At 39.6% G+C, this 60,948-nt stretch overlaps 1 protein-coding gene across 1 annotated transcript; it reads right to left on the bottom strand.

The window, feature by feature from the left end:
• Window positions 1-5,920: 5,920 nt before the first annotated feature.
• On the bottom strand, window positions 5,921-48,190 carry CDC40 (cell division cycle 40; the record flags this gene model as incomplete). The annotated part of the gene is made up of 15 exons (XM_081997187.1): window positions 5,921-6,098; window positions 7,019-7,163; window positions 9,295-9,371; window positions 14,561-14,694; window positions 14,781-14,896; window positions 16,192-16,293; window positions 17,708-17,753; window positions 18,487-18,561; window positions 20,151-20,290; window positions 21,971-22,067; window positions 22,694-22,833; window positions 24,830-24,913; window positions 35,947-36,076; window positions 37,638-37,724; window positions 47,999-48,190. 15 exons carry the CDS (start codon window positions 48,188-48,190, stop codon window positions 5,921-5,923), a joined length of 1,743 nt encoding a protein of 580 aa, XP_081853313.1.
• Between the last annotated feature and the right edge of the window lie 12,758 nt (window positions 48,191-60,948).

Here is a 60,948-nt window from a genome sequence, read left to right as displayed (position 1 = left end):
CCAAAAAGACATATCACCCGGTAGCACACCTGAAGAAATAGCATTCATTCTCTCTGGTGAATTATTCAACAGCTGAGACCATCTGGTTCATTCAAAAACTTTGATTTCATGAGCTTCATTAGCTGCTCCCTTGCCCTTGAAAGGACCCTCAGGGTTATTCAGTAGGAATCACTCTTGATTTCTTCCTGCTTGTTAACACAATACGACATTTAATTGCAGTCAGTAGAGACCTGGTTTAGTGCCGGTGGAAGTTCAGAGCTGACCTACATTCAGAGACATATTTACACTTGCCTCCCTCCGCTGGGTTTCGGGGCAGCATCTGCAGAGCAAGCCCAGCACTTGAAGGGAACCACCCATGATAATGAATGGATCTCTTCCCTTAAATAGAAGTCCCTATTCAGGGCATAGTTTGACCTGCCTGTTGTAAAGTGTTTCAGCTGGTTCAGAAAAACCTTTGCAGAGACAGCCCGTGCTACGTCCCTTATCCCGATGGGCACAAGGGGAAAACAGGAGCCTGCTTTGCGCTGCTTGGAAATGACCACTCAAACGTGAACACCAATGCAATGTCCCTGCTCTTTTTGGTGGATTACCACCATACATGCTTATCCTTCAGCTATTTCCCAAAAGAAAGTTCAGTGGCGTACACAGTACAAAACTTTGGGAAGTAATTAAAATGCTCCTGTGCCTCAGCTGGTATTTCCCCCCCTATATTTGAAATCCCATTTCTGAATCAAACCCAAAGAGTATGAATCCCACCCTTGCATCCACCTTCACGTATCTGAAGTAGAGCCATCATCCTGGGTGCCACCACCCATGCAGGGAGGTGGGGACGGCCGCCTGACCGGTGCCAGACCTCTACTGCAGCAGCAGCCGTGCCCTGGGAGTACCCGCGTCTCTTCAGCGACGCCAGCCAGGAGCAGCCATGACGCAAGGGCTGGGAATTCATCAAACCCCATGCTGACCTCCCAAACTGACTTGCCAGGCCCTGAAGCACCTTGTTACTTCTTCTTTGGGAAGGGAAAGAAAACTGCTCCAAGACACAGAAGAATTCAGCATCTGAAGAACTATTGTTCCATAATGTTATTCCACCTTTTTAATATTGGAAGGATTATAACATAAAGCAAACAAAACCAACTCATCCGCCCTGCCCCAAGGTACTCCCAAAGGGTTGGCACCAAGGGAAAGAGAGGAGTTTGCTGCAGAGCAGCTGTAATGACAAAACTCAACACAGTTTTGGAAACTCTGGGGAATGGAGCTTCCTTCTTTTTCCTGTAGATGTGTGGCCTGACAACTGAGTTCATTTAGAGTCCAGTTTCCCTCTTCATTTCCTGAGCAAGGAATATTGGAAGGGATTGCGTTTTACAGGGTATGTACAGAGGAGCTGAAGGATCAAGGTTGTACATGGTTGCGGGAGCAAAATGAAAACAATTAGCCAGGGAGAGCAAAGTCACAGCTGCCTGGGGAAACTAGCCTGGTGCAAGCTAAGGTATGAAGTTAGCATGTTGGAGCTCTTCTAGCACAGGACATTTCTGCATTTTTTTTTTTAGTGTTGCTTTGCAAGAATTTAAAGTCCACTGAAAAACCACTTATTCCACAATTGAGGTGTTTAGTTGGGGAGTTAGAGCAAGACACCGACTGCTGGTTAATTACTCTGGGAGAACCGGAAAGATTTGCAGCTCCCAGAGCCATGTCCGGGTTAACTGTCAGCGGTCTTGAAGCTCCATAAAGTTCCTATTACTGGAATGACTCCCTAGAGGATCTGTACTGTTGTCTTCCTTTCCAAATCAGAGGGGACGCAGGCTCAGTTAGTCCTGACATCTTTCAGACTAACCAAGAAAACCCAAGGCCTAATGAGAACCTCTTATTCTGAACGACAAACCCAACACACCTGCAATAACATTTCATTTTATCAGTCTCCCAGTGGCATGAAGCACAGCGGGTTAAAAGGAGACTCAGAAAGACTCAGTGCTTTAGCATTTAGAATATTTTAAATGTTCTATCATACAAGATAACAAACAGGTCTGAGGTCAAACCTCCAGTGTACCTGAAGGATTTAGAGGTCCATGCCCCATTGAAAGTCATTGCAACTTGTTTCTGAAAGCTTTAAACTCTGCACAGAGCTTCTGTAAACATAATCCTGCCACAAGCAGTTTTCTCCACACGCTGCAGGACAGCCATGCTGTATCTGGTCCTTTTTATCAGCAAGCCTTACAGAAAAGACATTTTACTGCAAGATATGAGACTTAAATTTTGAGCGTATGCTAGCGACATCAACCTACAGTAGCAAGTCTTTAAGTAGTCTCCAGAGGAACAACCTCCCTGGCAACTAGTTTTTCTGATGTATAGGCTCAACTGTTTTAAAGTCTTCCAGGCAAAACTCCCCTCCCTCCTCCGCTCCCTGCATGTTCCCCCTTGTGCAGGCTGCTTGTCAGATGGAGTCTTCCTAGCAAATGGGAGCAGGATTTTGTAATGACCAGCTGGTAGAAAGAAGGAAAGTACATTGTGTTACTGGGCTGTCAGATCTGCAAAGCTCACTTTAAATCAGCCTTTAAAGACGACAGTGTTAAAATGGTATATTGAACATCTGCCTGTTGCTAAAAATTGGCTTTTTACTAGACAATCTTGGACTTTTCTGGAGGTACAGTAATTTAGATATTTGTTCCTTGTGGTGAGGGCGAAGACTGAGCAGCCTCATCTTACTGGGGACAATTATAAACTCTATTCAAGACAGATGCCAAGGCCATCTGCTTCAAGACAGACAGCCTTCTTACCAGCAAGTTGCATGAGGATATGTGGGATATTTCCCTCTCTTGCCTATGAAAAATGTCCAAGAAAAAGATGGCATCAAGTTTCCCAGGCAGAACGCCAAGAACGATGGAGATAGATAGTTCACTTATCTGTAAAAACCCCACTGTAAAAGTAATGGGCATTAATAAAAGTGGCAACACATTGACACATCATTGCTGAAAGTTACAGATTCCTAATCAAGGGGAACAAAATTAAGATGCTGTGACAGCAGCCCTGCACTCCAGCTTGCACGTACTCCTTCCTGGCAAGGCAACACGCTTGCCTCCAGCCTTCGCAAGAATCTCCTTTCAGCTTGAATCACTTTGTTGCATTCTCTGCCTAATGTTAAAGGAGAATAAATTGGGGAAACTTGAAACACACTCTTCTCTCTTCTCTCAGCGCTGCCTTTACCCTGGCTCTGTCTGCTCACATGCCAAGTTCAGCCTAGAGGTCTCAGTCTAGACTTTTCTGACCAACATTTCTAACAGGCCAATTGCTGGCGAAACATGAAATTGGGAAGATAAGAGAAGGACATGATTCGAGTTATTTAGCCCAGCAAGAAATCTTTTCCCAAGTGGCTGACTGGAAAGACAAGTCTAGACTCACAGCACACAGGCACAGGCTGTCTATCCTCATGCACAGCAAACTAGCTGACAACGTGAGCTTTGGAGTTTGCAACTCTCAAGCCGACAAGAGGTAATTATCCTCATAAAAATTCCCCCTGCAGGCTCCCATGCAGATGTGAGAAATTCCACAAAAGATTAACAACGGTGACCAACAGCGAGGGACAAAGGATTTTTATCTGAAAGTTTCAAGGGGAATTTTGATTCTGGGCTTGTTGCAAACATTTAATCCCAATTCATCAACTCCAGCAGAATTGATTGAGTCAACACTTATTTTTTTCTCCAAAGACAACACCCTGTATATTACTACAAAAGTTTATACACTTATATATATAGTATATACAAAGTATAAAAATAAGTTCTGCCTGGTAGGTGACACATGGAAAAACACAGTACCAACTACAGAGCAAAGCATTTTGTGTATTATGATTCAGAGGCTTTTAAGCATTTGGGAAAGGTGTTTCTGATATGGAAGCTAATACATGCTCCTGTGAGATGTTTTTGTATCTATCTATCTGCTCTGTTCCTCCTCTCCTCCCCAATTCCCTGTACTTAGAAGCTGTTAATAGTCAGGGCACACTGCAACATACCCATTTAGGAAATGTATCTGAAGGAAAAAAAAATTCTAAATTATTTCAGCCCACTTTATCCTGAAGCAGCACCCACGGCACAGCGCACACAAGAGCTCAACTCCCAGTTCAGGAGTTGAGTCTTCCCTGTGACAAGAACCACGTTGGAAATTCAGCTCTGCAACATGGCAGCCATTCACTCCCACCTGCACCCTGAAGAGCTGAGGAACAGGAACAGCTTCTTCTCTCCTTGCACAGGGGACTGTCCTCAGGACACACTGGACTGGCTCTTTCCTCTCTCCAGACTCTACCATTTCTTATGTCAGTACCTGCATAGGTGCAAGGCTAGGCAATACCCAGTTACCCCCAGTACACTGCTTGTGAAAACAGGGTGTGGAGTGCTTCGGGTACACAAGGCTACCGAGACAGGAAAGTAAACAGAAACATGTAAACTTGGTGCAGTTACGTGACTACATGAACGGGCAGTGGAAAGACTCTCAAGCTCAGCTTTAGAGAGTTGGTCTGAAAATGGGTAACCTCCATCTTCACTCACAAGGGCCTAACTTTAGCGAGTACTCTGTGAAAGAACAGAATTGTCTTGTTAATCAATCAAAAAAACCCCAAACCATCAAAAACTCACAAAACAACCAACCCATTTCCTCCCATCTACACAATTACAGATTCTTTGCATCCCATCTACGGAAGTGCCTTATCTTCTATTCTGCTGTCAATTAAGGCAATTACTCCTTTGCTATTGTTCATAATTGATGAGCAGTGATTGGATTTATAGTAAACAATATAGTGTAATTCAAAACTGTAATTAAAGACTGTTCAATGGGATAAAAATGTGTAATGAATTTATTTCCATTAGGTTCTCAAAAAGAGAATAGATAGGGAGTCGAAAGGATTTTTTTCTCCTGCTTCCAACTTGCACTAGTTTTGTATGAACAGTGCAAGAGAGTAAGTTTATCTGAACTCTGGTACAACTGCAAATTAAAATACCAAATGGTAAGAAATATTTTATATGGACATTGCTAGGCAGAAGAATTGAATGAAGATAAACAGACTTTTTATAAAAAGATTTATTAAAAATAAGTTCTTTAAAGAGAAAAAGTGACATGTATATACATTAAATTGCCAAAACCTTTACGGGGCTTATAATACAATGTATTCCAAACTGAACAAGACGACATTCACTTTCTTTTTTTCATGTCATGCTTATTGTAAAGTAACAGCATATGGGAAGAGAAAAAAACACAACACACAACCATTACAAGCAAAATCTTGAAATTGAGGACTACTTGCAAAGATGAAACTTGGTGATCAGCATGATGCTATTGTTAAATAGAGACAGAAACCAAGAGTTTATGAATACAGTCTTCAGTTGATACAGTTTATCTGACAACTGTTAACTCCTGATTAGTTCTTAATTTCTACTGTGAATTAACAGATCTTAGCAAGTGGGTTTCTGTTCTATAAAGGTAAAAGTATTTTGAGGACAACAAACTACCACCCAAAACCAAGTAAACAAATGCAACTTTTCCAGCTCTATTGCGGTACATATCAAAAATTTCTTCTTAGGAAGAGAGTTACACAATTGCTGGTTTTCTCTTCTAACTCCCCACATCTCTGACAGCCAGAACCACAAAAATAGTTTTTCTTAAAATTTATTTTACAAGAGTGTTTTGCACACACAGTGACATGACAAACTAACACTTGATTCTGCATGCTTCAGGTGACCTCAGCTTCTTATATTTGGAGGTCATCTTTAGAACTATATCCTTTCAGTTGTATCTGTTGAAGACTTCCCATTTTTTAGTGCATAAATACAGCTAGCTGACAACTGCAGTATTACAAATGTCTACCCATCCTCACAGCAGAATTCACTCTAATCTCAGATGTATGCAGGAGTTACATCTTTAGATCCTCGTAGCATCCTCGTTAGTCCCATAGTTTAATAAGACCATCCCAGCCGCATGTAATGACTTTAGATGTTTCGTGTGGATGCCATATTGCACCGATACAGACTTTATCATGTGCTTTTAATCTGCTGTAGAGTTTTGTTGTCTTCCAGTCCCAGATGTTAAGTTTTCCATCTGCATCTCCAGATATCACATAGCTATATTAACAGGATTAAAAGAAAAGCTGTGTCATGTGTGAAGACTGCTTGTATTGTAATACTTTTACATTAAGCAATGGAAAAGAGCTTCACCCAGCAAGCTTTCTGTCTGACAGTCTGCAAATACACCTATCAAAGAATTAGCATTCATGCTGTGCTCTAAAGCACACAAGTCCTGCAGAAAGTAATTCATCAACTGCGAGGTGAATGTGCTTAGCAATACGATTATACCATACACTGTGTTACCGAAACTAAAGAGAATACATCAGTGAAAGAGAAAGTGCCAGAAGTTTCTCTAAAATTTATAGACACTTCCCTCCATTTTTTCCTCCAGTTTTGCTGAGGTTATTCTCCAGTTTTTATAGTAATAAATATCATATGTATGTACAGTGGTAAAAGTATGGGCATACTACTAAGTAAATAGGACGAAAAAGATGGTTCTCTGAACAATAAATGAGGATACCCACGCCAGACCTGCAAATTGGGAAAACTGGGCAAGTCCAAATCCCAGGTACTCTAAACAAGTGCATACTGCGGGAATAGACCCTGAGCTGCAGAGTGTGCACAAAAAGAGCCAGACGCAAGTCAGAAGTGGAAGCCTCCTGTGCTGCATCGGGGCTGGGCAAAACGTGGGGAGTGTCTGGATGGTTTAACAGCAGTATAAATCATCTTTGCAGAATGGGGAATCTGGACTACGTGGACTGTTTTCTAAATCTTGCTCAGAGCAACTGCCGAGTATAACTCAGTCCTGTCGAATGACAAAAGCAAACTTTCCATTCTGCTGCTTGGCTGGAGAACTCTCTCTGATGCCAAGTTAATAGGATTGCTGTGCATCAATAAATGTTGCAGAGGATTCAAAAATAAATTTAGCGTCTGTGCTGGCAAGTTTTAAGATGAAGCTCATTTCCACACAAACTTACCTCATGTCGGGTGAAAAATCCACTTGACAAGCATAGCCAGCTACCATGTGACCTTTGAAAATTTTCTTTTTGTTTAATCTGAATCTGTTCTGAGCTCCAAAAATCAGAATTTGATTATCCATTGACTGGCAAGCCAACCACTTCCCTATAAATGCAATAAACAAAGGTGGTATCAGTGACGCATGTGAAGAATCAGACTTAGCTGGAATGTTTTCAGAGATTTTTAAAACTTTTCTTAATCCAGATTTTCATTACATATCAGGGTTCTAGGTAGCAGCTGATACTGCTTCTGCCTGGTAAAACTGCCAAGAGGCAAAGCCTTATGTTTGACAGAATTTGGGATGCCTATTCCTACAAAATGCACTCAGGACTGTAGAAAAGCTCTAGCTTTTATAACAATGTGCTGCATCAACCCCACTGACTCACTGATAGTTTTAAAGCTACTGAGTAAGCTTGCTGGTGCACATAATCAACTAATCCAGATGAGGTAGGAAAAAAGCATCTAGCTGCCATATATTTGGTTACCTGTTTTGTGGGTACTCTACAATGGTCACCTTTTATTTTCTTTATGTGAAAAACAGGTCTAAGGTAAAAACAGGAGTTTGAAAATCTTTATGCATTTCTGCATATATTTAGTATTCTCTGCCCCAATGGAATACAATTTAATAAAGATATATTAGTGAAAGAAAAAAACCCTGGATTTTCTAATCTTAATGCTATCTCATGTTGAGTCTTGGCAGTGCATTAACTCCCGCCTGAGAATCCAGTGAAGATGATGAGCTACAGAACACCACAGAACAGAGACTTCTGTCCTGAAGTTTGCATACCATTACTGCCTTTACAGTGGTTTACGCAAACAGTGATAACATAAAATGTGCTGACTTGACTGTAAATCTGACCACACTTCCAGATAGTAGCTTGGAATTTGAGCATTTTCTTCAGCCTCCCAAAGAAACAAAATAAATGTGTACCCCAAGCATGTTATTCTTCTCTTCTACTTTTTAAAAGGTCTGTTTTCTTCATCGCTCAGGACAAAAATTTTAATTGATGAGATTTTCAATTTCCTTTTCTTTAAAGGACTCATTTAATGAGGCATGATGTATCCGGCACAATCTGTAGCATAACTATTCCGAAAGAACTTGTTTTGTGTGATATTGGACTACTGCAGGTCAAGATAGTGTTAGTTAATATGACAGATGATATCTTGAGCTGAAATGATGACTACCTCATCCCTAACATCATTTACTGTCTCATCTCAGAAATCAAATACTCAAATGCTGGCCAGACAGAACTGGAAAAAGAATGAGAAATCCAGTATTTCAATGTGGAAGAATGAGATGAACTGAACAACTGTATCAGAAGACAGCAAGTTGTACAATTTCAGAAACAAGGGTTGAAATAGGCCAGCTTGGGAAGCTAACATTTTTAGATGCAGCTATCTCTTTCTCCAGAATCTTCTTTTTTATTAGAAGGAAATCAACTCCTATTGTTAAGAATAAAATGTCTAGACTGCAAAACAAATACAATTTGATGCTGATAGCTGGCTGAAAACGTTAGCTGTGCAACAAGTTCATCAACCACTGCTTAGCATAGTGGGACTGTTAACTGTAAATCTGGCAATGCTCAATAATATTGACACTAAAGCTATTTAATTATGGCTGAAACAGTTAACACAGATTTTGTCCTGTTAGAAGGATTTTCACTGATTACTGGAGGCACTAAACCTTTATCCTCCTTCAGTTTGATTATAATTGAAGAACAGAAACACCAGTGAAACGTGAACATACAGAAACACAGAGATAATTTGGGGTTTCTCTTATGCAAGAGTTGTTTGGGCCATATTCAGAGTGGAAAGGAACAGTGTTAACAGGATCAAGTACAACATCAGTCTCTGCTTTAATGGTGGCACCACAAGGATTGCTGAACTTGCTTAGTAGTTTGCAGCTGTCATCAGTTCCCACCATTGTTTCTCTTAATGTTTCAAATACAGCAAAGAGCACATCGTAGCTCTGTGAAAAGAGAGAGTTCTTTTGCCCTGTTTGGATGAAGGTCTGAATTTAAATTGATAGTTATCCTGATATAACCCCTCATTTTGAGATATTTGTTTTTGAGACCTTTAAATCAAAACTAGTCCAATCTTGGGATAAATGCATGCACTGATTTGGGGGGTACTGTGGGGTGGCAGAGGGATGCAACACAGCAACATTGCAGAGATGCAAGCGGTAAGACATGCCTACATAAACTAGGCCTAAGAAGGCAGTAAAGTGTTAACCTACCATTTGGAGACAAAGTCACAGCTGGCATCGAATGCATACTTGGCTCAGCTATGTACTTGAAGTCTACTGGAATGTCCCTGCAAAAGGAAGAAGTATGTGTTTTATGAAGACATGGAGATGTTCCAAAGGGCTGCCTTCAGTCAGCTGATTTACTCAGCCACTGAACCATGGAGAGCCTATGGTGGTGTCCAAGGGAAGACTGTGCAAAAGATGGAAAATGTTATGAATGCCCACCTAGAAAGCACCAGCTGTGGAGCCATCTACAGGATAACCTCTGATAGAGTGAATTTATGCCAATCAAATGACCCAATGCTTAAAGCAGAATCATAATTCCAATTGTTAAGAGTAAAACTGTAATACAAAGATACTCTATTGGCTCTAGTTTAACAAAATTCTTACATAGGTAGCAAGTATAGACTGATATATGCATGTGTCTTATTGGAATGTCTTACTGACTTGAGTTTTAAGTAGAATATTTCGTCTTTTATTTTCCTTAAAAAAACCCCAAAACAACAAAAAACCCTCAAAACAAACCAGGAGTCTGTCTCTCTCATCTCTCTGACAATGTCCTCTTCCTCCTGCTCTCCCCAAATGGGATGCCAACCAATTCCAAATATGCACAGCTGAACTAAACTGTGAATTCCTTGGTCTCAATTCCATACAGGACTGTGTCGGTGTATGTTAAGAACTGTCTTGTACAAAGGCATGTGGACCTAGGGGAAAAACAAGTACAGTCTAATCCTTACTCTGCAGAATTGTCATTTGGTTTTGACTATATAAATTGAATTACTAATGGGCCGTGCATATTCACAGTATTCCTCACACTCTACACTAGAAGGCTGTCAAAAAGGGAAGGCATGCATGTGTCTTTCTCATTAAGCAAAAGAAATCTCAAGCAGAAAATAGAATTGATTAATGTATTCAGCACAAAACACACACAAAATGTTCTGCAGAAACATTAATTAATACAAAGGGGATGGTTATGACTTCATTGTCTAATTCACACAGTAGAAGGGCTGCTGCAACACTATCAGAGCAGAGAGCGTGGGTGGCTGCCTTGTACTCACTAACCGAGCCTTGCTGGGTGGCAATATGGTTGACATTAGCAAGGTAATTACAATTCTATTTTGTTGTGGAATGAGTTATTTCCCATCATCTTGTGTTAAGCAACGTGCACATGGGCAGTGGGGTGAGAAGCTGCTCTATTGTCAGGAAGCAACACAAATGCTCCTGTGAGTTTAATGTTAAATCATTTACGCCTCAGAATAAGAAGGACAACCCACTTAATACACTCTGTGGATAAGAACATGTGCAGGGATAACTGGCTTCCAAAGAGGCAGACCTAAGACTACTGTTGGACAGTAATTCTGCAAAGGATTAACAAAAAGTCCACATAATCTCCAAGGCTGACCAACATGACAGCACAGGAAGTGCAGCCCCTTGCGCCCCATTCTACCCTTTTGCATCAGTACCCAAAGAGCTTCAAACCCCACCCGCAAGAGGACACAAGGTCACCGCTGCAGTAAGGCCAGATCCCGATCAACTCCCAACATCGAACACTCCCTTCAGTCCACCAGTCATCTGGAGTCCTCAATGCCAGGGAAAAGCAATCCCATCGGAAGTCCCGTTAAAAATCGGTTACATCACAGAAGATGCATCTCCAACGCTGAATTGTACTGCATTGAGAAGTTCACATGCAGCACAGGTTGTCCTGCCTTCTCTCCCTTTACAAATGAAGGCAGGGTCACCTACTGGAATTTATTCAAGACAGCTCTGCTTTATGTTGAAAGCTACCAGACACACTTAGGACAGCTGCAGGATATGCTGCATTGAACTATTAGGCAGAATAAAGAGATACATTTATATTTCACATTTGCTTCCAGTCAAATTGCTAAATAAGTAATTATCAGCCTGCTCCCTTAAAAAAAAACCTTCAAAAAAAATTACCAGGAAGGATGCTGTCATGGTTGCCTGACCTTAAAACTCATGTGATATACTGTTTATTCAAATTTTTAAATTTAAAGATCTTCAAGTCCTTTCCCCACTTCGTAGCATTTCAAAGGCTGAAGTGTTTTGAATATCAAAAATAGTATCTGCTAGCCAAGATTGAGACATGATACTCTGGGGTGCTAATACAACTTCTTCCCCAAGCAGGAGAGAGAAAAATCCTTTTAAAGTAAGAAGAAGAAAACCAACAAGCCCCAAACCCAACCCAATCCAATTTTGGGTCTGCATATCATGAAGAGCTCTCTCAGGAGACTACAGTATCTTTACCAGGAATGATGGAGAGAAAAGGCCTGCTGAGGGTTATAGCTTTACAGAGATGACAAGTGTCCTAAACCTCTCAGAATAATAACTAAGCTACCACTGTACAGTTCTTGCTTTGCTAGCTGACTCAAGTCAGGTAAAAGAAATAAAAGCCTTCAAGGTCAATTGCCCAAATCATTTCACTGTTTATCCAAGTAGGATCAGATGCATATGAAGCAGACAAAGACAAAACAACATTTTGCATTTCTAGAAGAAAGAACACAGAATGTGATCTCCATGTCATCTTTAGTATCACTGTTGTAATGGTGCAATCACATGAAATGCAAAAGCAGACAAATTTTAAAGTACTACAGTTAAGACTCCTAAACAAACCATTTGATCTGTAAGAGTCTGTCCTATACTTGCAGTCTGAACTTTCAGCAACCAACCAACTGCAATTCAGTGCACAGCAGAGTGAAATCTATGCATAGGAGGAACTTCAGGGGAAAGGAGATCTAAATTCTCAGGGGAGAAGTTCCTCACTGTGATGAAATCTGACATATCATCCCATTACCAGCTCTAGCCAAGCCAAAGTGTTTACAAAACATACCACAAAATTCCTTTAGACAATTGAAACTAAGCAATTAGATCAGCTTTAATTACTAGCTTTTAAGGACATACTCCAGTCATAATTACTTTGCAGGTTGCTTTGTTTTTGTAGGATGGTGAAGAAATATTGTGCAGAAGAATATATAAAGAAACATGCCAAAAGGTGCAGTAACCAAATCACCTTAAGTTACAAAAAATTTTCCTCATGAACTTTGGGAAAAAAAAAAGGATTTGAGATGCAGCATGAAAATAATTTGACATCGAAGTTTTCAAGCTCCAAAAGGTTCTGTACTGAATACATTAACTTAGTTTTAATTCATCGGAAAAATCCCTATCTTGAAATTATAGAAATATGCCTACAGACCAAGTAGCATATATGGCAAGTTGTGGAGAAAGGTTTTCCAGTCATGCCTAGGAAGACAGCACTGTATTTGCTTTTTATAAGGCCAAAAATATCCCTGAAAATGGTATTACAGAATATTGCCAACAGCTGAGTTCCCTATTTGAATGAGGGAGCTCTTTCTTCAGCATACAGCAAGCTCGGTACCTATTTTTTTTCTTCAGAAAGAAAAAACTTCTGGAACTAACTTTAACTAACTAAAAAGCTACTGGAACAATCAGGTTGCGATGTTCCCATGCCAGAACCTTTTTGCCTTTCCTGCTATTCCCCACAGAGTGACTAAATCCACCCACTCCACTATTTATTTCAGCCATCAACACAAAGCTCACAAAACAAGGGCAATCCAATCTCAAGGAAGTAACAGATTTGTGCAAGTGAGATCCTCCTCCCACTCGCCAGAGAGGAGACATTCCTTAGCAAATATGAGACTGTAAAAGATTTTTCTTTAAGGAGCTCAGTAAATACATGGGTTTAATTATGAAGTACTGAACAGAGGCTCGCTTGGAGTGACATATGGTGACAGCATTACATGTCTAGCCTAAGCCTGGGTTCCCAGACTTTGGTCATTACCACTGCTGCTACTGGCAATGATAGCAGCTGATCACAGACATGCTGAGGGTTTTGCTGGATGCTTGGGTAACATTCAAATACCACAGATTGAAGTCTCTTGTCTAGGTTAAAAAAACAAAAAAAGCTAGGAAGGAACTGATTAGTCACAGAGCTGTTGAACTAGTGTCCATATTGTGCAATAGCTTTGCATGTGTGAACAGCAAAAGGAAATGCATACCTAAAGATACGGGAGTGATTTTTTTAAAAAAGAAATTTGAAATCCTACAGAAATCTTAAAATTCCTAAGCTGAAAAATGTTAGTACTAGCACCTTGTGTAAAACATGGAGAGAACATGGGAGAAACCAAATCTCTCCTCAGATATGTTAAAAATTTGAAGTAAATTAAAATGATAGTTTTATGAGTTTTTCTTGGATAGACTTTCACTTTTCTGTCATCTATTGTATTCATTCTTATTGCCAAAAAGCCCAGACTACCAGAAAACCAGAAATGAAACTACACTAAACTAGTTATTTCACAGATGGGTCAAATATTATATAATACTATGCACATCCCAGTTCAAAGCTTTCAAAACCCACATACCCTAATGTAACAGAGCAGACATTTCTTTAAAAGGTTAATTGAAGGGCTAATACACCCTTGGGAAAAGGGGAGAGAACAAAGAGCACTGATAAGAGTGCAGTGTGCTTCAGGCTGACAGGGCTGTCTTATGCTTTCTTGGGGGAGAAGGAAATCTGTGATGTGTCTTGAGCATTAAGCCAGGATGGCCTGGTTAGTATTCATCAACGTGACAGAAAGCAACTGTTTTTGAAGATTAAAATCTCTAGAGAAATGATTCTGAAAGATACAATATTATGATAAATTATTAATAATTAACGCTAAATACAACCCAATGCCCATATAAAATCTGTACCAATAAAACAGAGGCTATTTAAGACATTTTACTTTGTATACAGTGATTTAGGTTTTGTAGGCTTCAAAAACAGTTTTCAAATATTGCAGTAGAGCAGGGCAGTAAGCTAGGGACAGTAATGCGCTATTAGACATTAAGAATGATTTCAAAGACATTGAAAGTATTACACAAAGATTTTGGAAGGGATGTTTCCTTTCACTGGACAAAAATGCTTAAGAACTATGATCTATACTAGACTGAGTGGCAGTATGCAAGAGTTTGCAGAGTATATGCCCAACTTCAACAGTTACCAGAAATTAGCAACAACAATAGCTGAGATTGTTCTGGTTCTACTTTACTGTGAAACATTTTAGCTACTGCATATATAATTACATAAAAATTTGTAGAAATTTAAATTCAGCTTTTCCTCAGCTAGCTAGAACTCAGTACACTCCGGTGTCCCATGTGCTACATATATTTTTAAAAATAAATGCTCTTCTCAGTTTGTTCATAATATACTTCAAGTTAAAATTCAAATTTTTAAACTTACCATTCCCAGACTCTTAAACTCTTGTCGTCAGATGTACTCACAAACCTTCTATTTTCATCCACAAACACAATGGTGTTGACAGCTCCCAAATGCCTATCATATTCCTGCACAATCTCACCACTTCGAATATCCCACTACAAATAAAAATGTCAGAATATGACCTTGTGTTTTTTTACTAAATGTCATAATGTTTAGAGGAAGAGATATCAAGTAGACATACCTGCACAATTTTCTTATCTGACATTCCTGCAACAAAGAGATTTTGTTTATCTTCGTCAGGATTGAACTTGACACAATAAGGAACCTTCCTGTTTGTGAATCTTGAAATACACTGCCCTGCAACAGAAAGGCCGTTCACAGTGCGTCAGATTGGAAGTTCTATGGGCTGATTAGTTCTTTGCAGATATTGATAAATAACATTAATTTTACTTTTACTTTACTAACAGCAGGAAATACTTGTTTTGAAGTCCTTGAGAGGATTAGAGGGTAGAATTTACCCTGCTCTTTGATTAAACTTTCTTTTGCATGTTTGTATGCACACACCTGTATCAACACATACTAACTGTTCCGCACCTTTACTACAGCTTTCCAAACAATGTAACTGCTCAATACATTGTATGTCATCAGGACATATCAAGGACATCAGGATTGGCCAGGATATTACAAGCTGACCACTGTCTTTGCAAAGCATCACTTTTTTAGGGTCAGAGGTCGTTTTGACGAAAGATTTAAACTCAGGCAAGAATTCCTCAATCCTAAGCCTAGAAAGGGATAACAGTAATCCAACTGCAAAACAAACCACTGCCCTCTTCTCAAAGCCTCAGCCATAAATACCCTGATTACATGTTACTTGTAACTTACAGGAATCTGTTTTAATCTGAAAGCTCAATACATTTTTCAGGTGTCTAAAAACTGAGTTCAGACTCAAGACTCAAAAATTTGACTTATACCTTTCTGGCTGTCACCTGTATAAGACTAGTGGCACTGCTGCTAACCAAAAAACCTAATGTCTTTTTCAAAACATGGAAACTTCCTGTCTTAGGAGCAGACTTAAGTTTAAGAGAATATTGACAAAATCTATCCAGCATCTTTGTAGCTTAAGAAACTATTTGCAGCAGAATGTTACAGAGCATGTCCCAGGCAGTTCTGCGAGAGCATCAAACCAACTCCCTATACCAGCAGCTCAATTTTCACCACCTTTTCTTATTTGGAGTGGTTTTCAAGTGCAGGTTAACCAAAAGATCAAGTGAAATAATTCTTCTAAATTAAGCATGTTTAGGTCTAAAGTGTGATTTCATCACATAATTTTATGCCTGTAAATGTAAACATGCAATTAACAGATTTGGTAAAATTTTGCCTTTTTCTGAAAATTGTTCTAGCATTACAAATAACAGTCAAACTTCTCAAATAAAAAGGTATGTGAAATACAGGTATATAGGTAGTGTCAACTGCACCATTCCACATAACAAGAAAACATCTAGGGGGAAAAAAAAAAAGACTATTCATCCTGAACACTTAACTACAAGACAATATTAAGGATAATTGGAAACAACCTGACTGATAATATATCTTGATATTCACTATTAATTAAACATAGTGCCAAATAACAGCATCTACAAATACAAGTCTACCTGTTTCAGTGTCCCAGAGTTTAAGATAGCGGTCATATGCAGCACTAAGAAATCGTGTTCCAGCATTATTAAAACAGATGTCTCGAACAGCTTTACTATGTCCTACAAGATAGAAAAAAATGCTATGATAAACTTTCATCCGCTCATGCTTAGAACTTAAGCAACTTAGAACTAACTTCCATAAACTTGGAAAAGATTACTCAAATTAAATGCTCCAGTCTTTAACAATGCAAGGAGAACAAGGAAACTGCTTATTGAAGTTCTTCACAAGCACTAGCAAAGAATGATTCAAGTGAGAAAGAAAATGTAACTCCTAAAGAATGATGAGAATAAAAACTAAAAATCCCCACACCTCTAAAGCACTGAGAGAGAAACAATAGCATGGCACAGAAGCAACCACTGCGCATCATTCAACAATTGATATACAAGCAGAACTTTAAATATTGTTGGCTTCAAAGATTGTTCTGGTCACAGTTAAGAGCTGCAAAGGAAGTTTTAAACGCTGTAATAACTGTCAACATCTAATGAAAAAGAGGACAGACAAACGACACAGGAGATACATTTAAAGGAAAAACATTTAAAATTAGAAAACAGATACAAAATATGGGAAATATTAGATCAGAAAATTAAGAATGTTTTCATCTGCTGTTAACCTTGCTACCCTTCAACCCCACTACTTTAATCTGACCACTGCATCAGACTTATAGGAGACCTCTTCAGTTAAAATACTGGCACAGGAACTTAAACATAGCAAAACAGCAGATGAATCTGGTTGATAATAAGGACCTTTCAGAAACAGTCAAGCTGTTCAGAAAGACCAGTCTATTGAGAGAGAACCTTTCTTGAGCCCATCATCTTTGCCACACTGCTGTCATCAGAAATACTAGGTGAAAAAAAAAGACTCTTTGTTGTTACTCAACATATATTCACTCAGTGTTCTAGAAAAGTTCCCATTTCAAAAGGAGAATCAGCTGATTTTGTTCTGCATTCAAGGCTGCTAGGAAGTTTGTATTTCTCTCTCTCTCAGCTATCTGCTTTAAAAGCACCTGTTACATGAACAAAGATGGCACCTGAATCTAAAAAAAAAAAAAAAAAAAAAAAAAATCCCATGCTTTTGCACTAGAAACTCAGACTTGAAGAAACCACCTAGGTAAGGTGGAATCATCAGACCATGAGATGTCCTCACTGCATAAATACGGAGGGCTGCTGTTCTCAACACGAAGATAGGGCAATTTAATTTCACACTTCTGCCTTTGGAAAGGAGTCTTGCATAACACATTGATGACTGCAATATACTAATGTTTTGTTATACATCAACATTAAATTGCTTGGAATAATGACAAAGTTTCATTAAAATCTTGCACCTTTTTCAATTCTTATTGCCAGATCATACTGAATACCATTTGCATTGGATGCCTACAGGTCCTCTCTGCGATAAATTAATAAGCTAACCTAAATCATATCCTTCCATGAAGTTGTTTTAAATATACATCAGATTACAGAAAAAGACTATTACCAATAAATGTTCGTAGACATCTTCGATCACCATATACTTCCCATAGCTTTGGGAAAAAAAAAAAGGGATGGGGAGAAAAGATGTCAATTGTTAAACAATAATGATGCTGAAATTAAATGCAAACATATATGGCAACATCTTTCAAGAAATTAATTACAAACATGACATCTACTGATTAATCACAACTACCTACCCAGGAACTCGCAAGAATGCTTTGTCACCTTCTTGTTAGCAAAACTCCCTTAAAATAACTAAAACTCCTACCCGATGTTCCAACTTTAAAGCCCTAAGGTTTGGCTAGTAAAAAAAAAAAAAAGACAACAAAAACCATCAGCTTTCCAATATGATGCATAACAGACTAAATGTAGGTTAGCTGAAGACCACGAATGCCTCAGTAAAACACTTCAGCAGAAACCTATTGCCACCTGTAAAACTAGACTTCATAGAAAATGAATGATTATAATAACAAAGGCAATAACCTGAGGAACTTGTGACCTTCTAAATGCTATTACTAGATTAACACTGTTCTAACACCCACAGTCCTTCACATTATTTCTTTGTTCCAAATATTTTGTAATTTAAAAATTTAATGAGAAAAACAAAGTAACCCAGGCAAAAGGTATTTGGTAGAAGTACCAAATGTTTAAGTATTCTAAAATGCATTGTCTGTATTCAATGATGATATAAAATATATACATATATTTTATATAAAAATAAAACAAACAAACAACCCCCCCCAGCAACAACAACAAAAAAAACAAAACAGAAAAATAACTCACCTTAATTTTGCAATCCATAGAGCAAGACAACAGGATATGCCCAGAGAGAGGAAACAATCTAACTGCACTGACACCCTATAAATAAGGACATAATTAAAACGTAAGTGGAGCATCTAGGTATTTCCTCAGTTCACTTGTCCTCTTTTCTAAGCAAAAAGCAAAAGCTTATCTTCATAAAATATACAGATGCTGTATCTTGAAAAGAAATAACCTACCCACATTCTACTTTAGAAACAGTGATGTGTTTTGAACAACTGTTACTGGCAACAAATTGATTCACTTCACCAGCTGTACATACACCTTCCTTCAACACTCACACTATTACTGTGGTAAATGGGAAAAATACAAATTGTGGGTTTGGGACACTGTTTCTGTATAACAAGACTTTTCAGGTGGGGCAGGTGATGAATTTTTCCACAAAAAGAGTTTCTGTCCAGCTCCATTTCTTATATATACTACCAGTGGCTTCTACCCACTGAGCTCAGATTCCCCGGGCACACCACTTTCCCATCTATCTGTATTTCAGGTACTCCTTGCAGAGGAAGTCCAAAGAACCGCCAAGCACTCATGGTTTGATGTCCCTTCTTTGCATGTCATGTCAATTACTCCATTCATATTCCACCCAGCTCCTCCCACCCCTGGTTGGAGCTGGGTGCTTTATTCTCCCTATTATTGTCTATTATATCCCCCAGCTTTTCCAGATTTGTCAGCCCATCTTTCTTTTGCTTCTCTCATCAATATCGTTATTCATGTCTTGTTTGAAGGGAGAGGCTACTTTATGCATCAGTTCATTCTAATAGGATAATAGGCAGAGGAGTGACTAGAGCTTTGAGGAGGAGATGTTATTCTGGAAAGCACTGATAGTCGCAGCTACAAGCTCTTTGATGCAGCATTCATTAAAGAAGAGTTCAGAGCTGTGACTCAACTCAAAAAGTGTAAAAGCTAAAAGTGTTCCCTGTGTCCTCCTTTCTTCCATCTTTCAGATATTATTAAGATGCTGTCCATTGCAGCATAGCATATTCCCTCAAGCAATACTGAAAATTAGAGACAAAAGAAGCAGCAAACTGAGTATAGGCTTTACAAATCTGATCAGTGAAACACTTTTTTAATACCAAAATTATGTATATAGTTACAGGTTCTGGCACAAGAAGAAACTGTAAATGTTAAGTAGCATCATCAAAGAAAACTTTTAACAAGGCAGACCACTCAAACGTTAATAGCTGTATTTGTGAATCCTGTAATCCTGATGCATCATAATCACAAAACCTATGTAATTTATAAAAAGTTAGATATGAAATAGCCCTTAAGTACTTTTACTACAAAAAAAAAAAAAAGCATTTTCAGGGATCTCTAGAATTACCCTTACTCTTATTCATGTGGTAGTTTAGGAAATAACTTCAAATCCTACAGAAGTCACTGAATAATAGTCCCTTTAAAGGAGGTCAGGAAGTCACTATGTTCATGAAAAAGTATATGCAGGCATGCAACTGCACTTGAGCAGGCAAGCACCTTGTGTGAGCATGTAATGCAACCATTTACATGCATAATGTGGTAAAGATGAAAATACTCCTTCCTTCTACTGATACTTCAGTTTTATAGAAGTTACGAGCTTCAGACACAAAGTGAAGTTTTTATGATGCACACTCACAAACACGACTTCCTACCTTTGTATGTCCAGACCACACATGGATTTGTTTCTTTGGAAGATAGCACTTCTCAGGCGGCACTGTAGAACGGAGATTAACTCCAACATCTTGAGGGACATGAAGATAAGATCTCCCCTGATAGTCATACATTTCCTTAACTGAAAAGGTAAACACAGAATTCTGGGAATCCAAAAGCCTGTATTTTAAGAGGCTGTAATGTTCGAAAGGCTCAACAGCCACACACAATTAAGGTTTCTCTCAACACAGCTGCTCTGCTGTGAAGGGGGGAGAGAAAAATACACTTCATAGGGTACAGATGTGGAATCTTATTTGACATCAGTTAAGCTCAAATTAAATCATTTCAGCAAAGTCTGCTTGGAATCTGATAATCTGAACATTAAAACAATCTCCCCTCTACACATCTTACTCATCATCAAACAGCAAGAGAGCTCCTCTGGCCAACAAGGGTTTGTTTACACTAACTGTACACAGGTTATAATGTGCAACTCTAACCCTGGCGTTTGCTTGCAATTCACATTGCAGCCAACTCTGGGCTGTGTCAGTCACGTCAATAGAATTGCAAATCAGAGAAAAAAGATCCATTTGCCCAGTGTGAACCAATATTGGTCATCAGTAGCCAACAGCTGCTCTTTTAATGGGATTTAAGAAGTGACTGGACAGCCAGACATGCAGGGATGCACTGTGCATGGAAAGAGGTATTTCAGAGCAGACTTGTGTTGGATAGCCATGACATTAAGTTGTGCACTGATTAAATTAATTTCTGTTTCTTGGATATTGTTATGGCAGTTTTGGTTGTACAAGTGACCTCCTGCACAGTAGCAATGTTTATGCATGTCTACAAAATGGCATATTTCCGGAATGTTTGTGTTTGAGAAGATTAAAGTTTATCCTGTGAGGTCTCTCACTGTGAAACTTCAGGTAGAGACCATGAAAAGTTGGATAAAAAAATATTCTATAGGAGGCTCAATGGATAAAATTTCAGGTTTGTTATGCTTGTCACTATTCAATAAATATTGTCACGATCTACTACATATAAACAGAATGAAGTACTGATGTCAGCAACACATATCTCATAGTCACTTCTTCTTTAATTCATGTAAGAAAGGATGATCCAAGCTTCTGTGTGTGAGCCTGGCTGTAGAAAGTAGTAAACAAAGAGAGATTTGGTTTACCTAACTATCTCTGCCAAGCAATATAAGGCAGGACTGTTTTGCATGCAGAGAACTGAATTAATAATTTCCGAAAATCACTTAATTTTACTTACTTACCAAACCATTTTCTTTGAAGGTACGACATGCAATAGTCTTCCACAGGGTAATTATTTGATACACAATAATTCATAGTATGACAGCAGAACATTTACATTAAGAATTGAGGAAGTATAAAGTCCAAGTGATTTTCTAAATTGTATGTAAGCCATAACTCAAAGCACTCCTTGCTAATGAAAGTACTGACACATAAAACTGCAGTAATTCTGAAGCTGAAACTAAGCCAAACTCATAACTTTAAAATGTTTGCTCTGTAAAGTAGGAAAGGGGTATGTATGTCTAGTACCATTAAAAATAAATAAATAAAACCAGTACCCTGAAACATGTCATTTCCGTGCTGCTCTTCACAGTATGAAGTGGAATTAGTCCAAGTTTATCTCTTTCACTGTCCTTTATGCTTATGCCTGTGAGCGCTGTTATCTCCACTACAGAAACATCAAGGTGCCTCAGCAGTTTTGCTGAGGCTATCTGCCATCCTTACTAATTAACATAGCAAGCAAGAAAACACAGTGAGCAAGAAAATGAGAACAGGCAGGAAGATGCCATTACCATGTAATATAGTCTTCTCCTCTCCAGGTTTATCATCTTCTACTTTTCCTCTCTTCTGCCTCTTAGCTGTTATTTCATCCAACTCCTTCTGTTCTTCCTGGAAAAATAAAACATGATCTTGAGTTTTAAAAATTCAGTGTTCAGAATCACAAAAGAAAAATCCAGAACTGCACTACTGTTTACTTACTATTAAGAACACATTTATTTGCTAAATAAGGTTAGAAATACTCTAAGCATCAAGAAAAATAGGAACTTTATCAAAACCAGGATAACTTAAAAAGCTACGTACACTGAAGAGAATTAAATATTATCTTTCTATTCATGGACTACAGTTAAGCATCACTGACTGAACAAGAAGGATGTTTGTTGGTTGAAGAGGGATTTGGAGGGGGAGGATTGTTTTTCTGTGTTTTTTTTCTTTTCTTCTTTAAACAAGTTTTACTTTCAGTTCATTTCAACCTGCTTCTGTTTATAAACACCTTTTAATCAGACTCTACACACTACACACAGATACAATTAATTTTATTTCCAAACAGTCTTGCAAATAATTGAATGCAGAATATTCGGAACACCTTGTTTGGACATATCACCTGAAAAGTTTCTATCACCCTGAAGCATAGCATGGATCTTCGGCATGGAAGAACTACTAGTGCAGCTCCATCTTTGTTAAAACCACTGCAATGTATTAACAATTTGTATCTATTGTGTTAAAGTAGTACTTACTTCTGATGGCTTGGCTACTTCTTTTTCATCAACATACTTTGCCCATGGTCCCAGAAAACCATCAATATTAGAGGCATCATTCTCCTTGAATTTCTTCCTTTTTTCAATTTTCCTTTGTCCTGTTTCAAACACTGTTAAACCTGAAGAAAGAAACGGTACACTGTCTAGCTAACACAGAATACATCATCATCGGTCATATCATAGTCAGTTTAAAAGAAAAAACTACCACCACCACTCCTTCCAATCCACACAGCAAAATGGAAAAAGCATTTGAGCAAAACTGGCCAAAGCATTGCAGTTAACTATGTAAAGTAACAGAGGAACCATGGTTTGTTAGAGTATTTAACCATGCATGTACCCATGCATTTTTAACAATAAGTCTGCAGACTGTATGAATACATCAATTTTCATACTTTAAATAGCACACTGTTTGAAAGAGTAGAGTCCTAACAATTGGCTTCTGATCCCACTCACCTCTAGTTTCTTAAAAAAACCCACCCCAAAATCAAAATAAGACAAGTGTTCCAAAACCCCAACTACAACTGCATATTCTAATTTAGGAAAAAAAATAAATCATAGCATCATAGAATAGTTTGGGCTGGAACGGACCTTTGAAGGCCATCTAGTCCAACCTCCTGCAATACGCAGGAATATATGCTACTAGACCAGGTTGCTCAGAGCCCCGTCCAACCTGACTTGAAATGTTTCCAGGAATGGGGCAGCTACCACCCCTCTGGGCAACCTGGGCCAGGGTTTCACCACCCTCATTGTGAAAAACTTCTTCCTTCTATCTAGTCTAAATCTGCCCTCTTTTAGTTTAAAACCATTACCCCTTGTCCTGTCGCAACAGGCCCTGCTTAACAGTCTGTTCCCATTGACACGGTCATCTGCCTCCAACCACTACCTTGCTCTTTCATATAAATGCTAGCTTTTCACAAATGCTGTGCCCTCAGAATTTCATTTGTGAAAACTATTAAACAATATAGATATGGGATGAAAAAAAAATTGAAGTTAAAAGATGTTAAAGTTATGACAAGAGTTTTTCAAAAGGTTGTATATACAATTATATGCAATTTTCAAACAATGTTTACCTATAGCATCAGTAATACTCACTCTTCTAGTGCAAAGGAGCCAAAAAGAGCTTTACATAAGCAAGGGGAAATAGACAATATAAAAATTTAAGTATTGAACATATGAAGGAACTGCACATAATGAAGAGTCTTCTTAAAATAAATTACTAAAATTCCATTATGAAAAGTTTTTTTTAATTATTTTTGGAATGATTTAATGTTAGCCACTTCTGTCTAATGTCTGTAGCTGCTATACCAAAATAAGTCTATTTTCTTTATCTGACTTTGGAAAGAAAAACTGAAATAACTTCGGATATATTCCATGGAAGCAGACACAAAACTAAAGAACCTTTTTATACACATGTGGATAAGATGTTAGAAAAAGACATGCAAGGGAAAGTATAACTGTAAAGTTTACACAGGTACAATTCTCCAATGCAAGTAAGTCATTTGGAGTGTTAAATATCTTGTATCAAAGTATTAATTACAAACCCCATGCCTCTGATAGTCAATCCTCCCAGCGGCACACTATGCCTTTACCATTTGGCAACCTTCCAGTGGTTTTTCTTTTCCAAATAACCCAAACAGCTTAACTCTGCTAAGCAGAGATAACATGCAATTCTCAACAGAATGCTAGAGGATGCATACGGAGTGATCAGTTTGCTACCGAGTAGGACAGTTAAGGCGATTAGCCCAACATACAAGTATCCTAATGCAGACATACCACAGTTTTAGCTAAGACAGAATTTAAGAGGACCAAAAAGCTCCGTTTTCAAACATACAGATCAATTCTATTCATGTAATGGCACATGCTAGGTTCCAATTACAAATCACAATTTGAAATTTAACATAATGATAGCCTGAAATATTTGCTACTTCAGGAAAACAAAGACCCCCAATATCTCTCTCATATTTTTACATTACAATTGCAAGACATCTTCATTTATTGTGTCTTTGGACATGGGTAAGTCCTTCCTTTGCCAATACCCATTCCATTTCTTAGTAAGGAAGAAACAGAAACAGTCATCATTTGCAAGTCATTTATATGAGATTCTGAATTATTTACCTTGATTTTTTTCAGCTTCTTCTACAGAACCAATATATTTGGTAGCAACTTCAGGGTTATCTATAGAGGGATCTAATGCATAACCTATAACAAGAGGAAAAACAAAATACTGTTATGTCAAGTTTTTTAGTTTTGTACAACTTTTATTACTCTCTCTGCCCCCTACATTCCATGATTTTTTCCCTGTTGGCTCTCAAGGAGGTAGGGATAGGCAAGGTTGACACTTTGAAATCCCATCCACTTTTCATTTGCCCTGGGTATTAGGATTACTACAAAGTATTACCATGAGGTCCTCGAGTATGCATTGCTGCCAGAATGCTTAAATTTGCACAAGATAGAGAGGCAAATAAATAGTAGAGTAGTCACAGGGAGCAAAGTCACTGAATCTTTCTGGTGGGAAGGGACCTCAGGAGGCCCCTGGCCCAACACCCTCCTCCAAGGAGGTCAACACAGAATTCAAATGGTTTTGTTGTAATGCAAACACTGGATTTTGAAATGCCATAGCAACCTCTTCCTGTTGTAACATGGCATAAGGAAAAGACTAGCTCAAAATCTTATGTGATTTTAAACAGCTGCCGCTTTAGCTCAGGGCACTGTTCCTTGGTTTGCAAAGCCAGTAAGTCACGCTGAAACCAGCCCCCTTGCTGCTGCACACAGAGAGCCCTCCGGCTTAGCAGCAGCCTCCGGTTCTGCAGCCTCCTGCCCTGCCCACTACCTCCTCTGGGTCAGAGTGAGTGCTACGCAGGTCTGGCAGCCCTGGGGATGGTAGCAGCTGGAAGGAAGAGGAAAGAGATGGGGGAAAAAATGAAAGCAAATCAACTTTTTTAGGGCTTTGTGCATATTCTGTCTCCTCACCAGAAATTATTTCATTCTCTGCCTGCCAGAGTCAGGAAAGCTTGTTCCCTCAACTTAAAAGCAGTTGCTTTAACTAATGTGGATGGTATCAGAGGCAGCAGCAATGGCCTTTAATTTTCGAAAGAATTAAGTATTCACATCTTAATCTACTCATTACAGCTATTGAGTCTTGTTAACAAAAACCACACAAAAAACCTGCTGCATTTACTCTTATAAATAATTTATAAGATGTATCAGCATTTCATAGATATTCAGGATATTTACAATTTTTGATACTGAGGTTCTCATTTTGATACACATATCTTGGTCTTTCTCCATTTCTCTTGAAGTGGATTATTTGTCTTATTCTCATAAGATCATGCTAACTCATCTGCCTTCCAAGGAACAGTGCACTGAACAGTTACTGACCACCACGACTTTTTTTTTTTTTTGGGAAATACTGCACCCTGGTGGACATATCACCAATTTTTATTAAATATTATTCAAGTGACAAAACATCCCTTGAGGATGCAATGAGAATTTCTCCATATCAAGAAGGAAAAAAAAAGAAAAACAGAAGAAGCAATGAAGATATTAAACCACCAGCAAAAGCAATCACACCCACAAAATTCAAAGAAATGCTACAGCATACAATCTCTCATATTTTGTTGATTCACAGAGACAGTCATGAACAGTGCGAGATTACTCAGTCCACCCCAGAGACTAACAGCCCATAAAAGCACTTGGATGCATACAAGTTGAGAACCTATCAACACTATCCCAAAAGCCAAGGGAGAGGATTTCCCCAACCACGTCTCAGACTACTGTCCTAGAAGATAGTCCCATTCATTTCTTTTTAAATACTGGAAAAAAAAATTATTATTGAAATCAGTAGAAGAGCCATTCCAAGAACACAGCAAGTGTTCCCGTACAAATGGAGCAATCCACCTGCAGACCAACTCTGGAGCTTCAATCCTGGTAAGACCCAGTCATGAAACGACATATGCTCCGATGCTCTGTAAATAAGATATATAGAGAGAAATATATACCAATGCCCTCCTACAAAATATAGATTCCACTATAAGCTTTTTTTGTTGTATGGCTTAGGTATCCTAGACAGTTATTAGGATTTACTTTCATGGACAACCAAATTGAGCAGACACTGCAATTAGATTTTTGCTAATTTAACTGCCTGCTTTTATTAAGCCACTATTTCAATGAGTTCTTTTCCAAGCTATAAGGTTTCTGTTAGAGAGATACTACTTTGGACTTATGTCAAAATCAATACAGTGGTTTACTTGTCCTCCAACTGTATTGACACAGTCTCTGGGACTCTATTTGCTCGGTACTCATAAAAGAGGGACAGTATTCTAATGAATAGGACCCCTGGGCCAAGCACAGCTTCCCATGGAAGTGAAGACTTCTTATAGCCGGGTTGAATTTGGTCCAGCATCATTCTCACAGAAAAGCTCTGAACAATTTCTACTTTCTCGTGGATATGTGAAAGAGAATCTCTTCTTTCTGGCTGGGATTCCTAAATGCAGCTGCAAAAGACAGCTTGCTTTTATCCTACACAGCTGGTATGCCATATAATGTGCCCTGACTCCTACGTCTCCTTCAGTTTTATTTAGTTAGATATTTCATGCTATGTTTTAGCAAGGAAAGGTACAATTCCACCTACGTCCATAATTCCAGTGCACCTGAAAATGCCTGGCTGAATAATCAGACTTTGATGAGCATTCCAGGAAGACAGCTAATTAAAGTATGTTTACACCATACTGTGCAATGCAGCGTACAGAGACCCAAGGTAGCTCAGGTATGCGGAAAAATATAGCTGGACTAAACCATTTTGACTGCACTGGCCTCTCCACAGAATCAAAGTAATCAGAGAATAAAGTGCCTACAATTGTAAGAGGTAATCTAGGTGTTGCATGTAACGTGAGTAGATGAAAAAAATCAGTAGTGTTATTTCCAAGTCAGAGTCATTTTAAGCTCTTAAAATATCAGTCTTACTGATGAAGTAATCCTATTATAACCAAGTTACTGAATACTCATAAAGAGCTTTGAGATTCATGGACAGAAGACTGTTTCTTATTAAATAAGACATTAATATCTTGTGAAGGAGAGATTTTAAAATACTAGATGCTGCATGAATGAAGCGGTTCACTTCTAGGATGAGTACTGATGCTGAAATAGCTATGAAACGATTTTTCTACCATATTCATGAACAGTTTGTGTGCAGCATGTAAAAAATAACCCATAATTTCGCTTCACACTGAAAATCTATATATGCCCACATAGTTAAGGAGAGCATATTGCCTTTTTTTAACAGCTCAAAAGGGAATTTTCAAGAAGAGAGACTGCTTCTGCTGAGGGTACAGACACAGAAGAATAAACAAATGTTCGTATTTTAGGACTTCCTAGTCATTTTAGCCATGCTCCAAGGACTATAACATTGGAAAAATAATGCTAGTTAAGCTTTTGGCCATTTACATCATAACAGCTTGTGAAGAGAAACTTGTTTTTCCAGAGAGAAAGCCTTCTCTTTAATAGCTGAAATTATATAAGAAGATTGCCTTACATCAATGGATTCAAAATAGGGTAGATTACCTATGACTGCACATGGAAAACTAGTTACCAATTAAAAAAAGTCAGACTCTCACAGAGCAGTTATTAATGGCTTTCCATCAAACTGGGAGAGGATCTTATATAATATTATAAAATGGCCTGCCTGCACTATTTTACCCAATATTTTTATGAATTATGCCACCAGCAAAGTATCACATACCTGTAAAACCTGCATCCAACACCAAAGACAAATGTGAAATATTTCACTTCAGCAAAGACATGCTGAATGACAAATACAAAAAAAAAGAAAATAACTGATTAGGTACAGGGGAGGAAAAAAAAAATACAGGCTGTGAGGGTAGTGGTGTAGATACACTTAACAAGTCTATCTGACTCCAATGAGGAAAAAACCACAACAAAACAACAACAACAACAAATCTGAGATTTATCGCAAAGGAAAAACTATATAAAGCATGGAACAGCACTGGGAAGGCCTAATCTAGAGTGTTGTGTCCAGTTTTAAGCAATGTATTTTAAAGAAAAATTTAGATAAAAATTGAGACTAACAAGAATGATAAAATGTTGGGGGTGGGCGGGAGGCCTAGAAAAGATTGAAAAAACATGCTTGTCAGTCTAAAGAGAGATGAAGGACAGAAGGTGAAAAACTGATGGATCTAAAGGTAGTTTCAATATGCGAAACATTAGAGATGACAATGACCCATGGCTTGATAGGGCTGCTGAAGGGAATATAAGAAATAGTTTAAATTTGCAGCACAGAAGGTTCAGGGTGGTATCAATAAAATCTCAACTGTTACATTTGTTAAAAAAATACAACCGTATTTATATGTTTATGCAGATTTTAAAACCATGCAAAATAGTATAAAGACAGGAATGCCCTTGAAGCAATTGTGAGATCTGACTAGATCACTGGTTTCAAGCTGTTGACTGTGGATACAGGACCTGAATATCCCCTGACTCCTTCTGGGGAGTCTGAAAGACAAAAGAAGCAAGTTTGCATTCACAGTAACAAGGGTTCCTTGGGGGTCAGGGACAAAATGACTGCTCAAGAAGCCAGTGTCTAAGGAAAAAAAAAAAAAAAAGAAAAAAAGGAAAGTCATAAAATCATAGAATGGTTTGGGTTGGAAGGGACCTTTAAGGGTCATCTAGTCCAACCCCCCTGCAATGAGCAGGGACAGCTTCCACTACATCAGGTTGCTCAGAGCCCTGTCCAACCTGGCCTTGAATGTTGCCAGGGATGGGGCATTCTACCACCTCTCTGGGCAACCTGGGCTAGGGTTTCACCACCCTCAGTGTGAAAAACTTCTTCCTTCTATCTAGTCTAAATCTCCCCTCTTCTAGTTTAAAGCCATTACCCCTTCTCACATCACTACAGGCCCTGCTAAAAAGTAGTCTGTCCCCATCTTTCTAATAAGCCCCCTTGAAGTACCGGAAGGCTGCAAGAAGGTCTCCCCAGAGCCTTCTCTTCTCCAGGCTGAACAACCCCAACTCTCTCAGCCTGTCCTCACAGGAGAGGTGTTCCACCCCTCTGATCATTTTTGTGGCCCTCCTCTGGACCAGCTCTAACAGGTCACTGTCTTCCCAGTGCTGAGGGCTCCAGAGCTGGACGCAGGACTCCAGGTGGGGTCTCACCAGAGTGGAGTAGAGGGGCACTTCGAGAGAGGCACCTCCCTCAACCTGCTGGCCACGCTGCTTTTGGCCTTCTGGGCTGCAAGTGCACATTGCCGGCTCATGTCCAGATTTTCATCCACCAGTACCTCCAAGTATGACTAGAATACAGTACCCCCTAGAATGACTAGAACAGTCTAAGATTTGGCTTTTCCTTTTGTGTATTATATGCCTGAATGACAATGTTTTGTATCCTAAAGAACAAAGACAGCAGCACATATCAGCATGTTGAAGTAGACAGATATCACAGAGACATTCTTGATAAAGAAGCTGAGGTCTGGTTGACCTGCTAGAGATCTGAGGATTGCATCTGGCATGCTCTTCCTCAGTTTTCCATGGACTGAAGGACAGTACAAAAGCAACTCAATTAAGCTATGGTATTTCTGAATTTGTGAATTTGTGTAAAATACATTCTAGAAGGGCAGCTCGTTCTCAAGAGGTTGTTTACTGCAAGGAGAAGCTGCAGATCTTAACCCTAATGCGGAAAACATCTTCAGTGCCTGTGTCAACTTTACTTCTCCAAAATCCTGGAATGAAGGGAACCTTATTGAGACGGATAGGTCTCATCTAGACTTAAAAGGTCGTTGGTACTGAGAAGGTTCAAAGAGTGCTTTTTGATTAAACAGTTGGGGATAGCCAATACTTAAAGAAAACCAAGCAATCTGGAATGACACACAATCTTAAAAAAGCCACATCCTCAAGCAAAAGGTAGCACAGAAATCTGAAACCTCAGATAATGGGGATAGCAATAAGCACAGAATCCTATTTAAACTGAGGGTGGGGAAATGGAAAACCCAAGCATGCATACGAAATGGCAGAGGCTAAAAATAATACATAGTGAAATTGGAGTATCTTCTTTTAAATTCATAAACTAATGTAATTGGTAGGACAATGCTGACATAATTGGATAGAATACACTCTTTACCTGGTAGAAAGAATACAGAAATAATGTGGCCATACCAGTGGGGAAAAAACATGCTATATGCTACAGAAAGCTTAAAGACAAATCAGATTAACAAGTTAATAGTGTTAACAAGCATTAAAGGATCGTTTGGATTGAAATTCCAGGTTTAAGTAGTGGTGAGTACAGTTGCCAGGACTCCCTTACTGGCTGTTCCGCCAGAAGAGGCGATAACCATGAAATGGTAACAGAGATTAAACAGGTGCTAGGGAAAGAAGCACAGTAATAATGAGATATTTTAGCTGCCTCCTTGTAGTAGGCTGTGCAAATCTCTTACCAAGATGTGATGAAAACAGTATAAATCAACAAATCAGCATTGCTGAGAAAGCAAAGCAAGCTGTAAAAATACTTACTACAATGACCTCAATCTGAAAACAGGAGAACTATATAAAATAAAGAAGATTTTAAAAAGGAACAGAAAGTGAGCACCACAGGGTAAAACCTTTTCTAAATGCAGGGACACTTAAAATACACCATGTTGGAGAAAAAGAACTAATGCCTGCTGGCTATTAAAAGAAGACTTTAAAGAGACCAGAAGGAAGTGGGTGCAGTTGAACAGTATGTAAAGAGAAACTATTAGAAATAAGGAACTATTCTTCAAAGAGCTGAAGTTGCATCCAAATATGAAAGATACAAAAGAACCAAGCTCTAGCAGACAAAGTAAAAACTGCAGTAAGGCAGTCCCCCCAAAAGCAAGAAGCAAATCACATAAGGTATAAAAACTAACACTTGTCCTTTGTAAAAAAAAATGCAGGAGCAGAAAGCATACCAAGCATGTAGGCCAACAGATGATCAAGGAATGAAAAAAAAAAAAAGCAAGCATCATGAAGGAGCCTGGGGAGGCTCCTGTGCTAGAACCTTTCTTTATGGTTAACATGACAACATATCTGAAGGGATATTGTGTGACAAAGTGAAATGTCAAGAGACTAAGGAGTCAGATGAGTGGTAACAAATCACTGGCACCAGATAGTAGTCATCCAGGAGATCTAAAGGGAAACCACAGTCCAAAAACTCTCACCTAATATTGCCTCAATGTGACAGAAATTGAACATATTAAATATAACGCCAACTTTCAAAAGATCACAGAATCACTAAGGTTGGAAAGGACCTTCAAGATCATCAAGTCCAACCATTAATCCAGTGCCACCATGTTCCCTAAACCATGTCCTGAAGCACCACATCCACACGTTTTTTAAACACTTCCAGAGATGGTGACTCCACCACCTCCCTGGGCAGCCTGTTCCAATGCTTGACCACCCTCTTGGTGAAGAAATTTTTCCTAATATCCAATCTAAACCTCCCCTAGCGTAACTTGAGGCCATTTCCTCTCGTCCTATCACTGGTTACTTCAGATGATGCTTCAGAGGAGATCTGGGGAACTACAGGTCAACCAGCCAGACATTTGTACGGTTGTAAGTTTCAAGCAGTAGAAACTATAATAAAGCAAGCAACGAGTAGGCACTTGGATGAGCATTATATATCGCAGCAAAGCAGACAACACAGCTTTCTGTACAGGTAAATTACAATGACAAAATCTTCAACATGTTTCTGAGGAGACAATCAATCATATGAATGAGCAAAGCTTGGTTGATGATGGATACCTTTACAAAACTGAGTTACACTAATTACAGGGTGCCTCAAAGACACTTTAAAACACCCACACGTCTTTACATGGTCAATTGATTAAAAGTTATTAAAACACTGGCAAGAATAAATGGTCGGTTTCCACAGCACAGGAAAATCACTGGCAGATTCATGCTCAGGCCCATGCTGTTCAACATATTGATAAATGATCTGGTAAAAGGGACCAAAAAGGTTTTACAAAGTTACTCAAAGTCACAGAGGAAAACAGAATGTTAAGAATTCTTAGAAACTGAAAGGAAAAAGCATCTCACTTTATGAAGCCACAGCACAAATTCATGGTGAGATTACATGTTCCGCAATACAGTGGAACTATCAGAGACACAGAAGAGAAACCAGCACAACCATAGGCATGGAAAAGCTGCAGCAGAGGAACAAGAAGATTAACCAGATCTTTTCAGGTAGAAAAAAAGCAGACTGAAATGAAGTTATGGCCAAGATCTATAAAATAAGGAATGACAAAGAAATGGTGAATAAGAACCGACTGCTCATTGTGTCTTCCAACACAAGAGACTAAGGGATATCAAGTCAAACTAGAAAACTGTTAAGTTCCACAAGTTCAAAACAGAGGTACTTCCTCACACAAGGTGCTGGCAATAGGTTACTACGTACACAGAAAAATTACATGGGTTCAAGACGCAGCTGGACAAATTTATCAAAACCAAAATCCAAATAAAACCAACAAATTCAGTGAAAATTAATAGAGACACTGCCCTTGGTTGAGACACTGCATATTGAAAAAAAGTATTTAGATGTATCACTATTTACTTGCTTCTTTCTTCTACTCCTCACTAGGTACCTATTGATGCCCACCTGTCTAATAGGATTAAGGGCTGGAAGGACCTTCAGTCAATGATAGCATGGATGTTCTGAGCTATACAAGCATCAGAAGGAAAAAGTACTTTTGACAGTAAATATTTACTGCAAGAGAAGTAGATGAAGCAGACTGCCAAAAAATACTTGGGTGTTGTTTGCAATTAATATATAGGTTTCTCACTGAATATGTATTAATTTTCAAGATGATATATAAAGCTTGCTTTGTTTGCTTGTTGGTTTTTGAAAGACTGTGTAGCAGTTGAGCTGTTTTGGATACGTGCTCTCATCTACCACCCTCTCCGTCTTGTCCCACACTCGTCCTTCATTTATAGTCACTATCCTCTGTGCTAGCCATTGCAGATTTGTCTGAGACCTCCTGCCTTAGCACAATGGTGCTAAACAGCCTAACAGAGGCCAGAGGTCTCAAGGTCTGCAGCTTTTAATTAAGAGGTTTACTCTGTGTTCTTCCACTGTGTTATGACTTAGTCATTAAAAACATGTATGACTTAGATTTATGCTTAGCAATTACACTTGTGTATTTATACTTGGTCTTTTCCAAGAAAATATTTATTACCTCCTTCCAAATGGAAATGAGAATATTGAATTTTTTAATAGACAACTTTTTGACAGCTTAAGGGCTGTTGTTTTTAACAGACCTTCTAGTGAGCTAGGATACCATGCTCATTTACTGCATCTTCTACCTTCAACTGCAGCTTCTCACTGCTTGTTCTTACAGTTTAAATTGCCTATCTTGGCCTTTTCATAGCTCAATTTTCACTGTACCCAGATCATTATCTATTGAACACTTCTAGAAAGCTGAGTACAATAGTTGCACAGTTGCCAATGTTATCAGTCTTAAAAATATACTTTTATACTCTCTTGTAATACAGCTCTCAAGGCAGTTGCTGTGCACTGATGATATAAAACAATAGCAGGAGCTTTGAGTAGACTTACTAGTTCTATCTTCCCCCAAACTAAACTTGAAAAACAACGAAGAAAACTGAAAACCAAACACTGTATGCCTACAGACCTTTTTTTCCAATATATATTTTACACACACACACAAAAATGCACTTCCCACACAATGCAACATTTAATTTCACTCAGCAAAATCTAACCTGTCTATTCAAATCCTGACTAGGCTCCTACCTGCATTGTCTGTCAAGTTCTAACATAAAAATTGCAGTCAAGTTAAAGTTATGCCATGGAACTAGACATCCATTTCTTAATATTGGCATTTTGCTTATATTCCACATCGTAACTCAGTGAAAACTACCTATTAGCTAAAACTGTGTCAAAGAAAAAAAAAAAGTCTTAAATATATTTCAATTTTTAACGTTTACAAGAAAACCTCTAATAAACCCCAAATACAGAGAGAAATTGAGGATGTTACAGTCTCTGATTTTAGGTAATGTTTTTTCCAAGTTTCACTGTAATATATGGCTCCCCCAGATGTTAGCAAGAAAGTCCCAATCTCATCCATCACAGAGTGCAGTAGCTAAATTCATGCATGCATAAAGCCCTAATGAATTTAAGGGGACTTGTGTGCAGGGAGGTTGTTTTGAGGCATGACAGTTTGCAGGGGGTAGTATTTTGAGTGTAAACAGGAATAAAGGCAGACACAAGTCTGTTGTGCAAAAAGTTGAGCGTTGTGACACTAAGTTTACACAGCAAGTATCAGAACTTACCTAACAGACTGAATTTGAAGAATATAAAGTTATACTTGATCTGAAAACAAAGATTCATATTTGCAAGCTGAGCACTTGCAAACAAGTTTAAAACAGAAGGAAAGCTTACAATGAAACACAAAAGAAAAAATTAACCACTGTTCTATGTAAATGCATGTCAGTTTTGTTCTTTCAAATGTGTCCAAAAGAATGCTTAGAATCCAGTCTTTCCATATTTTCCCTATTAAAAAAAAAAAAAAAAATCAATTTTTCTTACTATCCATAAAGAGGCTTGAAAATCAAGCCTTTCCAAAACTCAAATGTTACATTTTTCAAATGCAACTACTTCAATGAAAAGGTTCTCCGAGATAAGAAAGCCGCAACTACAATGACCATCAATATAGAGTTCTTTGGGTCTGTCTTTGCTAAGAATATTTTAGTGATGTATTTCGTCGATTAGTAATGTACTTTCTTTGACTCCTGTTCATTTCAGCTTATATCTAGAGGCAACCACACTGAAGAACCTGACAACTCAGTAGGGCTTCCTTTTGGTTTTCAGAGAGCTACCTTTAGTTAGAATCACATGAAAGAATCTATTTGCATAACAGATCTACAGTTCTTTGTCATATTAAAAGTGTGAAATTTTGATTTGTGTTTTCTACATTGATGCAACTAATGGAAGGATTAATTAAGAGGGGTTTGGTAGGAGGTCATACACTTGGTTACAGTTGCAAAGGGAATTACAAAATGAGATTTCCCAAATGAATACTATGATCTCCAGCCATATGGATTCTCATTCAAAGACCTTTTCCCATTTTAGTAAGTCTGTTATAAAGCAATTTACAGCACTTGCATTTCTATTATATTGTTCTATAGAGAACAACTTATTTTGTTCAATCTGGGCGTAATAAAGGTGAAGGTGAATTCCGCTGTTAAGGACTTACCATAGGTTGCAAATGTTCTTCTTTGTTGTTCAAACATGAAATCATTGATGTGAGCTGGTTCTGCATATCCAGAAAGCATATTTCTAGGTGCAGCCATTTGTTGAGTCCTAAATGGGTTTTCTGGTCCAAACTACATCAACAATGTTAAAAGAAAGTTTATCAGAATTACTAATTTCTTATTTATGTGTGTGTACTTTTTCAGGAAAGAACATGGGAAAAAAAGACTTGTCTTTCAAAACTGTAATGTAAAATCACTTCAACTTTATACTTCTTTATGACTACTGAATAAGCTTCTTAGTCTGTTATTTTACACAGTAATTGCTTACACAGTTGCTTTGAACAGCTCATTTCATGACTGAACTTTCTAGCCTGTATTACTGGCACAGAGGACAAATACATATCAACTACTTGACACAAAACACTGCCATGCAGTATGTGATCAATAGAAGCATTCAGAAGACAAAACCGCAACATACTGTCCCTTGTAAGGGGTAAATATCAAGAAAGAGATATCGGGTCCTACTAAACTCGTGTACTTAATACAGAAATTACACTGCCATCAATACTTTTGTGCATTTAAAAAGCAACTGGGGACTTGTGTATTATTCCAGGAAATACACTTATGAAACCCTGCTTTGCTTTTCTTCTTGAGAGATGACAAATGCTAGTCTTCCTGACCACACCATGGTCAGGGAAAAGAACAGTGAAGACAAACAAATGCAATACACTGAGACTAATATAAAACTAAATTTAATTGTAATGCCATGTTTGTCAGCCATATTTGCAGACACCTGAGACTGTCCCACATCAGGCCTCCCTAACAAAAACATTTACAGAAGGTAACACTGTAGTAAGTTTAAATCTGTATTTTTGCTCCTGCACCTCATAGTTTTGGTATGTTGCAAAATGCAAGCTTGCTATGAAAAGGTCAATTCATGTGGTTCCACAAAAGGTTTTCTAAACATAAAGCATAACTAATGTAGAAATTTCAGATTCATGCAGCCTTTGTCTACCTAGAATGCTAACCTCTGGTCTAACAGAAGACAAACTGTACGAAGAAGTTAAATACTGAAAAAAGTTAAATCCTTGAACTGCTATTTTTATCTTTCAGATAGCCTGTCAGTTATAATAAAAGTGGTTCACATAGCACTAGGCAGTCCAAATTCAGCCTAAAATGCTTTTTCACTATACACATTTAATATAGCTTAAGTTACTAAAATACTTAACACTGATGTGAATAGTTATACTTAAAGTACTTGGATTTTAATTTTAAATCCTTCTCTTCAAAGCCATATATCTGCAAGACTTATAACCATTCATTTTGCTCTAAGTAGCATGATGAGTAAATAGCAAAAATGTGAAAATAGTAAGACTACTTTAACGCAGTTCATGTTTTACTCAACATCTTTGTAATGCTATTTTCCTAGCTTGATTTTTATTTCTGTAGATGTAATTCTGATAAACACTTTAAGATCCTTCTTAGAACAGCTTTATGCAGAATATTAAAATTCGAGCATTAAAATACCAACACACCTGTGTAGAATCTTTTTTCAACCTGCCCAAACTAGATTCCAAAATACAGCAAGCATCAAAAGAAGGTATGTTTTATATGAATTTCACACAAGATTTATAGAACCTCTGCCCTTTAAGCCAAAGGCATTTCTGCTCTAAAGATCAATATTGTTTCTCACCTCAGGTGCAAACATGGTATCATAAGTGGGATTGTATTGAACTTCCTTGATAGCAGGATCAAGGTGGACTCCTGTTTCCACATCTTCCTGAAATAAAACAGCCATATTAATAAACCATTTTTCACATACAGACTTTTAAATATTTGACATTACCCCATTTCAGACCAAATTAGGGCTGACACTTTCAGCACTATGAAAGAAGACTAGATTGGCCAAAGTTTCTATTTTTAAAAAATATTGATTACAAAACCAATGCCAGGCCCTCACTGAGAAATTCATCTAAGATACATGTGGAATTTTGCATGTGTATTATCACTTTTTTTAAAGACTTCATGCACACATTTTGAAAACAATAGCAAGGCTGGAGACAGTTGTTTTTTTTTTTTGAGGATGTTTGAAAACCAGACCTTGTAAAGAAGGTCAATTAAAGTGGTCACCAATTTAATATAAAAGTGTGAAAACCAGAGTTCTTAGGTGGAAGGCAGAAGTCACAAGTACCTGTTTTGAAAGATAGTTGGGAAAAAAATATCAGACATCAGCGCGAACATACGTATAACAATGAGTTTCAGAGAGTCCAATGATCCCTTATCTTCAAGTTTTTACCAAAAGTTATAAATGTAATTCAGCTTCAGTATTTAAACACATTTCCAAGGCTGTTGTGACCAAATTTAACTCGATAGATGAAGGGACAAGAAAGAGAGACTAACCAAAAGAATAACTTCCCAAGCAACTCAAAGGGAAAAAACTCGGAAGGGCACATGCAGCTAAGTAGAAGAGCGAGAAGATGGGAAAGAAAAAGGGTGATTAGGTGGCAGTGCTCAAATAGACCTGGTTTCAGAGAGCTCTACAAAGTTTCACTTACATTGATCCTAAATTTACACTACCTCATCCCCTGCCCCTCCCCAAAGGCTCTGTTATTTTGCAGTATTGTTACTGGTATTGCTTCCTGCATCTTTATTCTAGAATAAATGCATTGGAAAGGGACTTACAATTGCTAGTATATTGATAATATCCCTAGTAATTATACTGAAAAAGCTATCTTAGCATCAGTGTTTAATCAGTGCTCAACAACAACAGGATGCAAAAGCATCTGCAACTCACAGAAGCAAGTGGCACAGTAAAGGATCGACTTCTAGCAGTCACTTCATTAATAGAAAATTACCTCAAACAAACTCAATCTTGCTTTGTATTATCATATCTTGAAAGACCAAAATGGCGTCTTCTTTACTTATTTAATATTGATTGCTGTTCTCTGACATGCTGTGCCCAGAAGCTTTTTTCCTCCTCAGTTCAACAGCAGGTCAATTACAAACAAATTTGTTTAGGCATGCAAGACTTAAAAGTTTTTAAAATCTGGTTTTCTAGAACACTGAAAAGAAAAACAGTATGTAGTGATTTTTGGCATGTTACCTGATAATATTTGGTTAAAACTGCTTTTTAAAAAAAAAGTTGTTAAAAAAAAAAAAAAGAAAAAGGGAATGACATCAGCAATCCTATCAATTGTTTTTCTACTAAGACCACTGCCTTAGTAGAATTTAAGTCCAACTAGAAAGCATTACTCTCACTGCCTATCAATATTTTAACAGGCAGGTCCAGCCATTGCACTGCTCTTGCCTGAGCCCTTAGCACTGCCAGTTCTCAGGCTGACCTCCTTTCTCTCATCACACGACCCTTCCAATTCACTGGGCTTGGATGACAACGGCTACCGGTACATTCACAGTCCTGACTTTCATACACTATGAACTTGCCTAGGAACAGCACAGCAGGCCTAATCCAGTCATCCAGCAACAAAAACAGATTCCCCCACCCCTGTCCATCCCCAGCTGGAATAGGAGCATATGAAAACCGTTTCCCAACCTGTATTACCTACACGCTTGTATTTCCTTTCACAGCTCCATGATCTGAGGATATTTTCCATAGACCGCTTTTTCAAGTCACATCAAAGAGCTTGCTCTGCCAGCTAGACTTCGCGTCTTATCCACCAACCTTACAATTTGAGAAAATTGATAATATGGCAAAATTTATCTGATCACTGTTGGTGACATTTAAACAGTTATCAATTTACTTGAAATTAAGACACAGGTTTTTTCCTGCTCTTTAAACTGAAAAAGTGAGAAAAATACAGTTTTGCAAAAATGCCAAGAATTTTTCATTTCTGCTATTTTTCCTCCTCTTTTCTCCCTGTTAATTCCTGTTATATGCCGCTCAGTAACTGAGAAGAGAAACAGATTGTGCCATGAAAGCTGATCCTCTGCTGGACGATGATAGCAATTCTGGTTCTACTTTGCTGCTGGTGGAACAGTGCTGAGTCACTTGCACGCCACACAATATGTTCACTTCTAGACCACCACAGGCATAGTCTTTCTGTGTGAAAACCACCAAGCCTTAAAATTGAAGCACATGTTGTATTTATCAGAGATACACTCCCCAAGATCTCCAGCCTTATTCATGCTTTCATATATTTCGGCATCAAATGATGATCTGTTACTATGCTGCTGAAGCACATAATGGTTATCTTTTCACTACGCTATTTTGCTTTAAGTGATATAATAATTTGAACATGTTCCAGCCCCCCACTTTACCTTCACAGTATATTAAAGAATCAAAATCTTGATAGGAAAATACAGTATTGACACAACATACTCTGAAATGTTAGTCTATGGGAAGAGTTTGAATTGCAGCAGAGAAATTATCCTTTGGTCAACATCTGATAAATGCCATTTTATACAGCATTATGAGACTCTGGTACACAGCAGAAACATTAAAAATATTCACTTAGTCCATCAATCATTTCACAAATTGGCAACCTATCTGCATTGGGGTATTCTGTTGTAGCTTTTTTTTTTTTAATGAGAGGAAAGAACTTAACAGCAACCTCTGTACATGGTGAAAATCACTGGGTACAACTGCAGACATAGCCAGAAGACTGACACTTAGGATTTCAGCAGAACTCACCTTTCTAAGACCCTGAAAGCAAAAAAAGTAAACACACAGGTCTTACAACTCTGTCCCCTTATGTTGGCAACAGCTGACAGAAATTGGCTGCATGCATTCTAGATGCATTTGCCATGGCTACGGCAGGGATCACAGGAGAAGCATTCTGGCAGAGCTGTGACTGAGATAAGGTAATCTAAGGGATCACGTTCCTCTGCTGTGCTGTAGTTTTTCCCTTTGGTCACACATGACCATGTCTTGATTTATCTAAAAGCCTAATGTGAGCAACTCATCATGTAGCTTATGTCCCAATTGTGACACAAGTGGCTCTGCGGGATGGAAGACTATCAGTAGCTAGGCTGAAAGAGGAAGGAACCTGTGAATTTAATGATGGGCTGTATTACACTACATCACTTCCCATTTGGAAAGGCACAGGAATCATAACAAGGGGGGGGGGGGTGTCAAGATGCTGTCAGTTTAAACAGATACAGTGTTCCTCTGCAGAAAGCTAAAACTTCAGCTGTAGGATTGACAGAGAAGCAGTTTGTGTTTGCTGCAACTTCAAAATTGTATAAACATGGGTTTATGGCATGATGCAATATCACCAAAGGTGGTACACCCCATATAAGCTGGAACAGAAGAATGAAGGTTTTAGGAAGTTATGTTTTACGGAATAAGGCTTTCTGACAAGACATAATACAATGGAGCTGCAAACTTCAGGTCTACATGTCACTTCTCTGCTTTTCTCAGCGCTGGTAACAAAAGCCCAGCTGAAATACAGTGGCCACATTGGGCAACACATATCAGGTAAGACACATACTACTAAAAAGGGTCCAAAAGAAAAAAATCAAGAATGATCAAAGATCTAAGAAAATGGACCTGTCCAGAAAAATCAAACAGCCTAATTCAGCCTAAAAAAGATTCAGATTATACAACTTAGCAGAAATAAGGACAGCCAAACACAGAAATTCCACAGTCTGTAGATCTATTGAAGTTTGGTAGACAGGCTAAGTGAGTGTCTGCCCAGACAGACACGGGTATCACTCTTGATGCAAGGCAAGAAAGAAGCAGATGATGTCTTATCACCAAATTACTTGGCATGTTGGTTGGGTTTGTTCGGTTTTTAAATAGATGTGATTTCTACTTACTTGCAGTATCAGGTTGATTTACAGTTCAGATATGATTTGATTAGGTAAAAAAATTCTTTGATACTTAAATGCTCTCCTTTTGCCTCTTCTCTGGGTTGCGTTTCAGCCTACAACACAGCATCACGCTACCATAAAGGAATGGCACTCAGGCTGTACTCTGGAGAATTAGCATTTCCTAAGGAACCTACCTTCAGACAGAAAGAAGCTTTTGACGTTAAGTGTAGACAAGCAGATGCTTCATTATAACTCCCTAGGTATCACAGAGCGTCTAGCTCCTACCAAGGCGTGCTCCTTTAGTCCTACCAGAAATGCCCTTTGGCCAGTTAAAAGTCAGCATAGGAAAGAGCACAGGAAATAGAAGGGATTTTAGACTATAAATACAGTAAATCAGATTAGCTTTCCTTCTTACGGATTCCTTAAACATGCCACAGTCCTGTTTTTCTTTGGAAAAATCCTACCTGGATGCCATAGAACAAAACCATTACCATCTATGAAAAGTAGATGATTTATAGAATGCAAAATAGTTCAATAATTTAAAAAAATATTTGAAAAAAGTTTGTTAGAAGTTTTCTTTTATATGTATGCAAGACAAAAACATTTTTTAATTAAACACAAGACAAATCACTGTAATAGGCATCAAAGCAAAACCTTAAATAAAAAACACAAGCTGCAGCATGGACTGCAACACTGGATGCTAATTCTGTTCCTTAGAAAGAATACAATATTCTTTATTTTAAGGTAACTCACAACCCTTTTAATCCACAATATTTTTAAATTCCATCCAAATTCTGTAATCCCCACTGTACTAATATGTGGCTACCTCTAAGTTTAATGAGAGCCATTTATGCATTTAGAAGCAGAATTTGACATGTAGAACTCAAGTATTTGTCTAAACATGAAATTTGTTGGAAAAAAAGCAAAGGTCAGAGTTTTCCCAGTTTCATATCATGTAAGCAAAGAGTTGTGATGTCTATATGTTTGGGTTTGGGTTTTTTTGACATTTTAGATAATAAACCTACAATGTTGCCTTCTCCCCAGGTAAATTCATTATTAATTAGCCCAATAGCTAAGAAAGGCAGCCTGCTCTGCCTAGCATTTAATTAGTTTTAATTAACCATTAAATTAAAATACGGTAAATTAAGACCCCATCCCATGAGCCAGAGAGGCTTAAGCAATTTGTCGCTTAACCATTCTTGCATAAACCACTTGGACTGTCAAATACACAGTATTATCTCATTCTAAAGATTTTCAGATTTATTACCAAGAGCTGAATGGCATTTACAGTGAAGTCCCAACATTAAGATTTGGTTGTTACCAGCTTTTAGTCACTCTACCCATTCATGCACTCTTAACAGTAAATGTCCATGCCACTAACTTCAATAGAATAAAGATAAGTCAGCAAGAAAAGTATATGTTTAATGGTTTTGTTGAACTAGAATAGATTCTCAGCATCTCGCATGATGACAAGCTCTAAACATCTTCTCTCTACAAGATATTTTGCATCAAAGAAAGCAGGAAAACCCACCATATTAAAAGAAGCCAAAACATTCCTAAAAAATAACATCCCCCCCAAGTCACTGATATTCATCACTGCTACAGAATGGTCACACACTGACTTCGTATCTTTTCTCTCCATAGCTGGGCAGGGATTAGGTTTTAAAGAACATTAAGAAATGTGACTGAAGACTACTTCTTCCCCTGAAGTAGTGTTTTTCTGGATACCTGCGCAGTGCCAAAGATAAGCTAGATTCAACAGAGAAATGGACCCAATCTTCCGACCACTTCCCACATTAAAGACAACACAAACCCCCCGTTTCGTGTACCGGGCCAGGCCAGCCTAGTTGATTTCAACCCAGTTGAGAATCTTCTCCTCAAAACCAGTGAAGGAGATGCCGCAGATAAATATTGTAAAATCTGCTCCCATCTACACTCTACACGTAAAAGCCACCACTAACAAACACACCTTCCTTAGCCCGTTTCTGGATAGCTAACAGCAAAGGAGCTCTAGATCATCAGACTTCCATTACTTAAACATATTCTGGGTTTCTTCTCACTGCATTAACCATAGTTAATCAGTTCACAAAACTGATTGCTTTAAGAGCGTAAGAGACTAAAAGCCTGCCTATCCCAGTATCATGGGTACTGCCACACTGGGAAGGAGATCTCTATGGCCAATTCATACCCAGTGCCTCAAGTTCTCAATAGATTCATACCCCACAATAACCAGAGTCAGCACAACTGTTCTGGAGCTACCCATCCTGCAGAGCAGCAGAAAGGCCTAAGACCTTACTTCAGGTTGGCTCTATTTCTCCTTAAGGTAGGCTGGAGCAACAGATAACAAAAGCGGCTGCCTGCGTGAGGCCTGACTAGTACCAGAAAGCACTGGTGTTCCTGTACAGGAGCGGGAAAGGTGATAAGCCTCCCTGCCTCTGGAAGCCACATGTGCGGCTCACTGGGGACATTAGAGTCAAAAAGGTTGTACCTACTATTAATTTTAACTGCCTTAAATCTCACCATGAAGCTGATTAAGGCAAAAAAACATCCATAGAAAACCAACACCAATGCAGCAGGATGGTGCATGCTTAGCCAGTGCAGTTACTACAGTCAGATGGGATGGAAGAGCTATGCTTTGCAAAGATCTGCTTCTGCCAGGAGTGGGGTAACCTATTGTATTTTAGAGAGAAAAAGCAGAACAGGACTTTATTTCTCCCATACAGAAAACACAACTACCAGCAGGATGCTGAGAAGAGCCGTATCTATGTCAACAAGTCAACGAATTGACGCAAATCCTTGCAAAAGTCACAGGACCTGACTTTTCCCTGAATGAAAGTCCACTCACGATAGAACGGACAAGTAGAAGTACTGAACCTTTATCCTCCTGGGGCAAGTGCTGAGGACACCACAAAACTATTCCATTCGTCCTGCCCCTTGCGATGACCACTGCTGGAGGGAAGCCATTTCCTAGCCCTGGCTGCTGGCAAGTGGGCTCCCTTCCCTTTGTGGAACAGCGTCTATCAACAACACTGTCATGCTTACTTGCTACCTGATGATGTATGTGGAGTAAGAAAATATCTTGATTAACCTATCCACTCTCCCCACAAAAGAAAACATCGGCCTTATAATAACTTGAAGCCCAGGGCAGTGTAAGAACAGGGCAAGTGTACATGATGCTACTTCTGCACTCTCCCAACAGCCAATATTTTCAGGTCAGAAGACTTTGTGAGCTTGAAGAAATCTGGGTATTTACTGACACCTCTTCCTTCAACAGATCTCTTCCAAGTACTTGTCCAGACTCTCCTTGTAACAGCGTAAACTTCTTGCATACACAATATTTCTTGGCATGGGTATAGCCCTACCACACATTGCATGAAGAACTGCATCCTTTTGTTTGTTTTAAACCCAGCTCTTACTAGTTAGCTTATAGTTGCTGTACTGGAAGAGGCAGTAAGTTTTCAAGCCCCTCTCCATGCCATTAAATGATTTTTTAGGTTTCTGCCATACTTTTCACCTCACTCATATCTTTTCCAGTTTTAGCCTCCTCAATAATTCTTCATACAGAAGCAATAGCCTTCTTCAGCCCTGCTGCCCTTCTCTGAACTTTCTGCAGTTCTAATGTATCCTTTTCTGGATGAAGGGACCAGAAGCACAAACTTTCTTCATCTGTTGTCTTCCCTCAGGTACTGTAATGTTTTCAGCACTTTAGTGGTGCTAAAAGTAGTAGTTAGAAACATGCACTGTCATCTAGTTGGCTTTCCAATTTAAAATTAAAGTAGAAGTATTACTGGATTGAAATAACCAATCATTATAACTCAGTGTTATTTATTACAAGTAATTTAACATCAAGATCAGCAATAGGCCTATTTTAACAAGCAGACTGTAAGAAGAGGGTGTAACAAAAGCCACCTTCTCAAACTTTTAAAACACAGTTACAAATCATTAGCACAGTTTTCAATTATAGAAAAATCATTTTCACAGAAATGTGATTTTATCTATGATGTACTTTGAGGCAAGGACTCAGCAGATTTATTTAGACTAAAGAAACACACCTTGGAGTAACCTCAATGTTACATGTGATACGCACATTTAAGTAACAACAAAAAACCCCAAATGCTGTGTCTGAGTGTTGCTATATGCCTTGCTAATAAAGAGAGGAACTTAGTCCTCTTTAAAGTACACTTAAGTCTAATATCTGTGCCAGTTAACAGGCCAAAATTTTGAACCAGAAACAGGTACAATGATTAGAACTAGCATGCAGAACACCAGCCACTTAAGATTTACATTCTCAACTGCCAAAAATGCACTTGTGTGCAGCTGTCGTTTATATTTATTGTATGACTAACCCTTCTAGCCTCCCTTCCTACCACCATCTTTTTTTATCCATTCCTGGTCCCTTGTGTAATACATATGCATGCACTTAAGCGCACTTGATCCTTATTCATTTCAAAACATCATTTGCACAAGTGAAGTGATACTAATAAACTGTAACTCCGCTTCCCTCCTCACTCAGCTTGCTGTTTTTCCAACCCTGTACTTAAAGAATTCTTGTGATCTACACTCAAACATCATGTCTTTTACATTTGTTTAGTAAGAGCTTTCTAATCCTAAAGAATTAAGGTAAATTCCTGAGGGGATGACTGGCAAGCTTTCACTGCTGACTGGTGGGATGCTATCATTTTTAGACATGGAAGGTGTTGAGAGCATGTTGTCAATGGGACCAGCACTGCTTTCTTGAACCATAAAAGTCTGAAAAGAAAGCCTGACATCAGTCTACATGGAAGTGATCTGTTGCTCCTCAAAGAAGGTCATGGTGTTGAAAGAAGCTCCAGCATGCTGTGTATTCAGAAAGCCTCAGCTTGAAGTCATTGATCTTTTCAGCTAAAAGCATCTCATCTATGATGTCAAATAAAAACGACAGACAACATTTTAATGAAACATCTTGGTACTCAAAAAGTTCACTTCCTTTTTATCTTGGTTAGCAGAACGCCTGTGGCGGAGACAGTGCTAGATGTACCAGTGGACACCCATTTCAGGGCACAGCCTGGCAAACAGCTTTGAATGGAATGTGCTACAGACACCTCATTCTTTCCTCCAGCCACTTGTTCCTGCTCTGGCTCTGGGCATTTAAGAGTGCCGACACAGCATCTGTGCAGCTACATTGCAGATCAGATCGAGGAACCGATCCAAGGACAAATAACTCCACCAGATTTTTTTTTTTTAATTCAGATCAGTTTCCTGATGTCAGCTACCACACAACTGCACAAACCTTTGTGTTAGCATGGCAAAGGGAAAAGTTGTTGCTACAGCTTTAAGAGTGGCAAAGAGCACAGCCAATGCTACTTGCCACTTATCATCATTCACATTCAAAAGATATGACAGATGCTAATTAGTGTTCCTACAAGAACAAGACAGTACAAGACAGTCTGCCAGAGGCTGCACTTCAAGAAGTCAGATATTTCTAAGGCTCTAAGGGATAAGAAAATGCATATCTAGTCAGTACACACAATGTAACATGCACACATAAATATGATCAGTTGCGATAACATATGAAACTAATGACAAAGTGAAACATTCCATCCACCTTTTTGTCACAAAGTAGGAAACTTTTCAGAACAATTGGAAGCAGCACAATACTACAGTGACAGTCATCATGGCAAGACACCTGCTTTTGATTAGATACTAGTTGCCTACAATAAACTCCCCAAACAAAACCAACACCCTACCCATACCCTTTCCAGAATCACAAAAGCAAACCAATATGACACAGAACTTGGAAAATTCAGGTTTCCCAAGCAACACTGGAATGAAAACAGAAACACGGATCAACTTTCGGGCTGCTGTTTAGAACAGGATTCAGCCTCTATCAGCCCATCAAGTATCGATTTCACCTCACCACCCAGGCAAACTACATAGAAAAACATCTTAAACCCGGGGGAACAGAAATCAAGGGTATCTGAGGAACTCCAAGACAGGCGCGGCTTCTAGGTCGAGTTAATACGTTTTAATGCACTTAACCGCCTCAGTAGGATCCACCGGCCGAGCTCCCGGACACGAGCCCTCCCTCCCCAGCGCTGTCACTCAGCGGCGCCGAGGCTGGCCCCCCCCACCGCGGGGCAGGGCAAGGCCAGGCGGCGGCAACGCGTCCCCCGCCGGCACCCCGCTCCGCTCCCCCGTCCCGGGGCTGCCTCAAGGCTGTCCCCAGCGTTGGAGGACGACGGTGTGGCTACAGCGGCGGGAGGGCGCGACGGGCCGCGGTGCCCCAGGCGGCGGAGGGACGCCTACCTTCACGGCCACTTCCGGGGCCGCGTCGACGGCCAGGGCCGGGGGGGCGGCAGGCGGCGCCCGGAGGTGCAGCACGGCGTCGCAGCTGGCGAGCACAGCGGCGCTCTGGGAGCCGGCCTCGGCCTCGGGCTCCGAGTCGGGCTCCGAGTCGGAGCCGCCGTAGGAGGCGAGCGCGGCGATAGCCGCCGACATCTTGGCGCGGAGGACGACGGGACGGGCAGGTCCTGGCCGCTCCTCGGAGCTTGCCGTGTTCCTTCCCCCGTAGAACGAACGGGATGGGGCCACACGTTAAAATGTAGCTCATTAAAACTGAAAATGAGGTTCAAAGGATAAATGATGGCCTTCTATAGGGCACACAGGGGTTCGAGGGGGGAATCATCTCCATTCGCTGTTGTTGGTGCCTAACCTTTCAGGACTCCCGGGCGGGACTACACGCTCCAGCATGCAACGCGGCCTCGGCCGGCCCGGGCCCGGTCGCAGCGCGCTCTGAGGGGGGGCGCGGCCGGCGGCCCGGGTGCCATGGCGCGGCTGCTGTAGTCCTGCCGCCCGGGGGGAGGAATTTTACGGCGCCGCTCTTGCCGGGGAGACGAGCGCGAGGGGGAACTTCCCGCTGCCCGTTCCCGGGGAACGCGCGCCAGCCAATGACAGGGGTGCGAGTTCGACCGCTCGTCCGCGCCCGGCGCCGTGGGCACGCAGCGTGAGGGCGAGAGGTTACGGCCCGTTACGGGCGCCTCGGGTTTCCACCGCGCTCGCCTGCTCCTTGCGTAACACCGCGGGAAAACATTCAACAGAGGGTGGGCGCGACAGCTCCTGGGCGCCCGCCTCCTCCCGCGCACAAAGAGCTTTCGCAACCTGTTCGGCACAGAGGTGGCAGCGGGGCGGGCCGCTGTGCAGCCGGGGAGCTCAGCACCGCAGAGCGGCCGGACCGCAGCCCGTCGCGCCTCCGGCACTCACCCCCCACCCGCCTTCAGCCCTGGGGCAGGCTGTTCCCCGGGGAGCCCGGCCCCCTCTCGCTGATTGGTCGCCAACAGCCGGCTCTGATTACGTCACAATGGCGGGCTCCGCCCCGCCCGTGCTGGGAGAGGGAGCTGGCGGGCTGGACTGTACCACCTGTCGCCCGCGGGGTGGGGTGGGCTCTCCTCCCTCACGTCGCGAGATTGGGGGGCGGCAGAGGCATGGATCAGCCCGAGCATCGGGCGGGGGGGCCGGGTCTGGCTGCCGGGTAAACAGCCGTCCCTCCCCGCTGCCTGCCGCCTCGGCGCGCCGGGAGAGGCCCCTCCTCCCGCGCGCACACACACACACACGCGCGCGTTGTCCTGTGTCTATTGTGAAGCCTTCGGGGGAAGCTCCGCGCCGCCGCTGGGGCCGCACGCGCGCTTCCCCCCCCCCCCCCCCGCCCCTCCGCTCGCCGCCGCCGGCCGGTCGCGGCGCGCGCGGAATGGCAGGCGCCGTTTGAAGTTCCAGCGCCCCACCGGCTGCGGGGGCAGAGCGAGGCGAAGGCGGAGGGAGGGGCTGAAGGCGAGCGGCGTGAAGGTGCGAGGCGAGGGGCGGCAGCACGCGGGAGCCGGGCCGGCGAGTAAGTGCCCCGCACCCTTCCCTTGCGGGCCCTGGGGCGGGCGGGACCGGCCCCGCCGCCGAGCCCCCGCTGCCCTTCCCCGGCGCTGCGAGACGTGCCTGCCCCACAAAGGCACCGGCCCCCGCCAGGTGTCGGCCCCCTCCCCTTTGTCCGTGCCCGTGCGGGGGCCGGCGGCGGGAGGGAGGGAAGCACGTCCCTGTCCCCCGTCTCCCCGCCGCCCCCGCTAGCAGGGGCAGGAGGGGGCGTGTTGGGAGGAGGAGGAGGAGGAGGAGGAGGAGGAGGAGGGGGCCGCACTTGTGCCGGCGCGCGGCTCTTTTCCTCTCTCTCTCTCCTCGCCGTTCAGACCGCTCGCCCCGTGTGCCCGTACCCGGCGAGGCGGCGGCGGGAGCGCCCGACGGGGGAAGGTGGGGCCGCGCGGGGCCGGGGTCAGCGGCCCGGCGGGGGGCGGCGGGGGTGACGTCAGCCGCAGCCAGGTGCGGGAGGCTGGCGCGGCGCCGGGCTGAGGTGAGGGGCGCCCCCTCCCCGTCCCCCCGTCCCCTTCCCGGCCAGCCCGGCCGTGGGGTGACTGGGGCTCGGGAGGGCAGAGGTGGGGACGGGCGGCGGGTTTGCCGTTCCGAGGCGGGCGGATTCGATCCGGTTCGCGGCCGATCGGCCCGCTGGAACACTGCTACCATTGTTCGGCTGGCTGGGCGCGGGAGGAGCACGGAGGCTCCAACTTCTGCAGCCGGTAAAGCGCCGGTTCGCTGCGCCCGCTTCGCTCCCGGGCGGAATAAACGGGAAGTGCGGAGCGCTGAGGGGCGAGCTTTAACGCCGGGCATATACGTTGCGTGCGCTTGCACCGGGAGCAGTGTACATTGCTGCGACTTCCTTTCATGCTGCATGTGCTTTCGGAATTAAAGTGAACATACAGTGACATCTAATTGTGACACCGTGGCGTTTAATCGGATTAAGTGCTCTAGTTTGATTTCCACGCTTTGCAGCAGTCGCGCTTTTAAATAAATACCTTAGCTTGAGAAGATGTAACCTGGATTCTTTTAAAAATGTTGACAGAATAAACGTGAGGGCAAGCAGAAAGTGCTCCACTGGAGTGGAGCAAGGTGCTGCATTTAGATATGATCTGCTAAACACGAACGTGCCTCTTCTTTGTATGCTGGAATCGGGGTTTTCGGTTCAAGTCCCACGTTTTCAACACTAAGACCTTTCTTTTGTTTGCATCTTCAACAGCTGAAATGCATTATGTTCAACTAGCGTTTCATATGGTAATGAGTTGACTTTTAAATATAGGGATGATGAATCTATAAGTAGGGAAAGCTATATGACGCCTCACATGAATCACTGCTTATTAATATGAAACGTAGATCTTCCACTGCAGTCGATTTGTTTATTGGCTGTAATTGTTAACTGATTCCATATGACTGCATTCCTTTTTCTCGTGGCATGCAGATGCTGGGTGTTGTCTGAAGTTGAAAGGTGCGCTTCCTGAAAAGCGAAGTATTTCAGGACCTGTTTGTGGAACCAGTCTGTGATATTTTATCTGGAGAATTATGTTGAAAATGATTAATTCTGCTTCGTTATCCTTGAATCTGAATTGTTTAATTGACAAAGCTTTGGTAGTTTGCTTAAGTATGTTCAGCTACATCATGTCCAAGATCTATTCTAGATAGCTTGCCAGTAAAATTTAGTCATCTGGGATTCTAGATGCTTTCATTGTAGAACCTATGAAAATCACTTACTGGTTTAAATTAGTTGCTTTTCTGGTACTATCAGAAAAGCATTCGGTGGAACACCATGCAAAGTTTCTCTTTGCTTAAATTGTAGCAAAGATTAATTTTTAGCAAGCATGTAGATGCCATTTTTAATATGAAATACTGATTTGACTGTACTTTAAAAGTGCAAATGGCTAATATTCATGGTTATCTAAAATCTGGCTTTATTGAAAAAGCTGAGGAATTGCTGCTCGTCATTTGTGTTGAGATAATATGTTAACACATTGTCTGTTAACTGCATATTTGTGAATTCAGGAAGGGGTTGAAAACAAATCAAAAGGATGCTAAAACTTTTTTTAAAAGTCTGGTCATTGATTATTCTATGCTCTAAGTATGATCTGTTTTAATTGGGTTCTAGAAAACGTGTTATGTTATGCGTTGGATGCTGCTGGTTCTTACAGCAGACTGGAGTAGTGGGTGGAAGGTGATTTGGGTTACTTGGCTTTTCTTTCTTTCCATCCAGCTTTTTCACTGCTGTTTTTTCTTGCAGTCACTTTGCCTCTCTTGCTTTGGTTTCTCCAAAGGGAGATAAAAAGTCCCGCTTTGTACAGCAGTTTTGCATATAAAAGGGCCCTTTTGGCACCTGTTTGCTACTACTCAGGATGGTGAATACTATACCAAGTATTACCATTTCTTCCTCTTTCACCTGGGGAAAAAAGGAAGACGTATTTTAAAAGAGTAGTTCCTTGAGCAGAAGAAGCCTGGCTTCTTACCTTTTTCTTTTCCTTTTTTTTTTTTTTAAAATCTCACAGATGATTGTAAGGAAGGAAATTTTTTTTTTCCCTGTTTGAAACATTTATAGTCTCATCCTTTTGTGGATCATCTAATGCCTAATAAGGTTTTAATGCATAGTGCAGCCTTTCCCTTGGTCAGGACACTCACAGCATCTTGATTTCATGAACTTAGCATTTCCTTAGGCAATTATCTTTGAGACCCCTACCCTTCTGTCAAATTTGATTGAATTCAGCCAGCCAGTTTCCAAGTGGGGGAAAGCTTCCCACCTCCCCCTTCCTGCATGAGACTTAATTGCCTTAAAAAGCTGGGGTAAAATATATTAACTTTTAACTCAATGTTTCACAATTTTTCCTTCATATCAGTCTTTTCCATATAATAAACAATTAAATCTGTTTCCATGTGCTTTTAAGGGAAAAGAAAGTAGGATAAAACACATTTACTTGTTCTTTCGTAGTTCTTTTTTGTAGCTTTCCATGATGAATGTGCTTTGTCTCATACCTTCTGTTTTCTGTTGTTTTTTCTTCCCCACAGAAGATGATGCATATAATCTTGCTTGTTCTATTTTTTCTATTTTTTTTTTTTTAACACTTTAAACTGCTATCAATCCGTTCGCGTATATACTGACTTCGTATGCACCAAGATCTGTACGTCTGCAGTTTGGAGGGAAGAAAATAAAAAACAAACAAAAAAACCCCAGATACTTATCAGACAGAGGATTGAACTAAAATATGAGGTTCTATTGTCTGTGGAAACACAGAGTTTGAAAGAAGATGAGGGTTTTTTCCTTTGTTCCTATACTTTTGGCTGCTGAGAAAAGGTATCATGATGAAAGTCTTATCAGGCTACTGTTACTGCATTCAGATTGGACCTTTTTATAACTTTCTGCTTGTGTGTCTGATGGATCTTAATATACTCAATTTAACTGCTTGGAGAGTGAAGCACCTTTTATAACTCATGCTCTGCTTTTTCTACCACCTTGGAGCCTCTGACTGCTGCAAGGGTGATAATACCTCTTTTCCAGTTTTTGTTTTTTTGGACTATGTCCCGGTTTCTCAAAGATATCAAGACGCCAGATTGCAATAGGAGTTCTGTGTTCCAGTACATCTGTGAATCAGTCTCTTAAGTTTTTTGGGAGGAATCTTGAGGTCGTCTGACACAGATTACAGGCTATATATTTCAATGTTTACAAGAACTGGTTTCAAAGAAAAAAAATATATGGGGTAGAACTGGGACAACTTAGACTGTCATACTTATTTCAAATGACTTTGCAAAGAAAATAATTTTTTTGCAGAGCAACCTCCTCCCGAGAGGTCAGAACCATTCTGTGTAACCTCTTCGAACTACTCAAGTGCTTATGCAGTGCTGCATCTTATAACACAAGTTGAACAAAGAATGTATTGGAGAGGCAGCAAAACATTAATTATAGCCTTCCAGGAAAATAAACTAAGTAGCATAATTGGAAATTCTCATGTTTAATACAAGATTTCTTAATTCTCTGAAAAATGTTTTCTTTTTAATCAGTTAAAGGACAGAAAATGTCATCAAAAGTGTATACTAAAAATACATATATTAAGTTAGGTGCTTATGTTTTTTGGGGGGGTGGGAAGCTAAATTGAATGCTAGCTTACTTATGCTACTATGTCAGTAATAAATTACCTCATACAGACAAAGAACCACAGAGTAACAAAGGTAGCTACATTTTAAGAAAACACTTAATGAAGAGCAGAGATAATGTATAGTTTTCAGTGAGTTTATACCTTGCTGTCGATCGACTTTAGTTAGGCGCTATGGTTGCGACATGAATTTTGTCTTCCGACAGCAGACTCCATACAGACGTAGATTATTATGAATGCCATAACTGTCCAACACTTAAAACTTATTAGAAAACAGGAATCTGTTCTAAACCCAGGTGGGTTTTTTTGGCATCTAATAAAAGGCATTAAATTCTGTTGAAGTATTTCCTATAGCTAGGGCATTTGTACTGTTTTGCTTCCTTTTTCCCTGCTCTGTGGTAAGCTGCATTCATTTACTGTGAGTATTAATAGTCTCTCTGTTCTCTATGTGGCTCTTGTTTTCACAAATCTGGAGAACCTCGATGTACTTGAGTCCAATTTGGTAGAAATTGGTCAATAGATTTTTAAGTTCCTGAAGGAGACCTTCCAACAAATACTCTGCAAGTGATCTCCTAAACTTTGTTTGCATACGAAACAGATCTGAAAATTGTTGGGACCTCTTAAAGAAAAAGGATGCACATGTGATTCTTAACCCTTACAGTCTGAACTGTCGATACGATAGAAGTATAGGATGACAGCAAAGACTGAATAGACTCAGTAGTGCTAACTAGTATTACTAATGTAGTTAGTACTGCTTCTACAAAGACAATTGTGCCTCACTAATCTACTAGGCTTTTTGATTGCAGTAATAGCATAGCAGCTTATATTTTAATGTAGTTCTAATGTACATACACTTTTTAAAGGTGTAACTGAAGTTTCCTCACACCAGGCTATTAAATAAAGAAGCCATGATGTGAGAGCTAAAATACTTCCATGGGTCGCAAAAATCTCTGAGGGGGAATAACAGAAATAAATGTTAAGTTATAGGAGGCTTAACATTTTGTCTTAAATAGGAGATATTCAGTATTTTCTATTAATCGTCTCTAGAATTTGATTTGCAAAGTAGCAGTATTTACTGAGGATTCAAAACTGTTTAATCAAATTTGGAAATACTGGAAGGGTCATCTGAGAAGTCTAAGCAAGCTTAGACTAGTGTGAAAGGACAGCAGGATGACAGGTAAATCTGATTGTTGGTGTATGCAAAACAGTGTGTTTTGGAAGAAGAAAATAAGATACTACTTATATGTCTTAAAAGTTCTTAACAGTATTAATATAACAAGAAAATTTGGGCATCGCCTCCATTTGCTGAGGTAGCTTTACCCAACTTATAGCTGTAATCAGAAGTGGGGAAAAAAGCGTAGAGAAGGAAGTGCCTTTCTATACAAATTCCTTAATTGTTATCTGCTATTCAAAGTGTGTTATTAACTGTCAATTAGTTTAAAAAAGATAAATCACAGTATTCTAGAGAGTTTGATATGAAGGATGTGGCAGAGTTTTTAAAGGGATTGAAAAGATTGGAATTATTTAGCCAAGGAAATGATATGCAGATCAAACAAGTGAGGAGTGGGAAATTATAAAATAGATGTGAATTTATGCTCTCCAATAGTAGATATAAAAGAAAAAAAAGCTGCATTCAGTAAAAGACAATTTATTGAAGCCATACTTTTTGCAAGAAGAGGGAAATTGAGAATTTTTCCCTGCTTCCACTCAGTGTACCTTCATTTCTCTCCATATATGTATGTATATATCTATCTGTCATTCAGTGTTCGACTATTTCTTTCAAATACACAGAACCAGCTTAAACTCCTTGCTTTATTTGCTTCAAACCAATAATTTGAACTTTGCTCTTTCTCATCTGAGATGACTGCTCAAATAAATTAATATTAATTGGAGTGAGGTATTCTCAGTCTTCTATAGCTGAAATGAATTTTGTAATTTCTGGGCTTTGGAGTCATTTTCTGCCTGTTTGATGTAATGAACTGTTTTACACAAAATGAAACAGTTTACATCAGGGCGATAATGAGAGAAATTCTTACGTCAATATGTTGAATATGGAAATGGCTTGTAGCATGAGGATGGCCAGTTTGAACACAAGCCATGGATGAAAACTGATGTTTGAAGAGAAGCAGTCTTAGGTCAATGCAGCAAGACCATGGTGAAGGTGTATGGCAAAGGAGCGTGAGGGCCCTTTTTAGGGGTGGAGTCATCTTTTAGTTTAACCCTTTTATTTAGTATCAGCACTGCATAATAGGTGCATATATTATGAAAATCAGAACAGTGATAGACACAGAGGTACTTTATTTAGCATAAGTACTACCAGTACTGTATTACAGTGGTTTGTTCAGCAGCACTCAGTTGCCATGTCTAAGGTAATGGCTATGGAGTGGCCAAAATCAAAGTTGTCAGCTGTATTTCTACAGCATGATACTGTTAATGGTTTAAGGGTCCAGAATATTTTACCTTCGGTCACATTCAGGATAATGATGTATGTTCAGATAAATTGTCTGCCAGATCAGCTATACCATATAAGCAGTGTTCGCTATTGAAGAGCCGTTGTTAGTAGCTGAGAGCAGTTTTCCACGAAAGATTTTCATTATCATAAGATGAAACAACACCTTCCACAGCGATTTTGGCACAGACATTCAAGTAATTAAAAAAAAAAAAAACAAATAAAATAACAAGTCATTTATAACTTGATAATATGTGTGAACTTAAGTAGTTCAACCAGCTCTTGTAAAAATGGTATGCAGAGTCAGCTTTTCAGTTAAAAAAAGGAAATGCTTAACTTGTTAAATCTTGTTCAGCCAGTAGCCACTGGATGCGTGTGCAGAAATGCTTAGAAAGGTCTTTTACACTCATCTGGTTCTGCCTTTTTGTTGATACTAAACGAGAAGGCTGTGATTGACAAACTTTTCCAACTGTGATTCCATGTGCAGTTGTGAAACTTCCTAGGCTTGAGAACATGGCGAAAAATACAAGTTGAGTTTGTCATAGGTACTCTTTACAAAAATTGTGTAATTTGTGGGGAGGGAAATCTTATTTCTGTGCCTCCCAGCTACCTGGTGTGGCAAATGTCAGTCTCTGGTGGTAGACAAGACACTGATATTTATTAGATCTTAATACTCTGAGCAACCTACTCATAGCATGAGGAAAAAATATCGTACAAATAATTCAGGAGAAGTGATAGGTGGCCTAGACTGTTGTAGAGGCGGTAATGAACGTTTCTGGTGTTGCAGTCTGATCTGAATTTGCTCTTGTGAAATACGTCAAAAATGATACAACAAGTATTCAGTGTTGTAGAGATCTATATTGAAGCTGAGGAATGGCATTATATGGCAGAATACTTAACGCATGTCATTCATACATAGAGTGAACCGACGTTATTCCATAAGCTTGAAAGTTCAAGACTATTGTGCTCTGGAAACTTAAGATGTGGCTAACCACTTGAAACAGTACTGTCTACATCCCCAGACAAGACAATGGAATGCGTTCTGTGGCTCTAGCTAGCATGAGTGGTCTATTAAAAAAATTAAATCTGAGTTACAAAGGAGTTAACAGTTTTTGTTTCCCATGGGAATGAAGTTCAAGCAAATCTACCTTCAGCAAGTTCCATGATACAGGGAGAGGTTCTGTACATTTCAGTCCAAAAAGAATATACTTTCTACCAGCTATGATGTTTCCAATAATGGAAGTCAGATATTGAGGATTATCTGTGGCTAGACTATCTAGTTAGACTTAACCACTCTACTGCTAACTATAAAAAAGATTTTATTTCTTTGTCTAGGAAAGGAGAAAAAGTTTTATGAACAAGGACCAAGATTTTTGTTCATACTATTTTTTCTTGTTGGAGGAGAATTGGACCTCTATTCCACACCTGTGGCTACTCTGCTGATAAACATGTTATTTTATTCCAGGATGACAAATGTACATGTCTTTAAGCTCTGGACAGATTTATATTCCTCCTGTACAGTCAGCTGTCTGATCTGCAGGAAGGTTCAGTGTGGGGCTTCATTACTCAAATCTTTACAAGTATTGGCAGTATTCATGAAAAAAAAATTGATAGTAGTGATATTACATTGTCTTATGGCTCCTCAGTCCTTACCTGATGCCTTATATACCAAACTGTCTATTGCAGATGAGGTAGATGGGATTGGTTCTTAAGATGTACCATATTTGATAGATTCTTGAAGCAATAATAGATTTATAGGCTTTCTTCTAGTAAACTCTAGGTTCCTCAAGTTTACTCTCTGCTTATTCATTAGAGATCTGATCAGTGTTACCAAAAGGATTATTCTCTTGAAACCTGTGGATTGTCCCTTTGAGTGTCTGTTGATTTGTTTAATACAGCATAGCATGCTATACTTGGAATGACCTTCTTGTGGTGGATCACTGTAGTCCAGTAATGGGACATCTTGATGAATGTATATACTTTTGTGCCTTAAAGTTTTTTTGAACTATGAACTTCCGACAGCAACTGAAAACGCTCTCTGCCTAGGTATTAGAGAGTTCCCATGGGAAATAGCTACCAAATTATTAATGTTGTCCTAAACCCATACTTGGTAAGAGGTTTCATGTAGAATAACCTATTGGAAAAGAAAATCCTTGTTATTTTGAATACTCTGACTCCTGCCCTGTCACATAAAATGGTCCCTTAATTCTGTCTTTCATTGTTCCTGGGAATGCATTGAAAAGCAAAGCCATTTGCGTATAGAAGCAATCTAAATAGGTCATCTTCTGTGTCTGAGTATTTTCAGAAATGTAAGCACTTTCCCCTAGCTTAGTGCTTGCATATGGGGCACTGGCTACCAAAGCTGATTTTTGAGTTTGAATGTAGCATCCAATCCTTTTTATGTGGTAAGAAGCAAATGTTTCAGTTTTTCAGAATCCCAAACCATATGCTTGTTGTAGATATTCTAGTCCATCCTTGATTATAATGAGCTGCTTTACTCATAGTTAGTCATTTTTCCTTTGAAACCTTCTGTATCATTAGAGAATCTTTTTAGAAAAAAAGATTAACTTTATTAAGCAAAGTGATAAGGATATGATTTTAAAATGGAAACAGCTAGAAAAGAAAACCATAAAAACTGTATGATGCAGTCATAAAACATGTTGGATGTTGATTTACTGTTCTGGTTTTTGGTCAGTTTTTGTTCTGAAGCATGTTAGCTAGAGAGAGCTGACTTTGCTTGATGGTAACCTTCTAGAAGACTGAGACAGACTTTGAACGACAGGTTCTTCTCTACCTGTTTTATGCTTTATTTTTCAGGAATTCGTAAGCTCGCATTTTAACGCTTTCAAACATGCACTGTAAGAGTTTTTAATCTTGGTTTCCCACCTTCCTCAAAAGTCTGACTTGCAACATGAGGCTTTTCATATGTTTTTTTCTGACTTGCAACTTGCTTGTATACCATTTTTGCAGGCTAGCAGTTTATGTTAATTTTCAAGACATTAATGTCCATTTAGATCCCAAGACACATGTGTTAGCCTTATTTTTACAGTACTTGACTATCTCTAAGCTTGAGTTGTGGACAAAATGATAGATGGCTTTGATTTTGTGTTGGAATACGAGGAACCCTTTGGACATTGCTGTTGAAAGGATTCTGGAGAAGCCTGATTTCCCCAGTACAGGTGAACAGTACTTTAATTCAAAAGATACATTTCAGACAAATATATATTGTGTCAGGACCTGATTTCTGTAAGACTGCAGGAATGTTGAAATATCTGGAGTCTTACAGAAAGAAAATGCATGTTCAGTGCACAGAGTTACAGCCCTTTAAAAAGTGCAGTCATTTTAGGATGCAGAAAACGGATGATGAAACATTTGAATATGGTACTAATAAACATGTCGTTGAGTGGTGGGTTTTTTTCTTTCTTAGGGAAAATTGTAACTGGTACATGGTGGTCTCACTGTAGTGCATGCACTAATTTTGGGTAGAATTATGCAAGCTTTGGAGATAAGATTTAATAAGCAACATGCAGATCTATTTAAAAACTATGAAGTTGTAACAATTTCTAGATTTAATTGGACAAAACAATCCTTATTACTGATAGGTAATCATATTTCTTTTGTTACAAATGCTGTGGGTTTTGTTATACAGATGTAGTTATAAACAAGTGTTTCAAAAACACTTGTTAGCCACAGTTAGTGACAGTTCATTAGTAAAAATTAAATACTTTGTAATTGTTACATATTTAGAAAGTAAAAGTATTGGTAATACTGTCTGCTATTGTGCAGCTGTTAGGATTTTTAAAATATATTCTCTAATTAGTGGATACCTTAGGGAGAGATATTTGTCTATTAAATACAGTTAGCTAGTTCATGAATTGGTCAGATGAGCAAATGGCCTCCAGTTTGATTCTAGTCCTAGGCCAATATAAGCTGAAACTTAATATTGTCAGTGGACTTGTTTGTACATTGCAAAGATTATAATCAGAACTAGTGTTAATACTACCACAGATAAACAAGGAAGAAATGGAACTAAACGTGTATTAGCGTCTTGTATCACATTGTTTAACTCTTCTGTAAATCAACCACATGCTCCAGACTTTGAATGTCAAAAGTACAAATTTGAGTCATACTCTTGCAAAGTCTTGACTCTCAATTTTTCTTGAAACTGCATTGATTTCTAGCATGTCAAGCTTATTATGGAAGTGTATTTTGAAGAGTCTCAACATGAAAACCTATTTAGAAAAGCATGGCCTTTAACAGTTCCCCCTCCCTACATTGACTGTTATATCTTCTTCAATTTTAGTGTGTCAGTTACATGACAGGTTGTCTTTTGTTGATGAAATCAGAATTAGATCATCATACAGGACTCCTGCTTAATAATTTTAGTGTGCTTCTGCTGGGATGCCACTTTCAGGCTTTCCTAAAGATTAAGAAACTAGTGCTCCAAAATCTCAGGTAACTAGTGTATATTATATGAGAAAATAATTTTGGTAAGTTTGATTAGCATTGGAGAAATTAATGTACTGAAGGTTTAGTACAACCAGCAATATTAAGTTAGTAATAGTTAGGAAGTTTCCTGTATTGAGTATGAAAACCAACCTAAAGCTCAGTAAGTTTAGAATTTATATGTTCAGTTAAATAGCTATAATTTGTCAAGTATTAATAGAAAATAATAATTATTATTATTATTATTTTGGTCCTGTTTAATACACAGTGTGTTTCATCACCTCTGCTGCAGCTTGGATTTTTGTCAGAAAGTTGCAGAATGAAATTAATGCTTGTCAGCTTGGTTGAGGCTTAGGTACGTTCTC

The sequence above is a fragment of the Phaethon aethereus genome (assembly GCF_964289735.1).
Source record: "Phaethon aethereus genome assembly, chromosome: 3".
NCBI lineage: Eukaryota > Metazoa > Chordata > Aves > Phaethontiformes > Phaethontidae > Phaethon > Phaethon aethereus.
This window is presented reverse-complemented; position numbering and strand designations above follow the sequence as displayed.